The sequence below is a fragment of the Carcharodon carcharias genome, chromosome 9, assembly GCF_017639515.1.
Source record: "Carcharodon carcharias isolate sCarCar2 chromosome 9, sCarCar2.pri, whole genome shotgun sequence".
In the NCBI taxonomy this organism is placed as follows: Eukaryota; Metazoa; Chordata; class Chondrichthyes; order Lamniformes; family Lamnidae; genus Carcharodon; species Carcharodon carcharias.
This window is the reverse complement of record NC_054475.1, coordinates 1,680,057-1,752,145: the sequence shown is the minus strand read 5'-3', so window position 1 is coordinate 1,752,145 and position 72,089 is coordinate 1,680,057.

Genomic DNA, 72,089 nt, shown 5'->3' with positions numbered 1-72,089 from the left:
TAACTCCAGGACATCCCTTACTGCACTTTAACATGGACAGCACTAACTGCAGCACATCCCTTACTGCACTAATAAATGGCCAGTTCTAACTCCAGGACATCCCTTACTGCACTTTAACGCAGCCAGCACTAACTGCAGCACATCCCTTACTGCACTTTAACATGGTCTGCATTTACTCCAGCACATCCGTTACTGCACTTTCCACAGCCAGCACTAATTCCAGCACATCACTTACTGCAGTTTAACACAGCCAGCACTAACTCCAGCACATCCCTTACTGCACTTTAAAACAGCCAGCACTAACTCCAGCACATCCCTTACTGCACTTTAACACAGCCAGCACTAACTCCAGCACATCCCTTACTGCACTTTAACATGGCCAGCACTAACTCCAGCACATCCCTTACTGCACTTTAACACAGCCAGCGTTAACTCCAAAACATCCCTTACTGCACTTTAACACAGCCAGCACTAACTCCAGCACATCCCTTACTGCACTTTAACATGTTCAGCACTAACTCCAGCACATCCCTTACAGATCTGTCCACTGCAAGCACTAAATCCATCACATCGCTTACTGCACTTTAACATGGTCAGCAATAACTCTAGCCCATCCCTTACTGCACTTTAACACAGCCAAAGCTAACTCAAGCACATCACTTGCTGCAATTTAACACAGCCAGCAGTAACTCTAGCACATCGCTTACTGCGCTTTAACACAGCCAGCACTAACTCTAGCACATACATTACTGCACTTTATCATGGCCAACACTAACTCCAGCACATCCCTTACTGCACTTTAACACAGCCAGCATTAACTCTAGCACATACATTACTGCACTTTATCATGGCCAACACTAACTCCAGCACATCCCTTAATGCACTTTCCATGGCCAGCACTAACTCCAGCACATCCCTTACTGCACTTTAACACAGCCAGCACTAACTCTAGCACATCCCTTACTGCACTGTCCATTGCCAGCACTAACTCCAGCACATCCCTTACTGCACTTTAACATTGTCAGCACTAACTCCAGCACATCCCTTACTGCACTTTAACATTGTCAGCACTAACTCCAGCACATCCCTTACTGCACTTTAACATGGTCAGCACTAACTCCAGCACATCCCTTACTGCACTTTAACACAGCCAGCACTAACTCCAGCACATCCCTTACTGCACTTTAACACGATGTGCATTAACTCCAGCACATCCCTTACTGCACTTTAACATGTTCAGCACTAACTCCAGCACATCCCTTACAGCTCTGTCCACTGGAAGCAGTAAATCCAGCACATCGCTTACTGCACTTTAACATGGTCAGCAATAACTCTAGCGCATCCCTTACTGCACTTTAACACAGCCAGCGCAGACTCCAGCACATCCCTTGCTGCAATTTAACACAAACAGCCGTAACTTTAGCACATCACTTACTGCACTTTAACACAGCCAACACTAACTCCAGCACATCCATTACTGCACTTTAACACAGCCAACACTAACTCCAGCACATCCCTTACTGCAATTTAACATGGTCATCAATAAAACCAGCACATCCCTTACTGCACTTTAACACAGCCAGCACTAACTCCAGCACATCCCTTACTGAACTTTAACACGGCCAGCACTAACTCCAGGACATCCCTTACTGCACTTTAACACAGCCAGCACTAACTCCAGCACATCCCTTACTGCACTTTAACATGGCCAGCACTAACTCCAGCACATCCCTTACTGCACTTTAACACAGCCAGCACTAACTCCAGCACATCCCTTACTGCACTTTAACACAGCCAGCACTAACTCCAGCACATCCCTTACTGCACTTTAACACAGCCAGCACTAAATCCAGCGCATCCCTTACAGCTCTGTCCACTGCAAGCACTAAATCCAGCACATCGCTTACTGCACTTTAACATGGTCAGCAATAACTCTAGCGCATCCCTTACTGCACTTTAACACAGCCAAAGCTAACTCAAGCACATCACTTGCTGCAATTTAACACAGCCAGCAGTAACTCTAGCACATCCCTTACTGCGCTCTAACACAGCCAGCACTAACTCTAGCACATACATTACTGCACTTTATCATGGCCAACACTAACTCCAGCACATCGCTTAATGCAGTTTCCATGGCCAGCACTAACTCCAGCACATCCCTTACTGCACTTTAACACAGCCAGCACTAACTCCAGCACATCCGTTACTGCACTTTAACATGGCCAACAGTAACTCCAGCACATCCCTTACTGCACTTTAACACAGCCAGCACTAACTCCAGCACATCCCTTACTGCACTTTAACACAGCCAGCACTAACTCCAGCACATCCCTTACTGCACTTTAACACAGCCAGCACTAACTCCAGCACATCCGTTACTGCACTTTAACATGGCCAACAGTAACTCCAGCACATCCCTTACTGCACTTTAACACAGCCAGCACTAAATCCAGCACATCCCGTACTGCACTTTACAAAAGCCAGCACTAACTCCAGGACATCCCTTAATGCACTTTAACACAGCCAAAACTGACTCCAGCAAAACCCTTACTGCACTTTAACACAGCCAGCACTAACTCCAGCACATCCGTTAATGCACTTTAAAACAGCCAGCATTAACTCCAGCACATTCCTTAATGCACTTTAACACAGCCAGCACTAACTCTAGCACGTACCTGACTGCACTTTAACACAGCCAGCACTAAGTCCAGCACATCCCTTACTGCACTTTAACACAGCCAGCACGAACTCCAGCACATCCCTTACAACACTTTAACATGGACAGCACTAACTGCAGCACATCCCTTACTGCACTTATAAATGGCCAGTTCTAACTCCAGGACATCCCTTACTGCACTTTAACATGGCCAACACTAACTCCAGCACATCCCTTACTGCACTTTAACGCAGCCAGCACTAACTGCAGCACATCCCTTACTGCACTTTAACATGGTCTGCATTTACTCCAGCACATCCCTTACTGCACTTTCCACAGCCAGCACTAATTCCAGCACATCACTTACTGCAGTTTAACACAGCCAGCACTAACTCCAGCACATCCCTTACTGCACTTTAACATGGCCAACACTAACTCCAGCACATCCCTTACTGCACTTTAACACGGCCAGCACTAACTCCAGCACGTCCCTTAATGCAATTTAACACAGCCAGCACTAACTCCAGCACATCCCTTACTGCCCTTTAACACAGCCAAAGCTAACTCAAGCACATCCTTTGCTGCAAATTAACACAGTAAGCAGTAACTCTAGCACATCCCTTACTGCGCTTTAACACAGCCAGCACTAACTCTAGCACATACCTTACTGCACTTTATCATGGCCAACACTAACTCCAGCACATCCCTTAATTCACTTTCCATGGCCAGCACTAACTCCAGCACATCCCTTACTGCACTTTAACACAGCCAGCAATAACTCCAGCACATCCCTTACTGCATTTTAACATGGCCAACACTAACTCCAGCAAATCCCTTACTGCAATTAAACACAGACAGCACTAACTCCAGCACATCCATTAATGCACTTTAAAACAGCCAGCATTAACTCCAGCACATCCCTTACTGCACTTTAACACAGCCAACACTGACGCCAGCAAATCCCTTACTGCACTTAAAAACAGCCAGCACTAACTCCAGCACATCCGTTAATGCACTTTAAAACAGCCAGCATTAACTCCAGCACATTCCTTAATGCACTTTAACACAGCCAGCACTAACTCTAGCACGTACCTTACTGCACTTTAACACAGCCAGCACTAACTCCAGCACATCCCTTACTGCACTTTAACATGGCCAGCACTAAATCCAGCACATCCCGTACTGCACTTTACAAAAGCCAGCACTAACTCCAGGACATCCCTTACTGCACTTTAACATGGTCAGCAATAACTCCAGCACATCCCTTACTGCACTTTAATATGCTCAGCACTAACTCCAGCACATCCCTTACTGCTCTGTCCACTGCAAGCACTAAATCCAGCACATCGCTTACTGCACTTTAACATGGTCAGCAATAACTCTAGCGCATCCCTTACTGCACTTTAACACAGCCAAAGCTAACTCAAGCACATCACTTGCTGCAATTTAACACAGCCAGCAGTAATTCTAGCACATCCCTAACTGCGCTTTAACACAGCCAACACTAACTCTAGCACATACCTTACTGCACTTTATCATGGCCAACACTAACTCCAGCACATCCCTTAATGCACTTTCCATGGCCAGCAATAACTCCAGCACATCCCTTACTGCACTTTAACACAGCCAGCACTAACTCCAGCACATCCGTTACTGCACTTTAACATGGCCAACACTAACTCCAGCCAATCCCTTACTGCAATTAAACACAGCCAGCACTAACTCCAGCATATCCCTTACTGCACTTTAACATGGGCAGCACTAAATCCAGCACATCCCGTACTGCACTTTACAAAACCCAGCACTAACTCCAGGACATCCCTTAATGCACTTTAACACAGCCAACACTGACTCCAGCAAAACCCTTACTACACTTAAACACAGCCAGCACTAACTCCAGCACATCCGTTATTGCACTTTAAAACAGCCAGCATTTACTGCAGCACATTCCTTAATGCACTTTAACACAACCAGCAATAACTCTAGCACGTACCTTACTGCACTTTAACACAGCCAGCACTAAGACCAGCACATCCCTTACTGCACTTTAAAACAGCCAGCACTAACTCCAACACATTCCTTAATGCACTTTAACACAGCCAGCACTAATTCCAGCACATCACTTAGTGCAATTTAACACAGCCAGCACTAACTCCTGCAAATCCCTTACTGCACTTTAAAACAGCCAGCAGTAATTCCAGCACATCCCTTACTGCTCTTTAATACAGTCAGCACTAACTCCAGCACATCCCTTATTGGACTTTAACGCAGCCAGCACAAACTCCAGCACATCCCTTACTGCAATTTAACACAGCCAGCACTAACTCCAGCACATCCCTTACTGCACTTTAAAACAGCCAGCACTAATTCCAGCACATCCCTTACTGCTCTTTAATACAGTCAGCACTAACTCCAGCACATCCCTTATTGGACTTTAACGCAGCCAGCACAAACTCCAGCACATCCCTTACTGCAATTTAATATGACCAACAATAACTCCAGCAAATCCCTTACTGCACTTAAACAAGGCCAGCACTAACTCCAGCACATCCATTACTGCACTTTAACACAGCCAGCACTAACTCCAGCACATCCCTTACTGCACCTTAACATGGAGAGCACTAACTCCAGCACATCCCTTACTGCACTTATAAATGACCAGCTCTAACTCCAGGACATCCCTAACTGCACTTTAACATGGCCAACACTAACTCCAGCACATCCCTTACTGCACTTATAAATGACCAGCTCTAACTCCAGGACATCCCTAACTGCACTTTAACATGGCCAACACTAACTCCAGCACATCCCTTATTGGACTTTAACACAGCCAGCACTAACTCCAGCACATCCCTTACTGCACTTTAACACAGCCAGCACTAATTCCAGCACATCCCTTATTGGACTTTAACACAGCCAGCACTAACTCCAGCACATCCCTTAGTGCACTTTAACACAGCCAGCACTAACTCCAGCACATCCCTTAGTGCACTTTAACACAGCCAGCACTAACTCCAGCACATCCCTTATTGGACTTTAACACAGCCAGCACTAACTCCAGCACATCCCTTACTGCACTTTAACACAGCCAGCACTAACTCCAGCACATCCCTTACTGCACTTTAACACATTCAGAACCAACTCCAGCACATCCCTTACTGCACTTTAACAGGGTCAGCACTAACTCCAGCACATCCCTTACTGCACTTTAAAACAGCCAGCACTAACTCCAGCACATCCCTTACTGCACTTTAACACAGCCAACACTAACTCCAGCACATCCCTTACTGCACTTTAACATAGCCAGCACTAATTACAGCACATCCCTTACTGCAATTTAACAGAGCCAGCACTAGCTCCAGCACATCCCTTACTGCACTTTAACACAGCCAAAGCTTACTCAAGCACATGCTTTGCTGCAATTTAACACAGTCAGCAGTAACTCTAGCACATCCCTTACTGCGTTTTAACACAGCCAGCACTAACTCTAGCACATACCTAACTGCACTTTATCATGGCCACCACTAACTCCTGCACATCCCTTAATGCACTTTCCATGGCCAGCACTAACTTCAGCACATCCCTTACTGCACTTTAACACAGCCAGCACTAACTCCAGCACATCCCTTACTGCACTTTAACATGGCCAACACTAACTCCAGCACATCCCTTACTGCACTTTAACACGGCCAGCACTAACTCCAGCACGTCCCTTAGTGCAATTTAACACAGCCAGCACTAACTCCAGCACATCCCTTACTGCCCTTTAACACAGACAAAGCTAACTCAAGCACATCCTTTGCTGCAAATTAACACAGTAAGCAGTAACTCTAGCACATCCCTTACTGCGCTTTAACACAGCCAGCACTAACTCTAGCATATACCTTACTGCACTTTATCATGGCCAACACTAACTCCAGCACATCCCTTAATGCACTTTCCATGGCCAGCACTAACTCCAGCACATCCCTTACTGCACTTTAACACAGCCAGCAATAACTCCAGCACATCCGTTACTGCACTTTAACATGGCCAACACTAACTCCAGCAAATCCCTTACTGCACTTAAACAAGGCCAGCACTAACTCCAGCACATCCATTACTGCACTTTAACACAGCCAGCACTAACTCCAGCACATCCCTTACTGCACCTTAACATGGAGAGCACTAACTCCAGCACATCCCTTACTGCACTTATAAATGACCAGCTCTAACTCCAGGACATCCCTAACAGCAATTTAACATGGCCAACACTAACTCCAGCACATCCCTTACTGCACTTATAAATGACCAGCTCTAACTCCAGGACATCCCTTACTGCACTTTAACATGGCCAACACTAACTCCAGCACATCCCTTATTGGACTTTAACACAGCCAGCACTACCTCCAGCACATCCCTTACTGCACTTTAACACAGCCAGCACTAATTCCAGCACATCCCTTACTGGACTTTAACACAGCCAGCACTAACTCCAGCACATCCCTTACTGCACTTTAACGCAGCCAGCACTAATTCCAGCACATCCCTTAGTGCACTTTAACACAGCCAGCACTAATTCCAGCACATCCCTTATTGGACTTTAACACAGCCAGCACTAACTCCAGCACATCCCTTACTGCACTTTAACACAGCCAGCACTAACTCCAGCACATCCCTTAGTGCACTTTAACACAGCCAGCACTAACTCCAGCACATCCCTTATTGGACTTTAACACAGCCAGCACTAACTCCAGCACATCCCTTACTGCACTTTAACACAGCCAGCACTAACTCCAGCACATCCCTTACTGCACTTTAACGCAGCCAGCACTAACTCCAGCACATCCCTTACTGCACTTTAACACATTCAGAACCAACTCCAGCACATCCCTTACTGCACTTTAACAGGGTCAGCACTAACTCCAGCACATCCCTTACTGCACTTTAAAACAGCCAGCACTAACTCCAGCACATCCCTTACTGCACTTTAACACAGCCAACACTAACTCCAGCACATCCCTTACTGCACTTTAACATAGCCAGCACTAATTACAGCACATCCCTTACTGCAATTTAACACAGCCAGCACTAACTCCAGCACATCCCTTACTGCCCTTTAACACAGCCAAAGCTAACTCAAGCACATGCTTTGCTGCAATTTAACACAGTCAGCAGTAACTCTAGCACATCCCTTACTGCGTTTTAACACAGCCAGCACTAACTCTAGCACATACCTAACTGCATTTATCATGGCCAACACTAACTCCTGCACATCCCTTAATGCACTTTCCATGGCCAGCACTAACTCCAGCACATCCCTTACTGCACTATAACACAGCCAGCACTAACTCCAGCACATCCGTTACTGCAATTAAACACAGCCAGCACTAACTCCAGCACATCCCGTACTGCACTTTACAAAAGCCAGCACTAACTCCAGGACATCCCTAAATGCACTTTAACACAGCCAACACTGACTCCAGCAAATCCCTTACTGCACTTAAACACAGCCAGCACAAACTCCAGCACATTCCTTAATGCACTTTAACACAGCCAGCACTAACTCCAGCACATCCCTTACTGCACCTTAACATGGAGAGCACTAACTCCAGCACATCCCTTACTGCACTTATAAATGACCAGCTCTAACTCCAGCACATCCCTTACTGCACTTTAACATGGCCAACACTAACTCCAGCACATCCCTTACTGCACTTTAACACAGCCAGCACTAACTCCAGCACATCCCTTACTGCACTTTAACACAGCCAGCACTAACTCCAGCACATCCCTTACTGCACTTTAACATTGTCAGCAATAAAACCAGCACATCCCTTTCTGCACTTTAACACAGCCAGCACTAATTCCAGCACATCCCTTACCACAATTAAACACAGCCAGCACTAACTCCAGCACATCCGTTACTGCACTTTAACACAGCCAGCACTAACTCCAGCACATCCCTTACTGCTCTTTAGCACAGCCAACACTAACTCCAGCACATCCCTTACTGCACTTTAACACAACCAGCACTAACTCCAGCACATCCCTTACTGCTCTGTAGCGCAGCCAGCACTAACTCCAGCACATCCCTTACTGCATTTTAACATGGCCAACACAAACTCCAGCACATCCCTTACTGCACTTTAACACAGCCAGCACTAACTCCAGCACATCCCGTATTGGACTTTAACACAGCCAGCACTAACTCCAGCACAACCCTTACTGCACTTTATCACAGCCAGCACTAACTCCAGCACATCCCGTATTGGACTTTAACACAGCCAGCACTAACTCCAGCACATCCCTTAGTGCACTTTAACACAGCCAGCACTAACTCCAGCACATCCCTTAGTGCACTTTAACACAGCCAGCACTAACTCCAGCACATCCCTTATTGCACTTTAACACGGCCAGCACTAACTCCAGCACATCCCTAATTGCACTTTAACATGGTCAGCACTAACTCCAGCACGTCCCTTATTGCACATTAACATGGTCAGCACTAACTACAGCACATACCTTACTGCACTTTCGACAGTCAGCACTAACTCTAGCACATACCTTAGTGCACTTTAACATGGCCAACACTAACTCCAGCACATCCCTTAAAGTACTTTCCATGGCCAGCACTAACTCCAGCACATCCCTTACTGCACTATAAGACAGCCAGCACTATCTCTAGCACATCCCTTACAGCACTTTCCATGGCCAGCACTAATTCCAGCACATCCCTTACTGCCCTTTAACACAGCCAGCACTAACTCCAGCACATCCCTTACTGCACTTTAACGCAGCTAGCACTAACTCCAGCACATCCCGTATTGGACTTTAACACAGCCAGCACTAACTCCAGCCCATCCCTTAGTGCACTTTAACACAGCCAGCACTCACTCCAGCACATCCCTTACTGCACTTTAACATGGTCAGCACTATAACCAACACATCCCTTACTGCACTTTAACATGGTCAGCACTAAATCCAGTACATCCCTTACTGCACTTTATCACAGCCAACACTATCTCCAGCACATCCCTTACAACACTTTAACATGGTCAGCACAAACTCCAGCACATCCCTTACTGCACTTTAACACAGCCAGCACTAACTCCAGCACATCCCTTACTGCACTTTAACATGGTCAGCAATAAAACCAGCACATCCCTTACTGCACTTTAACATGGCCAGCACTAACTCCAGCAAATCCCTGACTGCACTTTAACACATCCTGCACTAACTCCAGCACATCCCTTACTGCACTTCAACACATCCAGCACTAACTCCAGCACATCCCTTACTGCACTTTAACACAGCCAGCACTAGCTCCAGCTCATCACTTACTGCACTTTAACACAGCCAACATTAACTCCAGCACATCCCTTAAAGCACTTTCCATGGCCAGCACGAGCTCCAGCACATCCCTTACTGCACTTTCGACAGTCAGCATTAACTACAGCACATCCCTTACTGCACTTTAACACAGCCAGCACTAACTCCAGCACATACCTTACTGCACTTTAACATGGCCAGCACTAACTCCAGCACATCCCTTACTGCACTTTCGACAGTCAGCACTAACTCTAGCACATACCTTAGTGCACTTTAACATGGCCAACACTAACTCCAGCACATCCCATAAAGCACATTCCATGGCCAGCACTAACTCCAGCACAACCATTACTGCACTTTAAGACAGCCAGCACTATCTCTAGCACATCCCTTACTGCACTTTCCATGGCCAGCACTAATTCCAGCACATCCCTTACTGCCCTTTAACACAGCCAGCACTAACTCCAGCACATCCCTTACTGCACTTTATGAAAGCCAGCACTATCTCTAGCACATCCCTTACTGCACTTTCCATGGCCAGCACTAACTCCAGCACATCCCTTACTGCAATTTAAAGCAGCCAGCACTAATTCCAGCACATCCCTTACTGCACTTAACATGGTCAGCACTAACTCCAGCACATCCCTTATTGAACTTTAACATGGTCAGCACTAAAACCAACACATCCCTTACTGCACTTTAACATGGTCAGCACTAAAACCAGCACATCCCTTACTGCACTTTAACATGGGCAGCACTAACTCCAGCACATCCCTTACTGCACTTTAACACAGCCAGCACTAAGTCCAGCGCATCCCTTACTGCACTTTAACATAATCAGCAATAAAACCAGCACATCCCTTACTGCACTTTAACATGGTCAGCACTAACTCCAGCACATCCCTTACTACACTTTAACACAGCCAGCACTAACTCCAGCACATCCCTTACTGCACTTTAACATGGTCAGCACTAACTCCAGCACATCCCTTACTGCACTTTAACACGATCAGCACTAACTCCAGCACATCCCTTACTGCACTTTAACACAGCTACCACTAACTCCAGCACATTGCTTACTGCACTTTAACACAGCCAACACTAATTCCAGCACATCCCTTACTGCACTTTAACATGGTCAGCACTAACTCCAGCACATCCCTTACTGCACTTTAACACGGTCAGCACTAAATCCAGCACATCCCTTACTGCACTTTAACCTGGTCAGCACTAACTCCAGCACATCCCTTACTGCACTTTAACACAGCCAACACTAACTCCAGCACATCCCTTACTGCACTTTAACACCGCCAGCACTAACGCCAGCACATCCCTTACTGCACTTTAACACAGCCAGCACTAACTCCAGCACATCCCTTAGTGCACTTTAACATTGTCAGCACTAACTCCAGCACATCCCTTACTGCACTTTAAAACAGCCAGCACTAACTCCAGCACATCCCTTACTGCACTTTAACACAGCCAGCACTAACTCCAGCACATCCCTTACTGCACTTTAACACAGCCAGCACTAACTCCAGCACATCCCTTACTGCACTTTAACACAGCCAGCACTAACTCCAGCACATCCCTTACTGCACTTTAACGCAGCCAGCACTAACTCCAGCACATCCCTTACTGCACTTTAACATGGTTAGCACTAAAACGAGCACATCCCTTACTGCACTTTAACATGGTCAGCACTAATTCCAGCACATCCCTTACTACACCTTGACACAGCCAACAATAACTCCAGCACATCCCTTACTGCACTTTAACATGGTCAGCACTAACTCCAGCACATCCCTTACTGCACTTTAACACGGCCAGCACTAACTCCAGCACATCCCTTACTGCACTTTAACATGGTCAGCACTGACTCCAGCACATCCCTTACTGCACTTTAACACGGCCAGCACTAACTCCAGCACATCCCTTACTGCACTTTAACATGGCCAGCACTAACTCCAGCACATCCCTTACTGCACTTTAACAAGGCCAACACTAACTCCAGCACATCCCTTAAAGCACTTTCCATGGCCAGCACTAACTCCAGCACATCCCTTACTGCACTTTCGACAGTCAGCACAACTCCAGCACATCCCTTATTGCACTTTAACATGGCCCACACTAACTCCAGCACATCCCTTAAAGCACTTTCCATGGCCAGCACTAACTCCAGCACATCCCTTACTGCACTTTAACACAGCCAGCACTAACTATAGCACATCCCTTACTGCACTTTCCATGGCCAGCACTAACTCCAGCACATCCCTTACTGCACTTTAACGCAGCCAGCACTAACTCCAGCACATCCCTTACTGCACTTTAACATGGTTAGCACTAAAACCAGCACATACCTTACTGCACTTTAACATGGTCATCACTAATTCCAGCACATCCCTTACTACACTTTGACACAGCCAGCACTAACTCCAGCACATCCCTTATTGCACTTTAACATGGTCAGCACTAAAACCAGCACATTCCTTACTGCACTTTAACATGGTCAGCAATAAAACCAGCACATCCCTTACTGCACTTTAACATGGTCAGCACTAACTCCAGCACATCTCTTACTGCACTTTAACACAGCCAGCACTAACTCCAGCACATCCCTTACTGCCTTTTAACATGGTCAGCACTAACTCCAGCACATCCCTTACTGCACTTTAACACGGCCAGCACTAACTCCAGCACATCCGTTACTGCACTTTAACATGGTCAACACTAACTCCAGCACATCCCTTACTGCACTTTAACATGGTCAGCACTAACTCCAGCACATCCCTTGCTGCACTTTAACATGGTCAACACTAACTCCAGCACATCCCTTACTGCACTTTAACATGGTCAGCACTAACTCCAGCACATCCCTTGCTGCACTTTAACATGGTCAGCACTAAAACCAACACATCTCTTACTGCACTTTAACACAGCCAACACTAATTCCAGCACATCCCTTACTGCACTTTAACATGGTCAGCACTAACTCCAGCACATCCCTTACTGCACTTTAACATGGTCAGCACTAAATCCAGCACATCCCTTACTGCACTTTAACCTGGTCAGCACTAACTCCAGCACATCCCTTACTGCACTTTAACACAGCCAACACTAACTCCAGCACATCCCTTACTGCACTTTAACACAGCCAGCACTAACGCCAGCACATCCCTTACTGCACTTTAACACAGCCAGCACTAACTCCAGCAGATCCCTTACTGCACTTTAACATTGTCAGCACTAACTCCAGCACATCCCTTTCTGCACTTTAACATGGTCAGCACTAACTCCAGCACATCCCTTTCTGAACTTTAAAACAGCCAGCACTAACTCCAGCACATCCCTTACTGCACTTTAACACAGCCAGCACTAACTCCAGCACATCCCTAACTGCACTTTAACACGGCCAGCACTAACTCCAGCACATCCCTTACTGCACTTTAAAACAGCCAGCACTAACTCCAGCACATCCCTTACTGCACTTTAACACAGCCAGCACCAGCTCCAGCTCATCACTTACTGCACTTTAACACATCCAGCACTAACTCCAGCACATCCCTTACTGCACTTTTACAAGGCCAACACTAACTCCAGCACATCCCTTAAAGCACTTTCCATGGCCAGCACTAACTCCAGCACATCCCTTACTGCAATTTCGACAGTCAGCACAACTCCAGCACATCCCTTACTGCACTTTAACATGGCCAACACTATCTCCAGCACATCCCTTACTGCACTTTAACATGGCCAGCACAAACTCCAGCACATTCCTTACTGCACTTTAACACAGCCAGCACTAACTCCAGCACATCCCTTACTGCACTTTAACGCAGCCAGCACTAACTCCAGCACATCCCTTACTGCACTTTAACATGGTTAGCACTAAAACCAGCACATCCCTTACTGCACTTTAACATGGTCAGCACTAATTCCAGCACATCCCTTACTACACTTTGACACAGCCAACACTAACTCCAGCACATCCCTTACTGCACTTTAACACAGCCAGCACTAACTCCAGCACATCCCTTACTGCACTTTAACACGGCCAGCACTAACTCCAGCACATCGCTTACTGCACTTTAACATGGTCAGCACTAACTCCAGCACATCCCTTACTGCACTTTAACATGGTCAGCACTAACTCCAGCACATCCCTTAATGCAACTTAACACAGTCAGCACTAACTCCAGCACATCCCTTACTGCACTTTAACACGGCCAGCACTAACTCCAGCACGTCCCTTACTGCACTGTAACATGGTCAGCACTCACTCGAGCACCTCCCTTACTGCACTTTAACATGGTCAGCACTAACTGCACCACATCCCTTACTGCACTGTCCATTGCCAGCACTAACTCCAGCACATTGCTTACTGCAGTTTAACATGGTCAGCACTAACTCCAGCACATCCCTTACTGCACTTTAACACAGCCAGCACTAACTCCAGCACATCCCTTACTGCACTTTAACGCAGCCAGCACTAACTCCAGCACATCCCTTACTGCACTTTAACACAGCCAGCACTAACTCCAGCACATCCCTTACTGCACTTTAACGCAGCCAGCACTAACTCCAGCACATCCCTTACTGCACTTTAACACAGCCAGCACTAACTCCAGCACATCCCTTACTGCACTTTAACACAGCCAGCACTAACTCCAGCACATCCCTTACTGCACTTTAGCACAGCCAGCACCAACTCCAGCACATCCCTTACTGCACTTTAACGCAGCCAGCACTAACTCCAGCACATCCCTTACTGCACTTTAACTTGGTCAGCACTTACTCCAGCACATCCCTTACTTCGTTTCAGCATGGCCAGCACTAACTCTAGCACATCCCTTACTAGACTTTAACACAGCCAACACTAACTCCAGCACATCCCTTACTGCACTTTAACATGGTCAGCACTAAAACCAGCACATCCCTTACTGCACTTTAACACGGCCCGCACTAAATCCAGCACATCCCTTACTGCACTTTAACACGGCCAACACTAACTCCAGCACGTCCCTTACTGCACTTTAACACAGCCAGCACTAACTCCAGCACATCCCTTACTGCACTTTAACACAGTCAGAACTAACTCCAGCACATCCCTTAATGCACTTTAACACAGTCAGCACTAACTCCAGCACATCCCTTACTGCACTTTAACATGGTCAGCACTAAATCCAGCACATCCCTTACTGCACTTTAACCTGGTCAGCACTAACTCCAGCACATCCCTTACTGCACTTTAACACAGCCAACACTAACTCCAGCACATCCCTTACTGCACTTTAACACAGCCAGCACTAACGCCAGCACATCCCTTACTGCACTTTAACACAGCCAGCACTAACTCCAGCAGATCCCTTACTGCACTTTAACATTGTCAGCACTAACTCCAGCACATCCCTTTCTGCACTTTAACATGGTCAGCACTAACTCCAGCACATCCCTTTCTGAACTTTAAAACAGCCAGCACTAACTCCAGCACATCCCTTACTGCACTTTAACACAGCCAGCACTAACTCCAGCACATCCCTAACTGCACTTTAACACGGCCAGCACTAACTCCAGCACATCCCTTACTGCACTTTAAAACAGCCAGCACTAACTCCAGCACATCCCTTACTGCACTTTAACACAGCCAGCACCAGCTCCAGCTCATCACTTACTGAACTTTAACACATCCAGCACTAACTCCAGCACATCCCTTACTGCACTTTTACAAGGCCAACACTAACTCCAGCACATCCCTTAAAGCACTTTCCATGGCCAGCACTAACTCCAGCACATCCCTTACTGCAATTTCGACAGTCAGCACAACTCCAGCACATCCCTTACTGCACTTTAACATGGCCAACACTATCTCCAGCACATCCCTTACTGCACTTTAACATGGCCAGCACAAACTCCAGCACATTCCTTACTGCACTTTAACACAGCCAGCACTAACTCCAGCACATCCCTTACTGCACTTTAACGCAGCCAGCACTAACTCCAGCACATCCCTTACTGCACTTTAACATGGTTAGCACTAAAACCAGCACATCCCTTACTGCACTTTAACATGGTCAGCACTAATTCCAGCACATCCCTTACTACACTTTGACACAGCCAACACTAACTCCAGCACATCCCTTACTGCACTTTAACACAGCCAGCACTAACTCCAGCACATCGCTTACTGCACTTTAACATGGTCAGCACTAACTCCAGCACATCCCTTACTGCACTTTAACATGGTCAGCACTAACTCCAGCACATCCCTTAATGCAATTTAACACAGTCAGCACTAACTCCAGCACATCCCTTACTGCACTTTAACACGGCCAGCACTAACTCCAGCACGTCCCTTACTGCACTGTAACATGGTCAGCACTCACTCGAGCACCTCCCTTACTGCACTTTAACATGGTCAGCACTAACTGCACCACATCCCTTACTGCACTGTCCATTGCCAGCACTAACTCCAGCACATTGCTTACTGCAGTTTAACATGGTCAGCACTAACTCCAGCACATCCCTTACTGCACTTTAACACAGCCAGCACTAACTCCAGCACATCCCTTACTGCACTTTAACGCAGCCAGCACTAACTCCAGCACATCCCTTACTGCACTTTAACACAGCCAGCACTAACTCCAGCACATCCCTTACTGCACTTTAACGCAGCCAGCACTAACTCCAGCACATCCCTTACTGCACTTTAACACAGCCAGCACTAACTCCAGCACATCCCTTACTGCACTTTAACACAGCCAGCACTAACTCCAGCACATCCCTTACTGCACTTTAACACAGCCAGCACCAACTCCAGCACATCCCTTACTGCACTTTAACGCAGCCAGCACTAACTCCAGCACATCCCTTACTGCACTTTAACGCAGCCAGCACTAACTCCAGCACATCCCTTACTGCACTTTAACATGGTTAGCACTAAAACCAGCACATCCCTTACTGCACTTTAACATGGTCAGCACTAATTCCAGCACATCCCTTACTACACTTTGACACAGCCAACACTAACTCCAGCACATCCCTTACTGCACTTTAACACAGCCAGCACTAACTCCAGCACATCCCTTACTGCACTTTAACACGGCCAGCACTAACTCCAGCACATCGCTTACTGCACTTTAACATGGTCAGCACTAACTCCAGCACATCCCTTACTGCACTTTAACATGGTCAGCACTAACTCCAGCACATCCCTTAATGCAATTTAACACAGTCAGCACTAACTCCAGCACATCCCTTACTGCACTTTAACACGGCCAGCACTAACTCCAGCACGTCCCTTACTGCACTGTAACATGGTCAGCACTCACTCGAGCACCTCCCTTACTGCACTTTAACATGGTCAGCACTAACTGCACCACATCCCTTACTGCACTGTCCATTGCCAGCACTAACTCCAGCACATTGCTTACTGCAGTTTAACATGGTCAGCACTAACTCCAGCACATCCCTTACTGCACTTTAACACAGCCAGCACTAACTCCAGCACATCCCTTACTGCACTTTAACGCAGCCAGCACTAACTCCAGCACATCCCTTACTGCACTTTAACACAGCCAGCACTAACTCCAGCACATCCCTTACTGCACTTTAACGCAGCCAGCACTAACTCCAGCACATCCCTTACTGCACTTTAACACAGCCAGCACTAACTCCAGCACATCCCTTACTGCACTTTAACACAGCCAGCACTAACTCCAGCACATCCCTTACTGCACTTTAACACAGCCAGCACCAACTCCAGCACATCCCTTACTGCACTTTAACGCAGCCAGCACTAACTCCAGCACATCCCTTACTGCACTTTAACTTGGTCAGCACTTACTCCAGCACATCCCTTACTTCGTTTCAGCATGGCCAGCACTAACTCTAGCACATCCCTTACTAGACTTTAACACAGCCAACACTAACTCCAGCACATCCCTTACTGCACTTTAACATGGTCAGCACTAAAACCAGCACATCCCTTACTGCACTTTAACACGGCCCGCACTAAATCCAGCACATCCCTTACTGCACTTTAACACGGCCAACACTAACTCCAGCACGTCCCTTACTGCACTTTAACACAGCCAGCACTAACTCCAGCACATCCCTTACTGCACTTTAACACAGTCAGAACTAACTCCAGCACATCCCTTAATGCACTTTAACACAGTCAGCACTAACTCCAGCACATCCCTTACTGCACTTTAACACAGCCAGCACTGACTCCAGCACATCCGTTACTGCACTTTCCATTGCCAGCATTAACTCCAGCACATCCCTTACTGCACTTTAACACGGCCAACACTAACTCCAGCACGTTCTTGAAATCCACATTCACTTTGGACAATAATCTTTTCTGATTAGTGTCTTCATTCATATCACACTCTATACGATCACTGTGCATGTCGTTGAGAGTTGTACCGAACTCACAGTGTTCTGTTAGCTGCTTCAGTTTTGCCGCGTAGCACCCGAGGCTCTATTTCATGAATTATACCTGAACCTCTGCATCGTGACTGAGGGTTTGGGTTGAAAGAGACTCTTCACGAGCTTCACCAATTCATCAAAGTTCTTCGAATCTGGGGCACTGGGATTCGCCGACCTTTGAATCAGGCTGTAGGTTTTATTCCCACAAGTGCTCAAGAGGGTCACTCGCCTCTTTCCCTGTAATCTCATTCACTTGAAACAAGAATGTGAGGCGTTCTACATATTGACACCAATCACCTGTAGCTGGTTCAAAAGGATCAATTCTCCCAAATTGTGGCATTTTGAGAGGGGATAACTTCTTCAATTCTAATGGAGCTTGCTACTTACAATCGCTGGGCAAGGTACAGTGCTGATTTCTTTTTAACTTATTTTCTACTGTTCAATCCTGTTTTATCCTCGTCACCAGTTTGTTGTAATGTTCTGTGTTGTACAATTAATGATAGGGCTGATCTGCAGACACTTCTTGAATGGAAACTCAAAGTTTATTTACAATATACTCAGCAACAGCTACACATGTGCTTTCAACTCCAACACTAACTCTGCACTTGACTCTGAGGTAGCACACGCTACTCTTCTATTGGTTATTACAGATCATGCAAGTTTCCTTAACAAGTATAATTCTTAAAGATACATTACACACCAAATAAAATCATAATTACTTCAACTTTACTGTCACAATCACAGCTATAAGCCTCTTGATGCAGATTACTCTTTCAGAGTGGAGCAAGGCAGAAACTTCAGTCTCTTAAACAGTTCTAAGTGTTCTTATCAAACAATTTACGAAATTACAATTTAGAATCCTGGAACCAAAAAAGCCTTCTCTACCATGCAGTATTACTAAGACGGTTTGCACAGATATTGAGAGAGAGAGAAAAACAAAACAATATTTCAAGTTGCTTACTTTCAGTTGAAGGTCATTGAAAGCACATAAAATTTTATAGGGTGTAGCTAATAAAAGAAACCAAGTTTACAGTAAAACAGCAACACTCTCACCCGCAAGGAAAATTGAATCAACATGGATAGAAGTAAGGGGATTATTCCACCTAGAGGAATAGAAACCTTGGGCCTTCTCTGCTAACCACACATTATTGTTTTTCACATGAGATAAACACCAGAGGCCCCATCTAACATGTTGTGATGGTACAGCTGATTGAATATTCACATAAGACCCTCAACAAAGAACATTCCAGGAACAGGGAGTCCAGTTATCTCAGTGAACAATTCCACGTCAACCAACAGGTTAGATGGCCAGGCTTATCATTAATATTTATCTGTTTGTGGGATGTTGTGTGCAAAATGGCTGCTAGATTTACTTATCTCACAGTAATGTTTCCAAAATAATTCATGGTATGTGAAATGTTTTAAGGGTTGCAACATGGAGTTGATATGGACAGACATCCTCAGATCGCAGATTCAAGTGTGTATCATGTTACTTTGTAACATAACAGTTTGTTATTAGTATAATGAATTCTATAATACTTGAATATTGCTGAAAAGAGAAACATATTGTCGAAGCTTATCGTCTTGCACTCATCAGGACAAACGCAGGAATGCCAAATTTCAAATGATCACAACAATTTATACTAAAGGAGAAAAGGGTGTTGATTGATTGGCAAGCCAACTTTGATTAGCTGAACTAGAGGCTCCGCAAGCTCGCGGGTAATTCAAAAAAGGCTCAAGGCTTGTATATATTTCTTTTGTTTGAAAAGAATAGGTCCCTGTGTACGAATATGTTACTTCTAACAAGTGTAAAATGAGCCATATTATTAACTCAACTGATTAGCTTAAAGTGATTGTTACTGCACAATAGCACACTCAAGATTGTCCAGTAAGTGCTGCCCAATTGCAGAATCACATTTAACAGTGGGCATTTTGTTTTGGGTTTTGCAAGCACAGGCTGGTTGAGGACTGTCTATATTCTGCATATTACAAAAACCATAGGAACATGCTGTTTGATTCAATCAACCTAGTACCACATCAGCACTGAAATTCATACACGATGTTGCTCAGTGGTGTGTTATGCAGAATGTCTTTTGTGAATGGTGGCAGCATCCTGTTAATGGAAAAAGCCACTCATGTCACCACTACATAGTAGCAGTGTGAAACGGCTTGCTTAACCTATTGTTGAAAATTTTGAGATACTTTGCCTTTCCACGTAATTTGAGGTAGGCCGGGCACTTTTCAGGTACGAATTTGTGCAGTACACAGCGAACAATGATCGGAACAGAATATCCATTGTCTGGCAGGATAGCTTTGATAGGGCTGTGATCCTAAATGTGTAATCTGTTACAATTTATGTGCAAGTCCTTTGCAGCATATGTGACTGGTCTTGGTTCATAGCTATTGATTTTTTGATCTTTTTGCACCACAATCTCTGATATTCCAACTTCATTTTCCTACAGTACTGGAATCCTTTGATATTGACCAATTCTAGTTAGGAAAAATACTTTGCTTCACTTTACAATAGAATTTTTGTCTACCTCCAGGTCCTCATTACACCTGAAGGACAAAATAATCTTGGAGGCTGTAGTTATCGCTTGTTGTGAAGAGGCTCTTCAGGCAAACTGCTGAAACCCAACAACAACAGCAAAGTTCCCATGTGAAATACACCCTTGATGCTACAATCTTCATCAGCATTAACTTTGGTCAGGATTTTGAGAAATCTCTCCGGGTATCTCTTCGCGACTAGATAATTTCACACCAGCTTTAAGCAGATCTTTCCCTCCCTACACCTCTCCATCTCTCTACCTCACTTTCCTCCAGCGAGATAATCCTTAAAACCTACCTCTTTGACTAAGCTTTTGGTCGTCTGACACAATGGGTTGGATTTTCACCACTGAGGCAGGTAGTGGGAGTCAGGAAAATCCCCGGCTCAGTCCGCCCACCTCTGGGGGGCTTTGTCCCAGCTAAAAGAAAAATGGAAAGGCCCTCCACCCTTCACACACTCCCCATGCCCTGTGCATGCCATCTCATGCCCCCTATGCCAAGCAAGACATTCTGCCCACCCCCATGGCCCCTTATGACCCCCATGCCAAGATATGACACTTCCATGCCCATTGACCCCGTATAGACTGTATGGAACCAATGAACCATAGAGTGTCAGTTGGATGTGTTTAAAAAAAAGCTTTAAAGAAAACAGTTATTCATTCATTACTTTCCATTATATGAAAATAATGTCATTTCACTACAGGGCAATACAGGTGTCAATCATTCAGCCCTTTAAAGTATCAATAACACAGTCCACAAGCCCTTGAAACCACTTAATATTATGTAAGCAAACATTGAAAAATTGACAGCAGAGGTCAGAGAGCCAGAGTTGTCAATCAAGCACTGTTTTCCCCAGGGTTTGGGTGATTCAACAAAAGTAATGGATTCTGGGCTCTCAGCCAAGCCTGTATGGAGTTGGCAGGTGTGGGCATCAAACCCGAACTAGCCTGTACCCTTCAAAGGCACTCCTGAAAATCAGACAACCCAGAATCAGGACGCGTCCACCATATTTAAAGGGCTCCTGAATCATTGTGACTCGGTGAAAATCCAGCTCTATATCTCCTCATGTGCTCAGGTGCTTCATTTTATAATGTGCCTATGAAGTGCTTTGGGATGTTTCATCATGTTAAAGGCACTATATAAATATAAGATGTTGCTTTAAAGTATGCACTTGGGAAGAACAGATTTTCAAACGTCTCCTCATGTTTCAACAGAAAACTTAGTCCAGTGTTTTCTTTTACTGTACAATCATGAATTTATCCTGTTTCCATATGTCTGTCTGATAAGTAATTTGGCAGAAAGGAAGTGTGATCCTTATAAGAAAATACTGACTAAAATTCAGCTCTTGTTCATTCGATAAGTATCTAACTTTCAAAGAACGATGAGAGAATCGTGCCTTTAGTTCAAACAAATTACCCTGAAAGATTGTTTCCTGCAGTTAATAAAATGCCTGCTTTGAAGTGTAGGGAAGGTAAATGAATGGTGATTCAGGGCTTTGCTGACAACGTTATCTAGACCGCTCTCCTCCCAAATGAAGCTAATTAAAGTATTTCTAAAGCTTGTTGAAAGCTTCCTGGAGGAGTTGGTGGAATTTTAAAGAGGATGCATGGGTTCCAAGAGTTGTCCACGTAAATCTGCTGAAGGCAGGTGGGTAAAGAGTAGGGGGCAAGTCAAGGTTGCTTTGTGGCATCACCCCAGCCCAAGAAGGGGGCAATTCTGCAAGAACAGAGGGTATTGGATATTGCTACCATGCCTCCAGTTGCAGGGCATCATCGATTGTGCTTAGCTGCCAAACAAGGCCCTGAGTGACCAGCCAGGAAGGTCTTCCACCCTCTTACTGTTTAGCTGGTCTCCAACGACAACAGGAAATTCCTCCATGTTTGTGGTTGCAATGACTTCTTCATTCTCCATCAGTCCAGGCTGTCTCAGACCCTCACTTCAACTCCCACCAAGTGCAGCTTGAATAAGAGCATACAAAGGATATCCCTTGAAGAGACAGCTACTCACTTCTCCAATGGAACCCCAGACAGAGGCGTTACAACCAATGTCACCTACTTAGTAAGATAATTACTGAGCAAGCCATTAGGCTTCTAAAGATATGATTCCAGTGACTGGACTGGTTGGGCGGTGCCTTTTAAAACCCTCCTGTAAGAGTCCTGGACATTGTGGTGGCCTGCTGCTTTGATCTAAAGAGGTAAGGACCTTGAGGACAATGAGGTACTGGAAGGTGCAGCTCATGGAGGGGGGGTGGGGGTGGGAGGGAGGGGGGAAGATCAGGAAGTGAGAGAGGAGGAAGAAGAGATGACAGAGGAAGATGACACTGAACAGACGTGCCCCAGTTGCATGACAAGGTGGCCTTCTCCTACCACCCGCTGGAAAGAGGACCCCCCTCCTGTTCCTAATGACCACCAGCATTAGATCAGGTTGACGTTGACGAAGTGAGGGGTAGCCCTGCCCTGAGTGCCAGCCCTCTGGCTCTCCTCTGACACCTCACTCCCTCCAATGCTGTGAAAGGCTTTGACACAATCATCAGATCTCTCCCTTAGGACAACCAGCGGCCTCACAGATGGCTGCTATGGGAAGTCAAAATCAGTCCCACACTTTATCTGACCCCCACCTCTGTTCCCAACCCACACTGGCTCTAATTAAATAGGAAACCCATCTTCTTACCAATTAAGGGCTTACCCACATGAAAATCGTAACTTACTCAGTTTCCCAGCAGAGGCAAGTTTCTGAGTCCAAAAGGAACCGTTCTCCAGTTTCCCACCTCCCTGTCAAAAATTGATCTCATCGAGGCAAGGCTGTGTGCTTTCCCATAGAGATCAAAGCAAACTGGAGAACCAGGACTCCATCTTTTACATTTGACAGGAAATTATTTTCCTATTTGCCACCTGGTGTGAGGAAAAGTGCGATGGATTGGAACTTGAAAAGGTGAGAAAGATGTCATCAAAAAAAGGGGGCAGCAAGTAAATTTAGAATGAAACGGAATACCAGTATTTCTTTTTCTATTAGGAGTTAAAAGATCAAAGAATACAAGAGATTACAAACTGAGGCTTAAGAACCACTGGCGCTAACCAGAGATAAGGGAGAACTGATCAACTTCGTAGATAAAATGAACTTTATGCCTTTGAACAGATGTTTCCCATTCTCTGGTAAGTTTCTGCTTCAGTTCCTCTCATAAAGGACCCAAGTCTTGGATGGTGCCATTATACACCAGAGCTAAATGGTGAGAATATAACAACTCATGTTTCTCTGTAAGCATGAGGATGCAAGCCAATTACTGTTTTTATTGAAAATTAGTATTAATGAAACTTTGAAATGAAAACAACAGTTGCAGTGGAGATGGATGATGCATTGTGAATGGTTTCAGGAATATATATCCCAGTGCTATTTTGAGCCCTATGGGCTTTGCCGTTTGAAGGTGCAGTCCTGTGGTGTTGATCTGTAACAGTGCCTGTTATGCTGCTCGATGGTCTAATTGAGTCGTAAAGTAAAAGGTTGAAATGATTGCCAACCAGCCAGTCTGTGTTATAGAAGATTCTTAGTACAGAAATGAGAGTTGTTCATGAGGGTTAACCCTCTATTACAAAGTAAGCTAACCTGTGATGTAAATGAAGCATTACACTGAATCTAAATAAGAACATATAGGGCAGAATTCTCCCCCCACTGGGGGGGAAGTTGAAGAGCCAGTGCGCCGAGGCGTCCCCAATCCGGGGTGCGCCTCCATTTTACATGGACAGGACAATTAAGGCCCGCCCAGCGTGACGTCTGCACAAAAGCGCTATGCGCTCCCTGTGTGGGCAGGGGTGGATTCCCTGAGCTGAGAGAATGCTCTTTCGTGCATGCTCATGAAAGAGCACACTGAGCTCCCTGAGGCAAAGTGCTGCCTTAGGGAGATTGGACCCACAGTAAAAAAGTTTAAAAATAGTGAAAAAAAAATTCCCTGACATGTCCCCTCATGTGACACTGTCACATGAGTTGTGACACATCCATAACTTTTAAAAACACTTCAATTAAATTTTTAAAAACCTACATGAAGCCTCATCCTGCCCGTGGATGAGGGTTTGATGCTTTTTCTAATTCCCGCCAGAGCTCCCAGCTTCCCAGCTGACCTTAAGGTTGGACGGGCAGGTCCATTAATTACTTAAATGACTCTGTCAGTGATCTCAATTGACCACTGACAGGTCGGCGGGCACACAGCTGATTCTGCTGAGCCCCCAACTTCCTGAAAATTTAAATGGGGCGCGGTGATGTCACGAGTTCCGCTCAATGTCACCGTGCATCATTTTACACATCGGCGAGCGGGTCCCACCGCCACCCCCCCCCCCCACCAGGAAAATCCTGGCCATAGTAAAATAACCCAATGTAGAATTAGTAAGATTGTGCAGATAACCTTTTATAAGATGTATGCACTCAACAAAAGTTATTTGGCCACATTTAATCATAATTAGAACAACCAAATGATTCACAAATTGGTCTTACACCACAATACAGGCTAGTAGATGGAACTTAGAAACATAGGACCAGGAGTACGCCGTTCAGCCATTCAAGATTCCTCCGACATTCAGTTAGGTCATGGCTGAATTGTATTTTAACTTCATCTACTGTCCTTGTTCTTTTGGTCTCTAAAGGATTAAAAAGTGAAGGATACCGTCACCACTGCGGACAGAAAATCAGGGTGATAAATTCAACAATCATCTATTCAAATAACTTTGCAACCACAAATTGATCATTGAAAGGATTGGAGATCCCAAATTTTACAAAATCTTTTGATTCCAAAATTTAATCCTTCAACTGAATAAAATCATTTCTGCCCATTTCCTGTTCCTTGAATTTTTCACCATTTGTATTGGCAAGACTTTTATAGGCAAGACCTTTCCATAACAGTTTCTCATCAGCCCATTTAGTTCTCTTTAACACATTTCAACAAGACTTTACTATTAGGCTCCCATGGTCTTATATATTGTCAAGGCAATTAGAGTTGGACAATAAATGCTGGCCATGCCAGGGGCACTCATTCCTAAGACCAAATAATAAAAAGAAATACAAGCATTGAACTTTTTGGATCCAGGTTTGAACTCTGTCATTGATTGATCCTCTCAGACAAGCTGCAAGAGAGCGGGGAGGTTCCAGTTGGGGGATAAATATAAATTCTTCCTTTCCTTCACTTCTTATGAGAGAAGCAGCATGAGTCAGTGCTGGTCTAAGAAACTGCAGCATTGTTCCAGGCCAATCCAGCTGATTTCCCATTTGGAGGAAGTAAATGGGGATGCACAGCTGTAAAAACAGAAGGAGATAAAAGTAGGCTAATTAAATGAAAATCTCAACAGGCCAATGCTTTCATACAGTCCTATAGGATTCCAAGCTTGTCATAATGAATTCTACCATATCTGTTAGAAATCCTTCAGGAATTTTAATGATCTATGGAATGCTTTCAAATGTATTCAAAAATACATCAGCTTAAACAAGAAAGGCATTTAAAAACAATATGTTGGGAACGTTTTGAAAAAGTTACCTTTTACAAGATAACCCTGTAAATTGACGTGATACGTTATAGATTAGAACAAATGTTAGCAGTTGATCATCCCAAGGTAGAAATGTCAAATAAATTGCCAGCTGTTAAATGCAATGAGTTGAAAAATTGTTCACAGAAAATCACTTAGAATTATATGGAATAATTAGATGACTTTTGTGCAAATTTTAGACATGGTTGGAATATATATAACATTTTTATAAATTATGTGTGTCAATGAGAGAGGAAAATAGATTTTAAGACTAGATACCACCGTGGGATTTGAAAGTATTCAGTAAAGTATATAGGTGCTATTGCTATCTGTTAGCATATTCAATAATAACAACCATTTTAGAATTAATAGGAAACTTAAACTTGTAGCCTGTCAAGAATATCTTTGAAATGTGACAGAAGATGGTCTGTTGCATACAGGCCCCGAACTAGCCCCCACTGCCAACCACCCAGCTACCTTCCCAACTACCGCTCCCACCAACCAAATACCCTCCTGACCCCCAACTACCCCCTACCCCCAACCAGCTCCATCTCCTGACCACTTAACACCTCCCGATTACACTCCCGACTCCCTGACCAGCCCCAACCCCTGACTACTCTCCCAACCCCCACTATCCTCCCACAACCACCCAGCTACCTCCCCAGCTACCGCTCCCAGCCACTGAATGCCCTCCTGACCCCTGACTACCCCCTACCCCCAAACAGCTCCACCCCATGACCACTTGACGCTTCCCGACTATACTCCCGACTACTCCCACCCCCCACTACCCTCCCAACCCCCCGATTAGCCCCTCCACCCCTCCACCCCAGCCCCTGACTATCCACTCCCAATCACCCAACCCCTTCTGATCATCTTAACCCCCCTCCCGACCACCTGAACCCCTCGCCCCCACCCCTAATTACCCCTCTGACCATCTGAACCCCCACCCTCCTGACCTCCAACTGCACCCCCCAACCTGCCAAAACCCCCATCACCACCCAACCTAATCCCTGACCACTCCAACACCTCACCCATTTACCTTACACACCAACCTTCTTCCTGGGCTCTCAAAATGGCTGGGACCTTTAAACGTACTGCTTTATGGCAGCTAGTGCTGTAAAAAGGGATGTGATTGTGCTTACCCCAATGCTGCTGCCTTACTTTAAAGGACTCCAGAGCTGCTGTGCTGCACAGCGGACTGGCAATCCTGTGGTGACTGACGATCCACAGTCTGGGCCATAATTATTGCAAATTGATTGAGTCTTCTGAGTATACGGTGGAGCTCTTGGGGCGCAGAGGTAGCATCCCTGCCTCTGAATCAGAAGCTCTGGGCCAAGACCCTCCCCAGGACTTGATAGCCAAGGACATGGCCTAACAAGTTGAGCATCAACCTGTAAATCCTTCCAACATCTGTCAAAGGCAGATGGTAAGAGCAGGAGAGATTCCTGGTCAGCCATGCGATGGAAAGAAATTGGAGCATCTAACCATCACTATCCACAGTTCCAGACTACATCATGAATGTAAAGTGTATGTTGCCACAGCGACTTAGATTCCTTTGTTGAGGTGGGTGGAGGGGAGGGTTTTGTGGTTGGCTCCGTTGGCTGAATGGCCAGTCTGGACCAGATTGGTGCACGGTTTCAATCCCCATTCTGGCAGGTTTTGGGACCTGCCCCCTTGCCCTACCTGTGGTGGAGATTTTGGTGCTGTGGGTTGGACCTGCCTCTGGGTAGAGAACTTGACCAAGAATTTTTTCTGCACCTAAGGTATTCATTGCACGCCATGTAGTTATAAGTGTCAAAAGAAATTAACCATGCATGGTGTTCAAATGAACATTTGTTTTGTGAGCTTTCATGAGTAAGTTGCAACCTCTCCTGAGTGAAAGATGACTGCTTCAATTAGACATGAACGTCTGTAAATGCCTAACTTTAGCACACCTTGTCACAGCATAAATCAAATTGCTGGAAAATTTTAAAGCTTTTCACATAGAGTTTATGAAAATACACCCGCTGGCAAGAATTAGAACTATCAAGAAATGAAAGTCCTGAATGAAGAATTGAAGAAGCCATTAAGCATCATTTTCTGACACCTGACTGACGTGCTTTCCTGGCAGGAAATTCTAACTTCATTAGTGCATGGCTTCATGGAATTGCCTCAACAAATCTATTTATCTGTTCATGTTTGAATGAAATCTTTCACCTTGACCCCAGGGTACACCTGTAGTTGTGCAATTCTTAATTTTCTCCTTTCTGGTACCAACAATGCGATTAGCCTGTCCTGTGAACTGTCACTACTGGCATTGTGAGTGATGTGTTCTGTCAGTACGTTAGAATCTTGTCACCTGAGTAGTAACATATTATATTAGGTGACACAGAAACAGCATGAAGCTGAATACAACTATTACAAATATAAGTCGATCAGCTGCTGAGAGCATTAAAAGATGCAGAGAATTGTCCTACAGTGATATTGAACAAGCCAGATATTCCCCGTATCTCCAACATGTTCTTAGTAGCAATGAAGAACTCTACATTGAAGTGGTATAGACAAAGGATAGAATTGCAGGTCGGATGAAGTTCCATTGTGAGGTTTTATTGCTGGTTTTCTTTATTGATTTTGTGGGTGTTACAGAATGGTGAAGTACAACATAAGCAGCCCTCAAACTCATGGTGTCGTTGTGATGGGGACGTGCGTGCAAGTTACCCTGACTTCTTCCACCATGACATTATAACCAACTGACAACCCCATTATTGTAAAGAGTGGAGGTTTGGTTCTATCTTGGAGTAGGCCATGTTTACCCAGCTTTATTTGCATCCTAATGAATTCAGGATCCTTTCAATAGTACCCCATTGAAAGCAAACTCTGGATTCTTTACTATTATGTAATTTGGGTAGAAGCTACCGAGTGTTTTCTTAAATGTAATTAAGTCTTAACACAAGATATTGTTGTTGGGCCTAGGAAAATGTTAATGCACTGGGAACATTAAGTTACCATGTATGTTTTGGACACTCAGAAAGGTCAAGTTTCACTCCAGGAATGGAGTGGGTGGAATGCTGGTGTGCTCTTCCCAGCAGCAAATCCATTTGATCTTGAGGGCTGGTCTTTGTTGCATGCTGCTGGCGAGCTGAACTCCCTGAATGCATAATATCTGGCAACCTAAAAACCAGCCCTAGTCGATCCACAAGGAACCCATCCTAGAGGGATGTAGAGAGCCTGGGCAGCAGCTACAACAACAACAACTTACATTTATATAGCACCTTTAAAATAGTAAAACATACCAAGACATGTATTTTGTTTATATGAGGAGGGAGAGACTAAGGGAGGAAAGGAGAGTGGGAGACTAGGAGGAGACAACACATGTTGAAATGCAATAGGGATTAAAATCACTGAAGGTGAAAACTTGTTCAGTGCAGAAGCTGAGGAAGGAAAGCAGTGAGGATATTTCAGTAAGGTACTTGATTTGGTACTTCAGTTCAAGCAGTAGAGAATGAGGACTTTTTTAATCCAAAGTGAGAGGGGTGAAACAAGGTGAGTTGCTCCAAGGAGGTAAAGGTGCAAAAGGATTTGGAGGACAGATGCAGGTGAATAGATTTGGTGATGTGTCACACTGCCATTGGAGCTGTTTGGGCTGGGCCAAGTGTGTAGTAATTATGGTTTTATTTAGTATGTAATGTACCTTTAAGAATGATACTTGTTAGGCAAGATCACTTGATCTTTAGTAACCAATAGGAGAGCAGGGCGGTCTACCTCAGCAGTTAGTGAAGAGTTAGAGTTGGAGTTGAAAGCACATGTGTGGTTGCTGCTGAGTGTATTGAAAATAAACTTAAGTGTGTCCGCGGATCAACTCTTTCATTAATACTACAACTTGGCCACCCTACAACAAACTGGTGACAAGGATAAAATAGGATTGAACAGAAGAAATCAAGGTTAAAAAGAAAGGAAGATATACTCACCAATTATGCTGTTGTTTTAAGTTAAGGAAAAACAGGCCCTGATCCAAATGGCTGAGAAATCTCCTGGAGCACTCCTGACATTAAAATAATACCATAGTTGTAAGACCCCTGAGTAAGAATCCACAAGATGGGTGAACAAAACGGGAAAAGGAAGAGAATCTGTACTTATATTGTAAGATAGGTAGCAGCCCTGCAGGCTCATTAGGTTACAGAAGCTGGCACACAGCAAGTTAAAAGGAAGGTGGGGGGGGGGGCGCAGTCAGAGCAGAAAGCAATGCTGCAGTTTTATGTTAAAAAGGAGATAAAGCTCCACGGAAATGCCTAGAAAAGGGAGAAGAAATCACTGCTGTTTTTTTTGCGAACAGGAACCAAGTTTTACAAAGTTAAAAGGGAAGATTCACAACTGTGTGGATGCCACCAAAACTCGAACAGTGCAGAAAACAGCACAGGAAAGCCGACAGCTGCAGAGACAGCCCAGGTTTAAAAAAAGGCGACTGCTCTTAAAGCGGCAATACATTTAAAGTGGTAAATACAAGAAAAATGGCAATGGGCAGAAAATTAGAAGAAACCTCGGAGAGAAGGGGCAACTCTGTGGAAGGGGCAACTCTGTGGAAGGCAAAAGAGACCCCAGAGGGAGGGCAACAAGAAATTAAACAGTTGAAACAACAGTTGATTGCCCTTCAAGATCCAATGCAAAAGGAATGCTCAACCATTCAGCAACATGAAGAAATGAACGTCTCAAGCAGAAGAATGGACGCAGAACAGGAGAAACATGAAAAGGGATCAGGGGAAGCCCTGGTGATCGGAGAGGGATCACAGGAAGCCCTGGTGATCAGAGAGGGATCGGGGGAAACCCTGGTGATCAGAGAGGGATAACAGGAAGCCCTGGTGATCGGAGAGGGATCACAGGAAGCCCTGGTGATCGGAGAGGGATCACAGGAAGACCTGGTGATCGGAGAGGGATAACAAGAAGCCCTGGTGATTGGAGAGGGATCACAGGAAGCCCTGGTGATCGGAGAGGGATCACAGGAAGCCCTGGTGATCGGAGAGGGATCACAGGAAGCCCTGGTGATCGGAGAGGGATCACAGGAAGCCCTGGTGATCGGAGAGGGATCGGGGGAGCCCTGGGAGTTGTGTATAGCTGGGTACAGCCAGGAGACAGGAGTTTGTATAAACTCTAAGGCAGGGCCAGCTCAGTGAAATTAGGTGTCCAGCAAAGAGCTGAAGAATCAGCTAAATGAAGCCCAAGAGACTTTGGAAGCAAAAGTCACAGAATTTTCCAAGAAACGGACAGATAATGAAATTTTGGGAGGCTCAGCCACTGAACTCAGACAAGTTGGGCTGGCACCTGAGAGAAGTCTGGCCAACAGTGAGGTCAAAAAGAAGGCCAAGATTAAAGCCTGTGCAAGAAAGAAAAGTGCATGTTCCAAGCGAGGGAGGTAATCCATCTGGGTCACCGGGTAGATTCACAGCGCCTCCACCCGGTTGAGGAGAAAGTGAAAGCCATAAGATAGGCACCTGTGCCAAAGAAACCTCAGAGCTCAGATCATCCCGAGGAATGATCAACTATTATGGTTCTTACCCAATTTGTCTGCAGTGCTGGCCCCCTGCAGTCTCTACTCAAAAAGAACCAATGTTAGTCTTGGGAGGTGCCCCAGAAAGAAGCTTTCATAAAGGTGGAACAATTGTTGCCCTTGTCCAATATATTAATGCATTATGACCTGACAAAAGAATTGGTGCTGACATGTGATGCATCTCCCTACGGAGTGGGAGCTGTGCTCTCTCATCAGATGGAACAATGGCACGGAACTGTCAATATGTTATGTATGAAGAACATTCACCACAGAGGGGAAGGGATACTTGCAGATGGAAAAAGAAGGCCTGTCTACCATCTTCAGTGTCAAGAAATTTCACCAAGATGCACATGGCCCCCATTTTACAATCATTTCAGACCACACATGATTGCTAGGATTGTTTAGTGAGGACAAGGCTATATTGCCCATAGCGTCAGCAAAAATACTGTGATGGGCTTTAATTCTGACTGCATATAAATACACTTTTGTATATAGGCCTGGCAATCAAATCACAAACACCGATGCCCTGAGTCGTTTGCCTTTACAAGAAAATGATGAGCACGTCCCAGTTCCACAGGAACCTGTTTTACTGTTAAATTCCTTAGATTCCTCACCGGTAGGTGCTCAACAGGTCAGAGACTGGTCAAGTTGGGACCCAGTCCTATCTCAGGTATGAGAACAAGTGCTACATGGTTGGTCACAGGACCCCATATTTGACAAAATGAAACCATATTTCAAAAGAAGACATGAAATAACCAGCCAGGATAGCGTCTCCTTGTGGGGAGCACGAGTGATAGTTCCTCCAAATAGAAGGGAGCCACTCATAATTGAACTACACAGTGCCCATCCAGGAATTTCTTAAATGAAGACCATAGCACGCAGCTATCTAGGGCGGCCTGGAATGGGTGGTGAAATAGAGAGTTTAGTAAAGCAGTGTGTGCAATATCAGCAACTGCAAAAGTTACCAGTGACAGCTCCATTACACCCATGGGAGTGGCCAGGCAGACCCTGGGTGTGGTTACACATTGACTACGTTAGACCTTTCCTGGGAACAATGTTTCTGCTCATTGTCGATGCCCATTCAAAATGATTGGACATATATGAGGTGAAGTCACCAATGTCGGCCACTACGATGGAGAAACTATGTCAGAGTTTTACCATTCCTGGACTACCAGAAGTAGTCATTTATGGGTGTTGAGTTTCAATGGTTTATCAGCCTCTATGGTATCACTCATGTGAAAACTGCACCATAACCACCCTCCCTCGAATGGACTATCCAAAAGGGCAGTTCAAAATATCAAGACAGGCATGAAAAAACTAACTGCCAATTCCTTGGCAACCAAGCTAGCACACTTTCTTTTCCATTACAGGACCACCCCTCATGCAACAACAGGTGTCAAGGGTAAATAGGGTGGTCAACAGGACTTTAAACTAGAAAGTGGGGGGGAGGGAAGGGTAAAACTCCAGGAAGTATGACTAATGGGAAACAAAGCAGCAGGTTAGCGTGTGGGGGGGGTGGATTCAACTTCATGGAAAATTATGAAAAAACTGAACAGAAAGGAGAGCCTAGGAGAGGTTATTAAAGTCTCCAGAACACAAAATAGGACAGAGTGTTTGGAAAGGGCTAGGAATCTAACTTCAAGCACATCAAATAAAGGGATGACAATGAGAAGGGGGATGGGAAATACAGGACTGAAGGTGTTGTATTTGAATGCACGCAGTATACGAGATAAGGTAAATGAGCTTGTGGCGCAGATCAAAATTGGCAGGTATGATGTGATGGGCATCACGGAGACATGGCTGCAAGGGGATCAGGACTGGGAGCTAAATATCCAAGGATATACATCCTATCGAAAAGATAGGCAGGTTGGCAGAGGGGGTGGGGTTGCTTTGTTAGTAAGAAATGAAATTAAATCGATAGCAAGAAATGACAGAGGGTCAGCTGATGTAGAATCTGTGTGGGTAGAGTTGAGGAACCGCAAAGGTAAAAAGAACCATAATGGGAGTTATGTACAGGCCTCCAAACAGTAGTCAGGATGTGGGGCACAACATACACCAGGAGATAGAGAAGGCGTGTAAGGAAGGCAAGGTTATAGTGATCATGGGGGATTTCAATATGCAGGTAGACTGGGAAAATCAGGTTGGTAGTGGATCCCAAGAAAAGGAATTTGTGGAATGTCTACGAGATGGCTTTTTTGGAGCAGCTTGTAGTGAAGCCCACTAGGGAACAGGCAATTCTAGATTTAGTGACGTGTAATGAGGCAGATTTGATAAGGGAGGTTAAGATGAAGGAACCCTTAGGAGGAAGTGACCATAATATGATAGAATTTACCCTGTGATTTTAGAGGAAAAAGCTGGAATCAGATGTAATGATATTACAGTTGAATAAAGGCAACTACAGAGGCATGAGGGAGGAGCTGACCAGAATTGACTGGGAGATGAGCCTAGCAGGAAAGCCAGTGGAACAGCAATGGCAGGAGTTTCTGGGAGGAATTTGGGAGACACAGCAACAATTCATCCCTAGGAAGAAGAAGCATACTAAAGGGAGGACGAGGCAACCATGGCTGACAAGAGAAGTCAGGGACAGCATAAAAGCTAAAGAGAAAGCATACAATGTGGTGAAGAGCAGTGGGAAACCAGGGGATTGGGAAGCCTACAAAGACCAACAGAGGACAACTAAAAAAGAAATAAGGAGGGAGAAGATTAAATATAAGGGTAAACTAGTCAGTAATATAAAAGAAGATTGCAAGAGTTTTTTTTAGATATATAAAGGGTAAGAGAGAGCCAAAAGTGGACATTGGGCCGCTGGAAAATGATACTGGAGAAGGAGTAGTGGGGAACAAAGAAACGGCGGAGGAACTGAATAGGTACTTTGCGTCAGTCTTCACGGTGGAAGACACGAGTGACATCCCCAAAGTTCAAGAGAGTCAGGGGACAGAGGTGAGTATGGTGGCCATTACCAAGGAGAAGGTGCTAGGAAAACTGAAAGGTCTGAAGGTGGATAAATCACCTGGACCAGATGGATTACACCCCAGAGTTCTGAAGGAGATAGCTGAAGAGATAGTGGAGGTGTTAGTGGTGATCTTTCAGGAATCACTGGAGTCAGGGAGGGTCCCAGAGGACTGGAAAATTGCTAATGTAACCCCCCTGTTTAAGAAGGGAGTGAGGCAAAAGACGGGAAATTACAGGCCGATTAGCCTGACCTCGGTCGTTGGTAAGATTTTAGAATCCATTATTAAGGATGAGATTTCAGAATACTTGGAAGTGCATGGTTTCATCAAGGGGAGGTCATGCCTGACAAATCTGTTAGAATTCTTTGAGGAGGTAACGAGTAGGTTAGCCAAAGGAGAGCCAATGGATGTTATCTACTTGGACTTCCAGAAGGCCTTTGACAAGGTGCCGCACAGGAGGCTGCTCAGTAAGATAAGAGCCCATGGTGTTAGAGGCAAGGTACTAGCATGGATAGACGATTGGCCGTCTGGCAGGAGGCAGAGAGTGGGGATAAGGGGGTCCTTCTCAGGATGGTGGCCGGTGACTAGTGGAGTTCTGCAGGGGTTAGTGTTGGGACCACAACTTTTCACTTTATACATTAATGATCTAGATGAAGGAACTGAGGGCATCCTGGCTAAGTTTGCAGATGATACAAAGATAGGTGGAGGGACAGGTAGTATTGAGGAGGCGGGGAGGCTGCAGAAGGATTTGGACAGGTTAGGAGAATGGGCAAAGAAGTGGCAGATGGAATACAACGTGGGGAAGTGTAAGGTCATGCACTTTGGTAGGAAGAATAGAGGCATAGACTATTTTCTAAATGGAGAGAGAATTCAGAAATCTGGAGTGCAAAGGGACTTGGGAGTCCTAGTCCAGGATTCTCTTAAGGTTAACTTGCAGGTTGAGTCGGTAGTTAGGAAGGCAAATGCAATGTTGGCATTTATTTCGAGAGGACTAGAATATAAAAGCAGGGATGTGCTGCTGAGGCTTTATAAGGCTCTGGTCAGACCACATTTTGAATATTGTGAGTAATTTTGGGCCCCGTATCTCAGGAAGGATGTGCTGGCCCTGGTGAGGGTCCAGAGGAGGTTCACGGGAATGATCCCAGGAATGAAAGGCTTAACATATGAGGAACGTTTGAGGACTCTGGGTCTATACTCAATGGAGTTTAGAAGGATGAGGGGGGATCTGATTGAAACTTACAGAATACTGAAAGGCCTGGATAGAGTGGACGTGGGGAAGATGTTTCCATTAGTAGGAGAGACTAGGACCTGAGGGCACAGCCTCAGAGTAAAGGGAAGACCTTTTAGAACAGAGATGAGGAGAAACTTCTTTAGCCAGAGAGTGGTTCTATGATTCATTCCAGAGAATGAATCTATGGAATTCATTGCCACAGAAGGCTGTGGAGGCCAGGTCATTGAGTGTATTTAAGACTGAGATAGATCGGTTCTTGATTGGTAAGGGGATCAAAGATTACGGGGAGAAGGCAGGAGAATGGGGTTGAAAAACTTATCAGCCATGATTGAATGGCGGAGCAGACTCGATGGGCTGAATGGCCTAATTTCTGTTCCTTTGTCTTATGCTCTTATGGTCTTATGGTGTCACACCTGTGGAGTTATTGTTGAAACACCGTCTCAAGGCAAGATTGAGCTTAATAATGTTGAATTTAGAGGGGAAGGTGGAAAAGAGTCAGGGAAACCAGAAATCTAGACATGACTGGCATGGTTGCGAGAGGAAATTTACCATGAGAGAGCTGGTATATGTGAAAAATTTGGGGGAAGGACCAAAGTGGTTACTGGGTGAAATAAGTGCAGTGACTGGACCTCTATCTTACCACGTGGAGATGGAATGTCAGCTCACTCTTAAACATGAAGACCATTTAAGGAAGAGAGAGACAATTCACCAAGGTTTTGGTCCACCAGTGACCATGACCGGGTCCTCCTGTTGAGGATACTCAATCCAGGACAGACAAGTCTGGTGACCCTGTAAGAGTTGAGGATACAGAAGTGCAAGTGCCCACTGAAGCACCTGATGTTCAGGCAACAGTGGAAAATGATGTTTCTGACAAAGAATCTGAGGTTGTGGAGCTGTGACGTTCCACACGTAGCAGGAAACCACCTGAAAGACTGAACTTGTAAATTCCTTACCCAGTGTAAATAGTATGTTGTCCCAAAAAATATGTACTTGTGAATATAATATGCATAGCTGAGTTAAAGGGGGAGGAATGTAGTCATTATGGTTTTATTTAGTGTGTAATGGACCTTTAAGAATAATACGTGTTAGGCAAGATCACGTGATCTCTAGTAACCAATAGGAGAATAGTGCAGGCTACCTCAGCAGTCAGTGCAGAGATAGAGTTGGAGATGAAAGAACACTTGTAGTTGCTACTGAGTATATCATAAATAATCTTAATGGTTCCACCCAAGGAGTTGTCTGCTGATCAACCCTATCATTAATAGCCCAACTTGGCCACCCTACAACAAAATGTTTAAAGGTACAGTCGGGGGGGGAAGCTTCATTTAGGAGGAAGGCATCATCAGTCTTCAGCCAAGTTGCTGTTAAGGATAAGATGTTGATGCATTCCCCCAGAATAAGCTCATGGATGATAGGGGCCTTTTTCATAAATGAATTTACTTTCAGGAGGGACATGTGGAGAGGGTGCTGATAACTGAATCTCCGGGTCAGCATGCGGAGATGGGCCCCACTCACTGATGTGTAAAACCATGTTGTCGGGCGTGTGTCCTGATGTCACTGTGCATCATTCTGATCCTCAGTTCAGCGGGTGTGCAGCTGACTCCACTGTGCACCCACCGAGCCGTCAAAGGCCTATTAAGGCCATTTAAAAACTAATTAAAGTAATTACCTGAGCTGCCAGAGCAACCTTAAGGCTGGGGGGCAGGTGAAGAGCCCAGGCAGCCTTCGCATTTATCATGAAACCTCATCCACGGCCGGGACGAGGTTTCATGAAGGGTTTATAAATTAAATAATTTTTAAAATTGAAGTTCATTGACATGTCCCAGCTTATGTGAAACTGTCACATGTGGGGACATGTCTTAAAATTTTTTTTTTCTTTATTTAAGTTTTAAAAAATCAGACTAATCTCCCTGAGGCAGCTCTGTGCTCCAACTCAGCCTCCTCCCCCACCACCTGCACAGGGAGCACTCAGCACTTCCGGACACGCCTCACACTGGGCTGGCCTTAATTGGCCCACCCATGCATTTTGCGGCGATCGGCTGTGCCCTCGCCCACGCCGCTCCTGCCCAACAACCCCCCTTCGATGGGGAGGAAACTCCCCTCTGCAGTGGGCCCATTTCCTCTGAGACGACTCTTTGAAAACGCTTCTTATTTGTCCCATTCTCTTGCTTGTATCATTTCAAAAATCAAATGTTTGCTCTTGCCTTTTCTAAATGGGTATACGATTTGCTCCCACCATTTTTCGAGTAGGAACACTATGTCCTAACCATCTGTAAAGAAATGTTTCTTCTAACCTATTCCATTGCCTTTTTATCAAACTCTGTCCCTCTGGTACTGACTCACCAGATCATGTGGGTTGTCAGGCAGTAGGAGGCTGAGGAACGTTTGGGAGGGTGTTTGGGGAGGGAAGAAGCCTGGACTGGAAAGCTGAGTCTAGGAGCAGCAGGGTAGCCCCACAAAGAACCTGGGAAAAAAATAAATCCACTACCTTTTTGGGCCTCTCCTTGTTCCATCTGCACTTGCCATCAGATTGACCGAGCAGGGAATCTCTAATCGGTCTCCAGTTAAAATAGATGTTAGGCCGAGATGGCATCATTGGATCCTGATCAGTTTATTTACAGAAGGACCCCTGTTAGATTGAATGTTCCTCTTGCCTGCTCAGCAGAGCAGAATCGGATGGGAACCTGCATGAGCACCCAGGGTCGACGTGGGTAAATCCCGAAGGCCATAGTAACTGCTCGTGAACAGACCGAGAACCAGGGGGCACAGTTTTAAAGTGTTTGGAAAAGAACCAAATGCGGGGTGGGGAAAAAACTTTTTCGCACAGCAAGTAGTTAGGGTTTGAAATGCGCTCCCTGGAATTGTGGTAGAGGCAGGTTCAGTTGAAGTGCTGTAGAGGGCATTGGATGATTATTTAAATAGAAACAATGTACAGGGTTATGGGAAAAAGGCAGGAGATTGGCACTAAGTTAAAATGCTCAAAGAGCCAGTGCTGACATGATGGGCCGAATGGCCTCCTTCTACACTGCAACAATTCTGTGGGAAAGGTTAAAATTGGCCCTTATGCCTCTTGCACAAATGAAATTGTCCCTGTCGGAAGGGGTTGTGCAGTTAAGGATTCATTCTTCCTGGCACTAGTGTCAGTATTCGAATAAGAAAAACTTTAACCAAAAGCATCTCATCAAAGTAAATTCTCTGATTCTCTTGGTGCTGCTTCTGTGAGTAATTATGTATTTATTGCAGAGCTAGAAAGGCCTAGGGAGCCAAGGAGACCCACAGCAATGTGGAAATTCTCTATATGCTTGTAATGTTATTTTAAATAATGTGTTTGTGCTATAGCCCTCTCTGCCCTAAATTTACCCTAATTCCTTCCTTTTGGCTCAACCTTTACGCTACTAAAGTATAAAGTAATTTTTTAATTAAGACCCTATATGTCTTTCTGACTTCCTTACTCCTTTCACTCTTTGATAGGATTGCTTGAACAGTTGAACAACTTTATTTGCCATGTTGTAAAATCGAACTCGAATCAGAACTTGGGCTGTATTTCTCTCACATTTACTTTGCCCTTCTACTTTACAGTTTCACATTCCAAATCTAATAAAACAGCAATTAACGTTTACCACATGTGGTTATACCAATATTTTAAGTTAGTGAAATGTTTCTCAATGCTGTCTGATTTTCACACAGGATCAAAAACACCAAGTGAGGCTATGGATGGTTGCAAATACGAAGAAATGAGCAAACTGTGTTAAACTCAAAAATTGGAGTGTTTCACTAATAAACTATTTAGTACCATTGAACTATAGACAAGTTATGGCACAGAAATAGGCCATTCAGCCCATAATGTTTGCATTAACTGAAAAAAAAAACTAGTTGCCCATTCTAATCCCACCTTCCAGCACCTGGTCTGTAGCCTTGCAGGTTACAGCACTTCAGGTGCAAATCCCGGTGCTTTTTAAATGAGTTGAGGGTTCCTACCTCCACCATGAAACCAGGCAGCGAATTCCAAACACCACCCATCACCCACCACTCACTGGATGAAGAAGCTTTTCCTCATGTCCCCTCTAATCCTTCCATGAATCACCTTAATTCTGTGCCCCCTAGTAATTGACCTCTCCGCTAGGGGAAACAAGTCTTTCCTGTCGACTCTGCCTAGGCCCCTCATAATCTTGTAGACCTCAATCAAGTCACTCCTCAGGCTTCTCTGTTTTAAGAAAAACAACCCTAGCCAACTAACCTGTCCTCCTTGCTGAAATTTTCAAGGCCTGGCAACATTCTTGTAAATCTCCTCTGTATTCTCTCCAGAGCAATTATGTCCTTTCTGTAATGTGGTGACCAGACTGTGCACAAAACTCCAGCTGTGGCCTAACCAGTGTTATATACAGTTTCAGCATTACATCTCTGCTTTTGTATTCTATGTCTTGTTCAATAAAAGGAAGCATTCCATATCCTTTCTTTACCACCTTATTCACCTGTCCTACCACCTTCAGGAACCTGTGGACAGGCACTCCAAGATCTCTCACATCCTCAACACCTCTCAATATCTTCCCATTTATTGAGTATTCCCTTGCTTTGATTGCCCTCCCCAAGGGCATTACCTCACACTTCTCTGGATTGAATTCCATTTGCCACTTTTCCACCCACTCAACCAAACTATTGATATCATTCTGGAGACAGCAGCTATCCGCTTCACTGTAATCCACATGACCAATTTTTGTGTAATTTGCAAATTTTCCCATCATGCCTCCCACATTTAAGTCCAGATCATTAATGTATGCCACAAACAGCAAGGGCCCCAACACTGAGCCTGGTGGAGAACTATAGGAAACGGTTTTCCTTTTGCAAAAACATCCATTGACTGTTGCCCTTTGTTTCCTGTTGTCGAGCCAACTATGGATCCAACTTGCCACATTCCCCTATATCCCGTGGGGTTTTACTTTTCTGGCCAGTCTGCCATGTGCGACCTTGTCGAATGCCTTACTAAAATCCATGTAAACAACATCCACGGCACTACCCTCATCAATCCTCCTTGTTGCTTCCTCAAAAATTCAATTAAATTAGTAAGACATGACCTTCCCCTAACAAAACCATTCTGACTATCCCTGATTAATCTGTTCCTTTCTAAGTGGCAGTTTATCCTGTCTCTCAGTATTGATTCTAATAACTTGCCCACCACTGAAGTCAGACAGATTATAATTGCGTAGCCTATCCCTTGCACCCTTCTTAAATAATTGTACAATGTCCGCAGACCCCCAATCCTCTGGTACCTTCAATCCTGTATCCGGTGAGGATTGAAAAATGATCCTCAGAGCATCTACTATTTCCTCTCTGGCTTCATTTAACAGTCTGGATTCAATCCACCTGGAGATTTATCCACCCTCAAGGATGCCAGTCCCTCTAGTACTTCCTCTCTCAATATGCTTATTGTATCTAATATTTCACATTCCTCCTCTTTAACTAGAATGTCTGCATCATCCCTCTCCTTTGTGAAGACAGAGACGAAGTACTCATTAAGAACCCTGCCCACATCTTCTGCATTCACACATAAGTTACCCCAGACATCTCCGATTGGCCTTACCTTTCCTTAGTTAACCTCTTGCTCTTAATATACTGATAAAACATCTTTGGGTTTATAGAAAGCTGAAAAGAATGAGGTCTATCTGATTACTAATCTGGCAAGGTGGTGCACTATTCTTAAAATTATTTCCAAAACTTCAACCAAAACCAAGAGCAAACAAAACCATAAGAAAATTATATGTTGCCAAGTGATATTTTCCATTATAAGTATGTAATTGTACTGCAGGAAGCTGAGTTACACAGGCCATTTATTTCTAATTATCTTTGATGCCAAATAAAATGTATATTTCTTCCATTTTGAAATAAAGGGACATTCTAATCTGAGAAACTGATAAATCTTTGTACTTTCTCTTGTTTCTGTGCTTGGAGACTCTCTGACTGCCTCACTGCTAATAAACACTTGAATAACGTGTGTAATAAGACAGAAAACATATGGGGCTGCATCTTCCAAGGAATGGCAATCACTGTCATATTGCCACTCCGCTCCGATTTACTTACCTTGGACTCCTGAACTGGGCCCGGTCAGGAGGGCGGTGCATAGAGCCCTCCCTTCATAGTGCAGGAATGTCAGGGGAAAGCAAGGAACGCACCCTTTTTTATAACACTAGCTGCTATATTCCGATATGTTTAAATGTCTCAAAGATGCAGTAGAAGCTATGGAGAGAAGGTAAGTGTGGAAGGTAAATGGGTGAGGGGGGAGAGTGAGTCAGTTGGTGGTGGGGGGGAGATGGATTCAGGGTCATAGTTGGGCGTGGTGGGGGGGGGTGGATTCAGGGTCATAGTTGGGCGTGGTGGGGGGGGGGGTGGCGTGTGGCGGGATCATGGGGGGATAATCGGGTCAGGCGGGGTAGTTATCCATGAGTTAAAACTGGTCTTAATCCTTCTAACTTTTCATGGGTAACTATTCTGCTAAGTTAGGCGGAACCATCTGAGGTCTCCGACTTTTACTCACAGGGTGGAATTTTCCCTGCCCACTGGCGTTGGGCACGATTGGTGACGTGAGCAGACAATATAGTACAATTGGTTTTAGGACAGCGGGAAACCAGTTTGCAATCGTCCGCTCAGCTGGCCGACGCCGGGTTCCTTTTTACCCCATTGGGCGTCAGGAACCTCATTGTCATATCATTATCAGGCCAGCCCACCGGCATCATCTGCCCCCCACCCCCAGGCCAGCCCACCAGCATCATCTGCCCCCCACCCCCAGGCCAGCCCACCGGCACCGTCTCCCTCCCCCCACCCAGGCCAGCCCATCGGCATCGTCTTAACCCCCCCCCCAAAGGCCAACCCACCGGCATCATCTCCCCACCCCCAGGCCAGCCCACCGGCATCATCTCCCCACCCCCAGGCCAGCCCACCGGCATCGATTCCACCCCCCCGCCCCAGACCAGCCCACCGGTATCATCTCCCTCCCCCGGCTAGATCACCAATCCAGGTTGGCGGGGAAGCACACGGACATGTTTATAAAAGGCACGCACTGGGCAGGCTGCAGTTTGAAGGGAACTCGGAGGTGAGCGCACAGTAAAGCTGTGCAGCACTTGCCAGGGTCGCCTGTTGGACTTCAAGCTTCAAGGGCATTGAGGGATTGGAGTTAAGGGCAGCCCTGTCATTGAGGCGACTGGTGGTTGTGGGGGGTGGGCGTGGACAAGAACAGCCCTGCCGTTGAATGTAGCACATTTGGGGTGGGGGGTAGGGTGGGGCAAGGGAAGCCTGTATAAATTGACCATTCCTTTGTAACTGAGACAGTTCAGGCGCAGCCATATTGATGTGACTGAGGCTTCTAACCTATCTGCCTAATCAAGCAACGCAGAGGCATCAAAGTGCCACCAATTACTCCAGAGCTTCTCCCACACCCCGTGCACTTCACGCCCCACCATGGCGTAGACTGCAAATTCATGAGCATTTTAGTGGATGGCAGAACAGTTGGACGACTGCACACGTTGTACATTCTCCTTGCTAAAGCTGGCCATGGAGCAGTCACTGTTAGAGGTGCTCACAGTCCCTCTGCAATGTCATCCTCCCAGTTTGGACCAGTCTACCCTATGGTTCAAGCTAACAGTGCAGCCTTGCAGTGCACTAATCCCTGGCCATCCAAGTGGTGGTCAGCACTCTCTGGGAAGCGTTAAGGGGCTGTCACACTTAACCAGGACAGGTTCTTAGTACACCCCATGCTAACCACATGTCTTTCTCTTTCATCCTGCAGGAGTACCTCAGGATCACGGAGCCTGGTGAACTAGCTGTATGCCTGATGGCCTACAGAGCATGAAGACGATGGAGAAGAGAGTGACTGAGGGTCTTGGCTGTGCAGAGACAAGAACAGCAACCTCAGGAAGAAGGGTGGCTGAGGTTTCCGCACATGACATCCAAGAGCCAGTGAGCCATCGCTGGCCAGCGCATAGCCACACCCCGGGTCTATAGACGCCGCCTTTCATTCCTGCAGATGACTGAGAACCAGTGTCGCCAAAGACTGCGTATGTCTAGGGAACTGGTTGCTCACATCTGCCATGAAAGTGACCACAGTGCTCAATTTCTATGCCATAGGCTCCTTTCAGGGTTCCATGGGCGACCTCTGTGGGATCACACAAGTCTCCACCCACAAATGCATCCATGAGGTCACGAATGCCATCTTTGTGAGGGCACACAGCATTTCGCACAGGACCAGGACAGCCAGGATGCAAGAGTGATTGGATTCGCCAAGATCTTGGGTTTGCCACAGACCAACTGCACTCGTGTGGCACTCAGATGTCCATCGCACCACACGGTCAACTATGTCAACCACAAAGGTTTCCACTCACTGAATGTGCAGCTGGTGTGTGACCACCACAAACACATCCTCCAGGTCTGTGCATGGTTTCCAGGGAGTGCGCACGACTCTTACCTTCTCAGTAGGTCACAGATCCCTGGAGTCTTCCAGGGTCCACAGAGGCTCCAGGGATGTCTCCTCGGGGACAAGGGCTACCCACAGAGGACGAGGCTGATGACACCTGTGCAGCAGCCTCAGACTACAGCAGAGCGACGCTATAATGAAGCTCAATCTGCAACTCGCAGTTTGGTGGAGCAGACCATCAGGATGGTGAAGATGAGGTTCCGGTGCCTGGACCGGTCTGGTGGAGCCCAGCAATACAGTCCACAGAGGGTGTCACACATCGTCATTGTCTGCTGCCCCTTTACAACCTGGCGCTACAATGGGGAGAGGAACTGGCTGAGGGGGAGATGGAGGAGCTGGAGGTCTCCTCCAATGAGGATGACGTTGATGGGGATGAGGGTGACGAGGTCCTCAGAGGCGACAATGATGGGGATGAGGCCCTCGCACTGGCCAGACGAGGCAGGCATGCTCAAGAGGCCCTCATAGCTGCTGGATTAGTGGATGACGACGATGACATGCAGTGAAGAGACACCATAGATCCTTACATTCCATCTGTGAACATTTGATTCTAGTCTGGTTTATGGCAGTGCTAATACCCTCTGTGAGAATGCTCTTGTCATGGAGATGCAGTGGAGGCCCCAATAGTCACTTGATTGCAGGAGGGTGATGATGATCTGCAGTGAGGACACTTCATAAATCTTCACTCAGCCTCTGAGAATGTCTGACTCCTGTCTGGCTGAGGCCAGATAGTTTGCACTCTGTGATCTGGGTCATATCATAGAGACGCAGACATGAAACTAAAGAAGCATCTGATCCTTTGTCCACCTTCAGCACCTGAGCTCTTCAGGAGCTGGAGCATAACATCAGTGGTCACAGACGCTGAAGAGATGGGGGCCCTCCTTAAAGGTGCTGAGAGCTCATCAAGAAAATAAGAGAACTCTGTGACACATGCCCACTACATTCTGGCAGCAATGACCAGCGCTGCCGAGGAGCAGGCATCAGTAATGTGTCCAGGGAGTGTGAGGCTGGACCATCACTTTGGTCTGAAAGCTGCACAGACACAGGGAAGAGGCCCTGGACTGAGACACCTGCCTCTATCTTGTGCAGAAAGGTTTCACGTCTGAGTGACAAGGACAAAGCTCAACAGAACAAGGAGCCACAGGCAGGGAGACATTCTTGGGAGTTTATTGACAATAGTGAACAGTATGTACAAATGATTAACACCCGTGCCCAGGATGTGCAACTAGTTCTCCTTAACTTCCCTAATCCTGCTGCTACATCTTGGTGCTGCCCGGATACCCACAGTGGAGGTGGAGGCAGCCTGCTGACTGTGACCCCCTGTCTGTGATGACCTTGGCAGGCGTCCTCTGGAGGGCCGAGACCTGGAGGGCCCCAGCCTGCTTTTGGGGTCCTGCTGTGTGGCAATGACACCCCCTCCTTGGCCTGTGGAGCTGGAGCTGCTGAGGTCACAGGAAGAGGGGATTCGGATGGGACAGACACTCTTGGAGTCACCTGGATGGATGGGCCTGGAGTGTGCACCTGCTAACCCTCTTCCCTGTGGTCTGGGGGCCCCAGGCTGACTCCTTGAGAAGAAGGAGTAGCAGGAGTAAGATCGAGCTGCCTGGCACCCCTCTCGCATACACACTATGGCATCAGCGATGGAGTTGAGCCTGCACAGCAATGCACAGTGGAGTCCTGGACCAAGGTCTCCGTGGCACCCCTATCCTACCAGTGTTTACCTCGGTGTGTTGGCATGCCAGTGCTCTCACCTTAGAGTGAAGGTGGACAGGCCCGTCCACTGTGCCTTGCAATCTGAGGAGTGTCGTGGACATCCTTTCCTGATGGTCCTGAGCTGCCTTTGCAGCTCCAGCAACTGTGAATTGACCGAGGCTCCTCATCTGACTCAGACTCGGCAAAGTTCCAGCAGTACTCCAAGTGCCAGAAACCTGGGAAGTCCCTGCCTCCACCTCTGTGAATCGAATGGCGTAATGTGCTCACCAGATTGTGATCCCAAGGCTATTGTAAAGCTGGGTCCCACCAAGATGTGTGTCTCTGCGCTGGTGGAGGGTGTGGATGAGCACCGTGATGGGACTTCAGGGAGGGTGCCTCCAGATTCCTCTTCACAGTTTTTTCAGGGCTTGATTGGAAGCCCTGGGTCATGGACTCTGTCGGCTGTTTGGCAGATGTGCCTTAGTGCCTGACAATGGCCTGTGAAACAGGACACATCACTCACAGATTGGTTGTCTGATGGATGATGCACTGCTGGACCCTCAATTGGTAGAGCAGCGCTGACCTCACCGTTAGCACAGGACCAGTCCTGGTCATCGCTGGCCAGCTGGATGGCTCTGTTCTCAAAATCCGTGAGGACCCTGATTTCGGGCGTTCCCACACCGGTCTGTGACCACTCCCTCTTGTTGTGTGCCAGCTTGTCCTGCATGGATAGAGATGGAGAGAGTGTAAGCAGGATGCCCGCCAGGCCAGATGCTAAGTATGCCTGGCGTGTGTGTGGGTGGTGAGTGGTTCCATGGATGGGATGAGGACAATGACAGTGAGTGTGAGAGAGTGAATGGTGATGTCCCTTGAATCAGCAGCGAGTGAGGGCCCTGTGGATGTGTGATGGGATTTTGAGTGTGTGAGTTGAGAGTGATGAGAAGAGTGACTTACCATAGCGGAACAGAGGAGATCATCCTCTTGCCGCACTGGGTATCTGTCCTCTTTTGAAGGGTGTTGAAGTTGACCACCACTGCCACTGCCTCCCAAGCTGGGTTACTGCTATTGCTGCCCATCCGGCAGCCAGAGCGGGTGTTGAGGACATTCCGGCGGGCCTCACGGCATCCAAAAGGTGCTCGAGGGACACATCGCTGAACCTGGGGGGCTGCAATCTTCTTCAGTTTCAGGGCCGTGTATTCCTTGCAGCAGTGGAGGTCTGGAAACACTGAGATGTGTGCTTGTGGCTGGACTTTAAATATGGTGCCTGGCGTGATGCCATGGTGAAATGATGCCAGTCAGGTGAATGAGAGCCCACCTGCCAGGGGAACAGCGTGTTTTCCAGGAGTGCATAAATAACGTAGCATTTTACCCACCCGCTACCGCACTTAGTGCAAATCTGGGACAATTCCGCCCATAGTTTCAAAGGGTTCCAGATGCTGGGTAATTACCATTGGAAGTCCAAACTTCCCAAGCAACACCCATGTGGTCAGTGCATGTGGACTTCCGAGGGGTCCCTCAGCACATCTTGGGGGACCTCCCAAGTATCATTGTCTGGAGATTGGAAGTCCCTGGCCTTGATGGGCTTAAATTTGAAACTTTAGCTTTCAAAAGGGGAGGTGCCTTAAATTCTGGGTGTATAACCCTGAGCTGAAGGAGCGCACCTTCTGGTCCAATGTTCTGGAAGATGTCCAATTAAGAACCCATTTCCAGGATCACCAATCGATTAGGGAGGAGGCAGGAGGGTGAATCATCGCGGGCAGTGTAAAGAGCAGCCAGCAGCCTTCATTGTATCTATAATGAGAGTGTTGCAGAAGCCAATGACACATGAAGATGCAGCGAAATGAATGTGAGAGGAAACTGAGGGTGACAGGAGGCATATGCCCCCCTAGGTAATATCCTTGACAGCTGCCTCCAAAAGATACCACTGCAACAGCAAGCCTCTACCTTCAGGTGACCAAAGACTTGCTGTTTTTGCCATTTTAAGTTTGCATTACCAGGAGCTGTCACATCAGACACACCTCCAGCTGTGCAATCACTTCCTGGGAGCTGATGAGTTACAGATACTGTGTGGATCCCCTTCCTCTCTGGAAAAATTCGATTCTCCTGGGGAGATCCAGATAATTGCCTCACTCGTGACCTCATGTGTTTTCCTGGCACTGCTGTGTAGATTCACAATATCACATTCAGTACCACTCCGCACCTCCCAACTCTCCCCCCAACCCGAAGAAGTAGCCAGAGGTGGGAATATGTCGAAAAACTGGCCCAATGCATTTTTCTCGGTCATTTCCTGCAACCCCACCTCCCACCCTCCCAGCACCTCCAGTTCTGCTTCCAAGGTCCTGGCAAAACTCTGCCTCATTAAACTAGGCAACACATGTTGCCATGCCTGAGGTTTATTTCTCTTTTCCTCCATCTGTATTTATTTTCTTCACTGCCTGATGACATTATATTTTGTCCCTGCTTTACCGTTTCATTTTTATTTTGTTATGTCGGGAACCAACCGCAAAACCTTTACCAGTTGTGGCCATTGTGGTAAACTGGGCTGCAAGCAGGGGCCAAGGGATCAGTCAAAGATCAGTGATTCAGCCAACCGAGTTGGCTTTACCTTCTACCCCAAGGTGGAGTGTCACCTGGCAAAGCATCTCAGTAGCCTGGATGAGAACTGAGGTGAGAATTGGGGAGACCACTAATTCTATGTAAATAGGGCTGATGACTCCAATTTTGTGTGATTCCCTTTTAAACCCTCATGGTAATGGGCTCAATGCCAAAAGTTGCCTGAATTGTGAGATAGCCAGTCACTTACATAATCGATGTAATAATTTCTGACCAGGGTATTAGATTGTGTGCCTCATTGGTCTGGAATGTGTCCCTTGAGGTGGAGGAGGAATAGATTGGGACCAGTTTTCAGAAAACTGACATTTAAGTAAAGAAAGAACTTGCATTTATTCAGGTAGTATAACTTCTACATCTCCTGTTAATCCAAAAGGCTAAACATATTATTCAATGTATGCAGGTTAAAGCTACTAATGCCATTGATTTCCAAATAAATAATTTATAAGAGCCAATGAATTAATACCCTGCAGTAGCATGAAGGTAGATGAAAAATCTACCAGGGATTAATTTGACTTTCTCAAAACCTTTGGGCCAATCCAAAAAAAAAAATCATCTGCCGGCTTTTCATATAAATTGTCCCATCTCTGACAATTATGAAAGTGAAATAAATAAACTTTCTCCTGCCTTTGATAAGTAGAATTCCATCTCAAGATATTAGATTTGTAAATCCTTTCAGAGGGAATATGTGAGTCACAAAATCTGGAGAGGATAATTATCAGTCACTGTTGAAAACAGACTTTTGTAGATTCTGTTCTTGTTCTTTGATGATAAGGCTATCCAATCAATCATGATGAAAGGAACCAATGAACAGATTCTCATAATGTTAAATTATAATGTCATGATGACCATAACCTGGGCTAAATGAGTAGTTAAATAAATGCTATTGGAATTCCATGCACTCTGCTCCACTTGACAATCTAATTCTCATCTGCACCAAAAGGTTCTGGGGATGTAAGTTGGACAAGTGCCTCCAGGCAGCCCCTTTGGAAAATAATGTAGGGGGGCTATTTTTGAGGAACACCCCAAATAGGCTCAATCATCAATGAAGCCCCAGTCATCTTAAGGCTTGGACCTCTTTGATATGTTATTGATGAGCAATCATGCTCCACACTTAGAACCTTTATTTAGGTCATATGCCAACCAGGGGCCAGATTTTGACAAAGGAAGCAGGATTCAGACAGAATACTATTTCTGGGTCGTAATCCTGCCCCAAACAGGAAGCAGGCAAAGCTTCTGATTTTGGTGAGGAGTGGGGGGGTGGGGTGGGGTGGGGGTGGGGGTGGGGGTGGGGTTGGGGTTGCTGGTTATATAGTGGAGGACTTGGGTATGGCAATCAATTAGTGACTGAGAGAGTGGGAATAGTGGCAGGATGTCAGTGAAGGGGGTCACATTCTGGTCTGACTTGGCAGTCATTTCTGTGGCTGATTTAAAGAAAAAATCTTAATCTTCAAATTGTGCAGGGTAAATGGAGAGCTGGAACCTGAGAGAGGGTAGGAAAACATTAGTGTTATTAAAATTTTATTGTCGATTTTCTTCAAAGCCTCCAATTTTTTCAATCAAATACAATTTTCCATGTTGTGGCCCTGTTTCTGGCAGAGTGAAACCATTCAGCTTTACACAGTGGCCCAAAGTTCACCCAATCCTGTGAACATTTTGAGACCTTTAGATATCAAACTCTTAAGGAGCTGCTTCATTACCTAAATGTGCCTAATGAATGATGTGGCTGACTTCACTGTCCCACCTTCCTTCCGCCATCATAAAAATTGGTAGGGTGAGAACAGAGAGGGGACATCGCCATTACTCTTTTTGTCGATTGCCCCCATTCCAACTCAATCCCTGGAACAAAGATCTGGCCCTTGGTTTCCCCAAGCACAGCCTTCTTGGTGCTGGCTAGGTTCAGGGGAAACCACTTTTGCACTGGGAGCAACAAACAGGCATTAAGCCCCTCATTTGCATCTGGAAAAGGCCTAACACCTATTTCAGGTGCAGGCCTATTTTTGCACCGATGCCAAAATGGCAGGTGTCTCATTCCTGGTTCGTAATGAGCGCTGCTTTCGATCTACTTTATTGAAGGCTTAGGTGCCTGTTCAGCATATGAAAATTGAGTCGAATATCACTGAAATCCAACGCACATTCTTAATTTAGATCCAAGCCCTTTTCTTCCTGCACCATTTCATATGCCAGTACAAAACAGTGTATTCTAAACATTTTTCCTTCATTGAGAAATCCATTCAGTCCTCTTTTGTAAAAGATGTTGGAATTCTAACCTCTGTTCTTCATGTTGATCCTTCCGTCTGCCACTTTAACTTGGCCAGTTCTAAAAAGTGACTTCTCTTGACCTATCTTGCCACTTCAATGATGAGTTCTACCATAAACGCTCATCAATTTTTCTCTTTTGGATGCTGATTGACCATCCATTTCCAACCTTTCCTAGTTTTACTTCAGATTTCCAGTATTCCTGATTTTTCATGATAGCTCCAATTTGAAAAGCTGTGTTTCCATGAAGGATTACCCCTGAGTTTAAAAGATTGTCGGCTATGGTAATGAGAACCAATTGTGTGTGACAAGCCAATTTGTAAATGGCTCTGAGCCAGATTCTCTCCATTCACTGGCCCCTTCTGGTATGTAACATCCTCATACCAACTTTTGGTAATTGTCCCTTGGGTAAAGCAGTTGATAACATCAGGTGGCAGGACAAACTCTCCAACGCTGAGGTTCTTGCAAAGTGTTGCGTAACTGGGATTAAGAGCGTGTTCATCAGCACTCAGCTTCTCTGGGTTAGTCAAGTAGTTCACATGGAGGATTCCTGCTTACCAAAGGCAGTACTCTGCAGCCAGCTGAGTGTGGGAGCACACACCATATGACATCCCCAACTTAGATATAAAGACAATCTGAAAGCCAACCTCAGAGCTTAAAGCTAGATCCCAATACATGGGAAAAACAAGCTTGGACAAACCCAAATGGAGAAGTCTCTGTCATTGAGCGGTTTTGACGTTTGAGGAGGAGTGTCAGTGCCTTCAGGACAACTGAGTGTGATGCTAAAGCCAATGCCTCCATCCATCCCTCCAACACTGACTTCATATGCAGTATTTATAATCAGTTATGCAAATCGAGATTTGGCCTAACGTTGCACATGATATGGCATCAACCAAAACAGTAAATTGGTCTTTTCTTTGTTGAATAACGCTCATCCATCAAAACAATGGGAGAATCCATCAAAATAACCCTATCAAGGTGCATCGGTATCACTGTCTATCATCATCCATCCCCTTGATCGTATTCTGCTCCTTATGACTGTCAAACATATCAATATGTGATGTATAGCATGTCTCATCACCTTCTACTAATTGTTCAGATTCTGCAAATTTATAACCAATCCTGATTAACCTAGGTGAATGGACCCTAATAATTTGATTACCATGTTGATAGAATTACTGTCTTCCCATCATTTCACCCAAACCTTTCCACTCTTCCTGTCCCTCTCTTTTATAGTCTACAAAATCCCCAGGATTAAAGCTCATCTCTGATGGTCTTATGCGATGGCATAAGGCTCGCCAAATTTTCTGAGATTTCTACCTTAATGAATGTCCTTCTCCCTGCATATAAGGCATTCAAGAAAAGGTGGAATTAACTGTAACCCCTCCCAAGGCTGGGGTCTGATCACACAGCACAGACAGTATTTTTGGATTTTTCCCATAGACCAAATAGTCTATGATATAGTCTAAAGCCTCCAAACATTTGAAGCGAATTCTTCACATGGACTACCCACACCAGGGCAGATGTTAGCTTACAATTTGATTGGTCAACTAACACCTTACGAAGCAATTCATCAATCACCGTGTGATTTCTTTCACAAAGCCCGTTACTGAAGGGATTTTCAGCTGCAGTGTTCATCACTACAATGTTCATATTTTTGCACATCTCTAAATTCATCCTTGGCAAATTCCCCCTGTTGTTGAATAGGAATTGAGCTGGGACCCCAGTCCGGTCCCTATCTATTTTTCCGTGATTTCTATCCACAACCGCGTTTCTTGTCTTTGCTGTGTGTTCATGTGGAAAACCCGAATGTTGTATGAAATATGAAATGAAAATGTTTCTATCTTTGTCCCACACTTTTAAGTCAATAGCTACTACTTCAGTAAAGCCTTGTGTTAATTACAATAGGAGACTTACAATAGGCTGTGATGGTGTCTTCCGATACCTTTTGCACATATCACATTTTTCACCAATTTCTTCAATACATTTTGTGTGTTCAAAAACTACCCCTGCATCCTTTATGAAGATTTCTAATCTGGGACAAGAACGATGAGCAAAATGTCGATGTAGCTTTAAGATCATTTGTTTTTTCGACTCAAATTCCTATCACCTGATGCCATTAAGACTTCTTTAACATCTCGATCAGAGATGCTAGGTCTTGTTAAAGGAGTGCAACAATGTTTGGGTAAGTTGTGGATCTACTGACTTTCCAAAGACTATTTCCTTATTGGGTTCCATGTCTAATTTCATTTATGCGTTTTTCATGGGTGTCTTGCTTGGCAGCATTGGATACCATTGGCGGGGTTTTCCATGCCCACCCACCACCACGATCTTCTGGTCCCGCCACAAGTCAATGGACTCCTGGCTGGGGCACCACCTCCCCCTTGGTGGGTCCCACTCGTGACAGGGCCGGAAAATCCCGGCCTATACCTGTATTAATAAAGTGGTTTACTCCAGCTATTCTGCATGGAATCAGTGCTGTTTTCAGTGACCTTAACATATCATCTCTGAATATAAAACAATTCTAACTTACACATCCTAAGTCGACCTAACTTTGATCCTTGTTACTGAGTGAATCCAAATAACATTTCAACCAATCCATTCTGCACACTCTGGATGCGCAACCACTGTCCAACATGGCACAGTTAGATCAATCCACAGCTGGTACACTCATTACTGGACTGAAGCCTCTTGTGACCAGTGCAATTCTTCAACCCTTCGGAACCTTCCGGGTCGTGCATCACCTCGAAAACCTGGGTTCTATTTTTGTACAATTTACCCCATAATGATAATTCAGATCACATCTGAAAAACCTGTTAATAATTCCCAGGGAATTCCTGGGGTTCATTCTTCTGTTATTATTACCCCATTCCTGTTTGTCTGATCTCCCAAAAACGTCTTCATCCTCTTTTCTGTTGGCTATGCCTCTTTTGTTGTATTGACGCCCGTGCCCTGTGGGGAAGATTTCTGTACCCCTCCCTGGGTAACATGTCCCTGATGTGCGGCCATATCCTCTGGGTTACATGTCCCCCACATGTGATTGTTCAATTCGCCCCTTTTAGTTCTTAAACACAGCCAACAGCAGAATTTGGTTGCAAACCTGTCCTCAATGCTCTTTACTGAGTGAAAATACAATAGACAAAATTTACTGACAGTGTTCAGGTATGCTCGCTATCACCTGCCCGGTTGGTCTTCCATCAGTGAAGTGGGTTTCGTGGAACCAGCAACCAGCCAGACTCCTCTTCCTGCATCTGTCTGCACATCAGCTGTCTTCTTTCTTCATCGTTTCTTCTCTCGTTCTCTCTCTCTCTCCTCTCTTTCTCCTTCTCTGGCATAAAACTAGCGGGTTTTTATACCCTTCTTTGTTGCTGATTTCCGTTCTTCATGTAGGCAGGATTTCGAGTGGCCACAATGATCTAATCAGTTGGTGGGTGACCTCGTCCATTGTGGCCACAATTTACTGTAATCTAATTAGTTTGGTAACATATGCCCTAGCCTTTGTTGATTATTTATTGTAATAGGACAGGATGAAATAATACAAATATCAGTATTTGTTCCGAGGTCAAAGTTCCTTCTGAAATTTGCCGAGGTCAGCTAAATTGTCCCCAGGTCAATGACCTCTTACATTCCTCCCTTTAATATCTTTTCTCTCGTAGAGAGTGAGATATTATCTCCGGTTTCTTCATCTGTTCATCTGCTGATTGTTTGAGCGATTAGTGAGCATATCTTTACACTTACAATTTAACAAAATTAACTTTTTCCCCTTCCCTTTACAAAGCTTTTACTTGTTTATGCAGTTTAACTTTGGCAATCATACGTTTAAAGTGACATTGTAATATTAATACATACATAACTATAATCAACTGATTGACAACCAATATATGCAAAATTATCCTGATCCATGGTGGAACTTCAATGTTTAAGCCAAAATGCTACCAGGGAGGTAGATAAATATCATCAATTCCCTTTACCGGGTCCTGAGACTTCCGTTACATCTCATAATAATGTCATTGTGATGTTTTAAAACTATCCATCAATTCAGTATAATGCTCAGGTAATAAAGGTATGTTGTAACCAAATCACGGTACATAACTCTGTAATTTTGATTCCGAGATTGGACTACTTAGAGTAATATTAACAGTTCCATGGTAATGTAATGAGTGATGGCCGTAGCCCAATTTGCACACTACATTGGGGATGCATACAGCAGGTTGGCCTATTAATAGCAAATGGTTTTCTCATTGTACTTAAACTCCTTCTCCTGAGTAGTTAAACAACAGGTCTGTGGCCTCACATGGTTATCAGGGATCACTTCCAATGAGCAGTTAATAGGTACTGTACCATTAAACCCACATGACCTTGTGGTGTTTGGAGCAAAGTGGAATGGACACATTATCATGCCTTCTCCTGCCTGATGACACCTGATGCTGGTGGTCACAATTTTCCCCTTTATTTCCACTGCATAATTTTCTATGTGTAGGTATGGCATAAAATACCCATTGTTTTTAATCATCCCTATTTGTTCCAATTGGTACAAGTCCAGGGGTACCTGCTCTTTGGGTACCATAAATGTCCTCAACACGATTCCCAAAATCTTAGTTCATGTCTTCCCACACTTACTGAGAAGAGGGTAAGCTTCGGTGATGGTTCACAATTGGCATCGGCTCAGCCCCTGATCATAGGAACTCGAGGCTCTCAAATAATCATCATATACCCACTCGGAAACTTCCCCATCCTTTAGCTGCTGCAAGTTTTCCTTTGCTTGCTCAAGTAAACTTTATCCATATATCACACGTACATCATTCTGTGCTGCCTCAGCAGAGACATTTTTATCTTCTCTTTTTTCCGGATTAATTATTGTGACATCTTTTCCAATTTTCTAACTACTTCCTACATTTGGATGGCTATTAACTGATTCTCCTTTAAACAATCTGTTTCAGTTATAACACGTTGCTTTAATATTTCCTAGGGACTAATTTTAAGGTCATTAAGTTGTACTTGTCACTGGGCATTATCAAGGCTGTTAACTATTGAAGTGCCTGTATATAAAACATTGGCTGCATTAGTCATTACATCTCATTTACTCCTGACATGTTCCATGGGGCTCCCATTATCCTTACTTTCTCCATAACATTTCTCAGGGAATTGTATAAAAAGGATTGAAACCGGACAGACCACCCGGCATTGACCTAGGCACCGGAAACGACAACGGCAAACTCAGGCCTGTGTTGACCCCACAAATTCCTCCTTGCTAACATCTGGAGGCTTGTGCCAAAATTGGGAAAGCTGTCTCACAGACTAGTCAAGTAACAACCTGACATAGTCATCCTCACGGAATCATATCTTACCGATAATGTCCTTGGGTATGTCCTGTCCCACCATCAGGACAGATCCAGCAGAGATGGCAGCACCTTGGAGTCCTTAACATCGACTCCGGACCCCATGAAATGTTATGGCATCAGGTCAAATATGGGCAAGGAAACCTCCTGCTGATTACTACATACCGCCCCACCTCAGCCGATGAATCAGTGCCCCTCCATGTTGAACACCACTTGGAGGGCACACTGAGGGTGAGAAGAGTGCAGAATGTACTCTGGGTGGGGCACTTCAATGTCCATCTCCAAGAGTGGCTCGGTAGCACCACCACAGACTGAGCTGACCGAGTTCCAAAAAAAAGTAGCTGCTAGGCAGGGACTGTGGCAGGTGGTGAGGGAACCAACAGGAGGGAAAACCAGACCTGACCTCAGCCTCACAACCCGCCTGCCGCAGGTGCATCTGTCCATGACAGTATCAGTAGGGGTGACCACCGCACAGTCCTTGTGGAGATGAAGTCCCATCTTCACATTGAGGATACCCTCCATCCTGTTGTGTGGCACTACCATCGTGCTAAATGGGATAGCTTTTGAACAGATCTAGCAACCCAACCATGAGGGGCTGTGGGCCATTAGCAGCAGCAGAATTCTACTCAAACACAATCCGTTACCTCATAACCCCAGCATATCACCCACTCTAGCATTACTACCAAGCCAAGGGATCAACCATGGTTCAACCAGGAACAGCACCAGACATACCTAAAAATGAGGTCTCAACCTGGTGAAGCTATAACACAGGACTACTTGTGTGCCAAACAGCATGAGAAGCAAGTAATAGACAGAGCTAAGCGATTCTACAACCAACGGATCTGGTCTAAGCTCTGTAGTCCTCCCATACCCAGTCGTGAATGGTGATGGACAATTAAACAACTCACTGGAGGAGGAGGCTCCACAAATATCCCCATCCTCAAAGATGGAGGAGCCCAGCACATCTGTGTAAATGATAAGGCTGAAGCATTCTCAACAACCTTCAGCCAGAAGTGCCGAGTGGATGATCCATCTCGGCCTCCTCTGAATGTCCCCAGCATCACAGATGCCAGTCTTCAGCCAATTTGATCCACTTCATGTGATATCAAGAAACATCTGAAGGCACTGAATGACAATATTCCAGCAATAATGCTAAAGACTTGTGCTTCAAAACTTGCTGTGCCCCTAGCCAAGCTGTTCCAGTACAGCTACAGCACAGGCATCTATACCCGGCTATGTGGAAAATTGCCCAGGTGTGTCCTGTACACACAAAGCAGGACAAATCCAACCCGACCAATTACCGCCCCATCAGTCTACTCTTCATCATCTGTAAAGTATTGGAAGGGGTCATCAACAGTGCTATCAAGCAGCACTTGCTTAGCAATAACCTGCTCACTGATGCCCAGTCTGGGTTCTACCAGGGCCACTCAGCTCCTGACCTCATTATAGCTTTGGTTCAAACATGGACAAAAGAGCTGAACTCCTGAGTTGAGGTGAGAGTGACTGCCCTTGACATCAAGGCAGCATTTGACCGAGTGTGGCTTCAAGGAGCCCTAGCAAAACTGGGGTCAATGGGAATCAGGGGGAAAACTCTCCACTGGTTGGAGTCATTCCTAGCACAAAGGAAGATGGTTGTGGTTGTTGGAGGTCAGTCATCTCAGCTCCAGGACATCACTGCAGGAGTTCCTCAGGGTAGTGTCCTCGGCCCAACCATCTTCAGCTGCTTCATCAATGAACTTCCTTCCATCATAAGGTCAGAAGTGGGGATGTTTGCTGATTATTGCACAATGTTCAGCAACATTCACATCTGCTCAGATACTGAAGCAGTCTATGTCCAAATGCAGCAAAACCTGGACAATATCCAGGCTTGGGCAGACAAGTAACAAGTTACATTCACCCCACACAAGTGCCAAGTAATGACCATCTCCAACAAGAGAGAATCTAACCATTGCCCCTTGACAATCAATGGCATTACCATTGCTGAACCCCCGGTATCAACATCCTGGGGGATTACCATTAACCAGAAACTTAATGGGACTAGCCATATAAATACTGTGGCTACAAGAGCAGTTCAGATGCTAGGAATCATGCAACAAGTAACACATTTCCTGACTCCCCAAAGCCTGTCCACCATCTACAAGGCACAAGTTGGGAGTGTGATGGAATACTCCCTGCTTTCCTGGATGAGTTCAGCTCCCAGAACACTGAAGAAGCTGGACACCGTCCAGGACAAAGCAGCCTGCTTGATTGGTACCACATCCACAAACATTCATTCCTTCCACCACCGAGGCAGCAGTGTGTACCATCTACAAGATGCACTACAGGAATTCACCAAAGCTCCGTCGACAACACCTTCCAAACCCATGGCCACTACCATCCAGAAGGACAAGGGCAGCAGATAGATGGGAATTCCACCAATTCCGGCCTTTTGCTCATCCCTGATTTTAACGCTTCACCATTGGTGGCTGTGCTTTCAGCTGCCTAGGCCCTAAGCTCTGAAATTCTCTCAGTAAATCGCTTTCTCTCTCTACCTATTTTTTTGCTTTAATGTGCTCCTCGTAACCTATCACTTCAACCAAGCTTTTGGTCACCTGGCTTGATATCTCCTGATATCTCCTGATATCTGGCCTGATATCTCCTTATGTCTCCTGATATCTGGCCTGATATCTCCTGATATCTCCTTATATCTCCTGATATCTGGCCTGATATCTCCTGATATCTCCTGATATCTCCTGATATCTGGCCTGATATCTCCTTATATCTCCTGATATCTGGCCTGATATCTCCTGATATCTCCTGATATCTCCTGATATCTCCTTATATCTCCTGATATCTGGCCTGATATCTCCTTATATCTCCTGATATCTGGCCTGATATCTCCTGATATCTCCTGATATCTCCTGATATCTGGCCTGATATCTCCTTATATCTCCTGATATCTGGCCTGATATCTCCTGATATCTCCTGATATCTCCTTATATCTCCTGATATCTGGCCTGATATCTGGCCTGATATCTCCTGATATCTCCTTATATCTCCTGATATCTCCTGATATCTGGCCTGATATCTCCTGATATCTCCTGATATCTGGCCTGATATCTCCTTATATCTCCTGATATCTGGCCTGATATCTCCTTATATCTCCTGATATCTGGCCTGATATCTCCTTATATCTCCTGATATCTGGCCTGATATCTCCTGATATCTCCTGATATCTCCTTATATCTCCTGATATCTCCTGATATCTGGCCTGATATCTCCTGATATCTCCTGATATCTCCTGCTATCTGGCCTGATATCTCCTTATATCTCCTGGTATCTGGCCTGATATCTCCTTATATCTCCTGATATCTGGCCTGATATCTCCTGATATCTCCTGATATCTGGCCTGATATCTCCTTATATCTCCTGATATCTGGCCTGATATCTGGCCTGATATCTCCTGATATCTGGCCTGATATCTCCTTATATCTCCTGATATCTGGCCTGATATCTGGTCTGATATCTCCTGATATCTCCTGATATCTGGCCTGATATCTCCTTATATCTCCTGATATCTGGCCTGATATCTCCTGATATCTGGCCTGATATCTCCTTATATCTCCTGATATCTGGCCTGATATCTCCTTATGTGGCTCAGTGTCATCTGGTCATTTGGTCATTTGGTCATCTGGCCTGATATCTCCTTATATCTTCTGATATCTGGCCTGATATCTGGCCTGATATCTCCTTATATCTCCTGATATCTGGCCTGATATCTGGCCTGTTATCTCCTTATATCTCCTTATATCTCCTGATATCTGGCCTGATATCTCCTTATATCTCCTGATATCTGGCCTGATATCTCCTTATATCTCCTGATATCTGGCCTGATATCTGGCCTGATATCTCCTGATATCTCCTTATATCTCCTGATATCTGGCCTGATATCTCCTTATATCTCCTGATATCTGGCCTGATATCTCCTGATATCTCCTGATATCTCCTTATGTGGCTCAGTGTCAAATTTTATTTGCTAATGCTATTAAGGTGCCTTGGGACAGTCTGATTATGTAAGGGTGTTATATAAATGTTTTGGGTTAAAATTTCAACGTGTCTCACTCTTAGAAACAAGCACAGCTCCATTTGGCTAGATGCCCCCCCCAATCTGTCTCACTTATTTCTGTCATAAATCTCATTTGTATTATTTTTGCCATGTTAACAGCCCATTTTTATGGCACTCCTTGTTTGGGCAATTACAACGTTCTGTGGAAATCACTCGTTATTTTCATCTGCATGGCTGCTTATAATTAAATTGCATGTTTCAGTGGAATATTTTACAGAAACACTTTGGAATCTATTCCAGGAGTGGGATTTTCTGTAAGGCATGTTGAGTGGCATTGGATTCTTGTCAGCATTCATCCAAGGATCAAGTAGACACCCCCCAATTTTTTTTAAAGGAAGCAGCATTGACTGGTCAAATGATTTTTTTTTTACAAAAAAAATACTCAAATGTTTCAAAGGAAAACAGAACAGAAAGGTTCCACCTCAGCACACCCTGGGGCTGGACATTTTAAGTACCAGCTTAGGCCATAAAATTTACTCTTGGCCTTGATACAGCATTTATCACTTCCATATGATTAGAGGCACTGTTACTTCATGAGCCACCTCCACACAAATAGAGGTTGTGAGAATAAAGACCCTGCAAGGCTTTGTTTTTTTTTCCTTACCTTCACTGGACTAAGAGGAACCTTGGTCCCTAAGCCACTCCTGAATGGACTAAATCTTCAAACTTGATCTAATCCATAAACCTGACATTCTGGAGATCAAATTTCAGAGCCGCCAGGTATGGAACATCATTTGTATTTATCTAATGAGAGGTGAAGCTACCTTATTTATGTTAGCGAATTAACGACTAGCCTACACCAGTCTATAAAAGACTGCAGTTGTACTTAATGTTCAACCAAAAACATATTTCTGCCGTGCAGTTTGGTGTTTTGCTATCATGCAATTTTAATATAAATAGGTGGTTGTAGTCATGTTTATCTCACATTCAAAACTGTTTCTCCAATCCAGGAGAAACTGTTTTCACAGGAAGGAGACTCAGTAATCAGAGGGCTTTTAAATTTCAGATAACTCAGGAAAAAAAAGCCGAGAAGGAGAGATGGGTAGATTGTTGTTTTTAATTCAGCAAGTTGTTGTGATCTGGAATGTATTTTCTGAGAGGGGATGAAAGCAGCTTCAATAGTAACTTTCAAAGGGGAATTGGATATATAGTTGAAAAGGAAAAAAAACCACAGGGTTATGGGAAAGAGCAGGGGTGTGGGACTGATTGGATGGATAGCTCTTTCAAAGACTTGAGACAGGTATAGTCGGCCAAACAGCCTCATTCTGTGCTGTATGATTCCATGAGCAAAGGGTTAGGCAATTAAACGATGAATGGACCATTAATTGACTTTTGAGGGTAGTTAGGATGTCTTGTTTCATGTCTGTTAAACAAATGTGTATATGGTTTGGGGTTCTTTGTTTGCAATGTCTCATTTGGTCTTTGGATAACTAGATGTTCACACACTCAAAAAATTTGAGGTATTTTTGGTCTTTTTTTATACTCTCTAGTTCAGGGCAACATGGTAAAGGAGCAGCATCCATTACAATTAATAATGGAAGGTGAGGAACAAGGTGGCTTATAGTCAATAAGGTCACAAGAAATACTGGAGCCTCACTTGGGGCAAATACTTCCTTCATGAATTAAATGTATTAAATTCATAAGTCTTCTCCTTCTGTAAACACATTTATGAGTTTACTAGACAGTATACAGGAGAAATCTTAGTAGCTGAATACAAGGAGCATATTTATATTATTTGGCCCAAATATTTTTCATTACTCTACTTTTTTTTGACTTATGAATTTCCTTGTGTATACAAATATATATATATCATTTTTTTTTAAATCTCAAAGTCAAATCAGTCAAAAAAGGGTCCAACCCGCTAACACGTCCCTCATTGAGAACACTGCAATCAGATGCCTGTTGGAGCTATAAGGTCTGTTCAAAGGACCTTTTCGCAATGAATCTGGTATTTATCCCATTCACTGAAGGCAGCTGGAGATAATGTTTTCACCTCTGTTTGCCTGTAAACAATATATCTTAAAAATTAATGGACGTACTTCAACAAAACTGGTATACAGATAGGGTATGTTCCAAGGAAGAACTGATTAGTTTTTGTGAATTTTTTTTAAAGTATCCATCTGTTAACATTGGGAGATAGAGCAAATTGACTTTTTTTTAGAATATCGTGGCTCATTTTCGAATAGTGTGGATTGTCTCAGCTGCAGTAGTGGAATTTTTCACAGCTGTCAAAAATGTGAGCAGAGTTTTTGGAGCAGATTGGTGGGTGTGAATTGGCTTGAAGCCTCCTCAGGGAGATGGAAAATCTTAACAAAAATATTCTCCTTTTCCACTTTGTAGTTACAGGTCATCAACTGGATAGGGAAAAGCCTCAATGAAGAGTTGCATGATTGTAATGATGTTGAGTTAACACAGCATGGCAAAGGTCTACTGAGTGCCCTCTTCACATGTCAGTTATGAATTCAGCTTCAAAATTCATGCAACATGATGATGCATGTACAGCAAGTGATTAGGAAGGCAAATGGGATGCTGTCATTTATTAAGGGGGATAGAATATTAAGGGGAATACAATTAGTGAAGGTTTGCTACAATTGTACAGGGCGGAGCACCGTGTACAGTTTTGGTCTCCATAATTAAGAAAGGATATAACTGCATTAGAAGCGGTGCAGAGAAGGTTCACTTGTCTGATTCTTGGGATGAAGGGGTTGTCTTATGAGGAAAGGTTGGACAGGTTGGGCCTGCATCCATTGGAGTTTAGAAGAGCGAGACAAATAAGATCCTGAGGGGAGTTGACAGGGTGGATGCTGAAAAAATGTTTCCCCTTATATGAAAGATTAGAACTAGAGGACACAGTTTAAAAATAAGGGGTGTCCCATTTATGAAGGAAATGAGGAGAGTTTTTTTCTCTCAGAGGGTCTTTAGTGTGTTGAACTCTCTTTCTCAGAGAACAATGGAGGCAGGGTTATTGAGTATTTTTACTGAGTGTTGAGTTACATTGAGTTAGATAGATTCTTGACACTGACAAGGGAGTCAAAGGGTATAGGGTGTGGACAGGAATGTTGAGGCCTGGAGCAGATCAGCTATGATCTTATCAAATAGTGGAGCAGGCTCGAGCGGCTGAATGGCCTACGCCTGCTCCTAATTTGTGTGTTCATATATGTACGTTCGTATGATACACAGGGATTTGCAGCAGATTGATAAGACAGAGCGTCTGCTGCTTAGGGACTCCAGATTTTGCTTCTAGAGTAGAACATTTTTGGTTAGATTGAGGTTCCTAAGCAATTCTGCTGATCCACATATAATTTTGAGTCTTAACCGTTACCCAAGACAGAAATAGCAGTCAAACAGAGTCCATATTCCTATCCATTGGGCATGTTCTGATGATACATGAATCAGAGCAAGTTGGTTTTGAAAAAATAGTAGAAGTCTCTTCTATGTATAAAAGTAAAAAGAGGCACATATCAAAAAAGCAGACTGCAGCCACGAGACAATGAGTGGAAGTCTGCCCACAGGGGATAATGAGTCATGCTGGGTCAATCAGGTGGGCCGCATAACAGCCCACCTGACGGTAGCACTGATGGGGGTCCGGGTGTTGATCGCACACACCTTCTCAGCTGCAGTTGGTCCCTTATCTAGGAGGCAAGGGATCAGCCAGGTATAAAGTAATGGTCTGATTGTACTTTTCTGTATGAAGAATGGAAAACAAGGAAACTTCATCCAGCAGAGATACAACTAAGTTTCACACCTGAGAAGGAGAAGCATTGATCGTAAGACTCTCCTTCAAGGGGTTTGGTGATAGTAAGGACCTGAATTCGCAGAGCGGTGTCCCACTTGTCTGCTGTAACTTTGTCGGAATGATGTAGACACAGACAAGTGATCGAAACTCATCCCCTAAGAATGTTTCTTAAAGGGGTACAGATTCCAAGAGCTCCCGTCTAAAAGCATATTTCATACCAAACCCAAGAATTGGAGAGTACGTACTCGTTGTCATCTTGAGATATTTTGTTCATATATGGATCACGTGTGGAATGTTGGATGAGAAAGATTCCACGTTTAGCGCAACTTTCCAATTTAAAAATGCAAAAACTTGTAGAACTGGAATAAAGATATTTCAGTAACAAATATACACTGACCGCACTGGTACATGGGTCAGCCTCTAAGATTTAAAAATCAAACATGTTTGAATGGGCCAGCATTAAGCTATGGAAGGAGGTTCGAATATTACAGTATGAGAGCATAATCCAAATAATAGGCCTGTTCTGAGTCCTTACTGTGGGCAGAAATAGGCACACTGTGAACACTTTGTGGTGAATACATACCACTGCTGTCTAGACTGCAAACTTGAGTGCTATTTGATGTTTTGACTAAGAAAGTAATTATTTTTAGTGAAGTGGGTTTTCAGTTTACTGAGTGGAACAATTCATAATGATGAGGTGGGTGGACAAAGCAAACGTTTGCCACGAAACTGAAGACTCTTCCAACCTGTTTAACAAAGACTGCTATGCTGCTAGTTTTAACACTGCTACTACAGGCTACTACATAACATGATGATGTGTTGTTTCTGTGACTTATTTAAGGAACAGGAATTGACTTAAAAACAGAAAATGCCCAAAATACTGAGGTGGTCTGGCAGCATCTTTGGAGAGAAACAGAGGGATGAATTTTCCCTTTGGCGTGTGGGGATGAGTCCTGCAAGTCCACGCGGTGACATTGGGCAAGCGTTCTGACATCACCGCGCGCCATCGCGATATTTCACTGGGCCGGTGTGCGATGGTGTCTGATGCGCGCCCGCCATTAATTAATGGGCCACTTAAGGCCCTTGAGGCACCAATTGACACCGATTTTTCAGTTCCCATGCGATCTTCGGCTTGGCGCATAGGTGCAACGGGCAGGCGGGTAGGAGACAGTTGTATAAACCTCATCTATGGGCGGGATGAGAGGGCTCAGTGGGGTCACCAGTGTGTGCAGTCAGGTGTTTATTTCTGAGAGTTTTTGAAACTTGCCTGTGTGATCTGCAGTATTTCAAAACACATCCCAGCTGCTTTGTCTGCACTCTTAACCTTCAGGTCAGCTCTCTGCAGGGAGGAATCTTTTCCGGGCCTGCAGGTTTCTGGAAGCCTTCCCTTAACCTGGCTATGGAGCTAAACTCTCTACTGGAGGCAGCTTCTCTGAGGAGGAAGGCAGGGCTAGAAGGGGGAGCAGGGCCAGGAGTGCACATTTAGCCTCCAGGGGAGCCACCTTTGGGAGGCCAGGCGCAGGCACAAGGGGCGCAGGGTCAAGAGGTTGTCCAAGGTGGAAGGGGCTACAGAAGATGCCACTATCCTGCTGCCAGGGTTTACAAGCGGTGAAGCAGCTACCTCAGTATGACTGAGGTGCAGTGCCGAAGGAGGCTCAGTCTGTCAAGGGAGACAGTCAACTATATCTGTCAGATGATTGGCCCTGAGATTTCCCCTGTGTGGGTGGACACCACGTGCCAGCGGCTCTGAAGCTCACAGCTGTCCTCCACTTCTATGCCTCTAGCTCCTTCCAGGGCTCGGTGGGTGATCTTTGCGGTGTCTCCCAATCAGCTGTCCACACTTGTGTCAAGCAGGTTACAGATGCTCTGTTCAGATGGGCATTGACCTTCATCCACTTCCATTGGGACCAGGTAAGTCAGACACAGTGAGCCAGAGGCTTTGTGGCCATTGCTGGCTTCCCCCGTGTCCAGGGTGCTATAGACTGTACACATGTGGCCATCAAGGCACCAGCAGGTGAGCCCGGTGCCTTCGTCAACAGGAAGGGCTTCCACTCCATGAACGTGCAGATAGTGTGTGACCACAGGATGCTGATTCTACAAGTCTGTGCAAGGTACCCAGGCAGCTCCCACAACACCTACATCCTCAGACACTCCCAGGTGCCGGGGCTCTTCAGTGCTCCAGCCCGGCTGGATGGATGGCTGCTGGGTGACAAGGGCTATCCCCTCAGAAGGTGGCTCATGACCCCTCTCCACCATCCAAGAACAGAAGCTGAGCAGCGGTATAATAGGAGCCACAGCTCCACAAGGGCTGTGGTGGAGAGAGCCATTGATCTTCTCAAGATGCACTTCCGATGCCTGGACCGCTCAGGGGTCGCACTCCAGTACCCCCCAGATCGTGTGTTGATGATAGTGGTTGCATGCTGCGCTCTCCACAATCTGGCACTGGAAAGGGGGAACACTGTGGACGATGAAGATGTAGATGCAGCGTCTGCGGCTGCACATGATGAGTCCAGCAGTGAGTCCGAGGATGAGCACGCACAGGGAAATGCTGAGGGGGTAGATGCTGAGCTGGGCATACTCCTGGAGGCAGGGACACCCGGGAGGCTTTAATCCAATGAACCTTCAGCTAGCACAGCATAGATGGACTTTCAGGACTAGCCTGGGCTGTAGGCTCCATACTCGACACCTAAGTGCAAAATCTGCCAAGTTAGGAACAGTCACTAAGGGCCTTGTTAATAAAGCTGAATGTCCCACAAAGCACTCATTACAGTTTTGGAAACCATACACATGCAAAAGAAAGAGGCAGCCTCAGCCATGGTGACACATCTGAATTTATTCTAACAAGCAAACCAGCTTTTCCAAAAAAAAAAAGAGAATAGTGTTGCCAAACAAAGCAAATCATAAGGACCCTATCTTGGGCCAACACAAAAGCACCAGTGAGAAACCTGTGATGTGCCTAAGGTGATTTATGCTTACGTTTGCGGGTGCTACGTTTTGGTGCTGCCCCATCGCTGGGAGTGGTATCTGAACCAGCCCTGCTGACCCTGCTGTCCTGTTGGCCTCGATGACCTTGGCAGACGTCCTCTGGCCCGTGGAGCCTGTGCTGACCCCGCCTGGGAGGGAGTGGCCAGTTCCGGAACTGGCACCTCCCCAGTTGTCACAGCCTCACCGGATGATACAGTCACTGGCAGAGGGACGAAGGAGCTGCCGGCCTCATCCGGAGCGCCCTGAGAGGTGCCCACAGAAACGCCAGGCAGCTGCTGCGCCGACGTGAGGTCACTTCAGAACTCCCTGGTCACCGTGGATGGATGGGCACTGAGCTGGGAAAGCTGATGCCCAGACCATCTCCCACACTGGCAATAACCAGCTGAGGTCAATGCTGATGTAAGGGCTTGCTGGTCACAGCACATCCCCAGGAACCCTGGTGGGTCTCCTGGAGGAGCTTCTACACGAGAATCGCCAGTCTCTCATGGAGGATGCATGGCGCTCGGACATGTGCCTCTTGCTTCAGTGACCATCCGTATAGACTCCTCTACCACGGCTCCAAGCCAAGCATAACCTCATGTATCTCCCCCAGACGCTCCCACACACCCGGCCGCATTTCCTGCAGCTGCTGCATCGCGGACGACTCCAGAGACACATCATCAGGCACCGACTGAGCACGTGCCTGGTCTCCTGCAGTCCTCCGGCTACTAGTATCTGCGCTGGTGCCTGCCTGGCAAAGATGGTGTGTTACACTGGTGAGACTTCAGGGCCCTGAGGTGTGAGAGGGGGGCGTCTGCTGGTCCTCCTTCCTGCCCTGCTCTGATGTTAGAGTCATAGATGTCTAACGCACAGAAAAAGGCCCTTCGGCCCATCAAGTCTGCGCCGGTCAAACAAGTACCTAACTATTCTAATCCCATTTTCCAGCACTAGGCCCATAGCCTTGTTGCCATGGCATCGCAAGTGTACATCCAAATACTTCTTAAATGTTATGAGGGTTTCTGCCTCTACCATCCTTTCAGGCAGTGAGTTCCAGATTCCCACCACCCTCTGGGTGAAAAAATTCTTCTTCACATCCCCTCTAAACCTCCTGCCCCTTACCTTACATCTATGCCCCCGGGTTATTGATCCCTCCACCAAGGGGAAAAGTTCCTTCCTGTCTACCCTATCTATGCCCCTTAATTTTATACACCTCAAATAACCCCAGTCTATCCAATCTCTCCTCATAACTAAAATTCTCCAGCCCAGGCAACATCCTGGTAAATCTCCTCTGCACTCTCTCTAGTGCAATCACATCCTTCCTATAATGCAGATTCCAGAACTGCACGCAATACTCTAGCTGTGGCCTAACTAGTGTTTTATACAGTTCCAGCATAACCTCCCTGCTCTTATATTCTATGCTTCAGCTAATAAAGGCAAGTATCCCTTTTGCCTTCTTAACCACCTTAACTACTTGTCCCGCTACCTTAAGGGACCGGTGGACATGCACACCAAGATCCCTCTGATCCTCGGTACTTCCCATGATGCTGAAAGGAGGAACCAGGACAGTGGATCAGTTAACGTGGAGACAATGTCAATCTGCATTCCTGTCCCCCGGATCATTATGCACTCATCCTTCCATAACCAATGGTCAATCCATGTTGCAAAATTAAATCATTAACATTCAGCAGTGCTCTGGCTGTTGGGAGAACAATGCTGACCTCACTGTTGGGTATAAATACCTGACCGTGGCACCCCAGCCTCACCGACACCAGTGGACCTGGGCGCTTGGAGCCTCTCCAGAACCAGGGCCTCATGCTCAAGGTGCCTAAGGATGGTGATCTGTGCCTGGCCGCCGCCAATCCTCGCACGCTCTAAGCATTATGAACATTCTTCTCCTGAAACTGAGAGACGAGCATTGATCAGTGAAAATTGCACCTGGATTCTCTTCGCGCACAGTCCACCCCAATCAGAGTGGGACATATCAGGGCTCCAGTTCCTCCTCACCCCACTGCTGCCAAACACTCCCACAAAGATGCTACCCCAACCCCCACCTCCCACCCCCGGCCTCATGCTGCCTACATCACATTAGGCACCACACAGTACATCCTTCCATAGCCAGGAGGCGCAAGCACGTGGACAGCAGATGGTTCGTTGCCCGCGCCACCTTGAATCTCCCTTCCCAGCATCTCATCACCCTGACCTGGACATGTCCTGGAGTTCCAGCTCTGCGCCTCCAGGTTGCCCCCAAACCAGTCATGTGGGACTCAGTATAACACATGCTGCGGGGGCAAAACACATCTCGTCACCACCCTCTCAGGCTGACCTCAGCATGGACAGTATCTGCTGGCCCACCCAGCTAAGGACAAATCCCGTCAATGATTCAATGCAGTCACTACACTCAGACTTGGGGAGAGGCAGCAGGTTGGGAGGGGGGAGGGGGGTTGAGGGGGTGGGGGAGTCGACCTGCTGGCTGAAATGCCCAATGCCAACATGGTACTCACACTGCCAGGGCACAACAAGTCATTGAAGCACTTGCAACACTGGATCCAGGTGCTGCACCACATCATGGGAGCTCATCACCTCCTCCACCTCCTCCCAGGCACGTTTTGTCATGTGGGGGAGCCTCTTCCTCCCATCCTGGGGATCCGGCACCTCCCGCTGTACTGTGACCTCCTTGAGGAGGGCAGCAAGGCAATCATTCAAGAAGCGAGGGGAACACTGGCCTCCCACCCTACCCTCCGGCCTGGTCTGTCCCACTGCCCTACCCTCCGGCATGGTCTGTCCCACTGCCCTACCCTCCGGCCTGGTCTGTCCCACTGCCCTACCCTCCGGCCTGGTCTGTCCCACTGCCCTACCCTCCGGCATGGTCTGTCCCACTGCCCTACCCTCCGGCCTGGTCTGTCCCACTGCCCTACCCTCCGGCCTGGCTTGTCCCACTACCCTACCCTCCGGCCTGGCCTGTCCCCCTGCCCTACCCTCCAGCCTGGCCTGTCTCTCTGTCCTACCCTCCGGCCTGGCCTGTCCCACTGCCCTACCCTCCGGCCTGGCTTGTCCCACTACCCTACCCTCCGGCCTGGTCTGTCCCACTACCCTACCCTCCGGCCTGGTCTGTCCCACTACCCTACCCTCCGGCCTGGTCTGTCCCACTGCCCTACCCTCCGGCATGGTCTGTCCCACTGCCCTACCCTCCGGCCTGGTCTGTCCCACTGCCCTACCCTCCGGCCTGGCTTGTCCCACTACCCTACCCTCCGGCCTGGCCTGTCCCCCTGCCCTACCCTCCAGCCTGGCCTGTCTCTCTGTCCTACCCTCCGGCCTGGCTTGTCCCACTACCCTACCCTCCGGCCTGGTCTGTCCCACTACCCTACCCTCCGGCCTGGTCTGTCCCACTACCCTACCCTCCGGCCTGGTCTGTCCCACTGCCCTACCCTCCGGCATGGTCTGTCCCACTGCCCTACCCTCCGGCCTGGTCTGTCCCACTGCCCTACCCTCCGGCCTGGCTTGTCCCACTACCCTACCCTCCAGCCTGGCCTGTCTCTCTGCCCTACCCTCCAGCCTGGCCTGTCTCTCTGTCCTACCCTCCGGCCTGGTCTGTCCCACTGCCCTACCCTCCGGCCTGGCTTGTCCCACTACCCTACCCTCCAGCCTGGCCTGTCTCTCTGCCTACCCTCCATCCTGGCCTGTCTCTCTGCCCTACCCTCCGGCCTGGCCTGCTCACCAGAAGCCCTCCGGTGAGCCCTTCCTCCTGACATTGTGAACAGCCTTGCGAAGGCTGCGAGCGCTTCTGATAAACAGGCCGCCGGGTCCAATGGCGACCCGGAGATCTGTGCACTCCCGCTGCCGCCTGCCCACTCCTGCCATCCTTAGGGGTCGGGTATTACGCTGGGTTGGCCCGGCTGCGTAAAATGGCGGCGGGGACCTGATTGCGGGTATCTCCAGCTCCGCCCCCACCCCGCCAAATGGAGAATTCAGCCCAGAGTTAAGGTTTCAAATTGATGAATTTTCACTAAATCGTCAGAAATCATGGAGGTCCCAAATTAGGGACCCAGCCACTCTGCGGAATAAATGCTGGCCTATCCAATGCCTATCAGCCCACTCCATTTCCTTTCTTAGATTCTTTCTGTTAAATGTTCCATATTCCATTTCTCATCCTATTTTTGAACACAAAGGGAATCAAGGGATAGGTGCGAAAATAGAGTTAGAACATCTCCAAAGTTAGAAGGAAATAAAGATAGAAGATTATTGAATGATGGAGTAGACTCAAGAGGTCTTATGGCCTACTCCTGCTCGTATGAAATTGTTCTGCACGATAGCTCAGCCCTGCCTATACAATTTTAGAAAAAATGTGCAGTTGCCACAATTTCAAGAAAGGTCCTCTAAATAGAGCAAATCTTGCAACAGCTAAAGAAAGATAAAGCTGAGTCCATTCTTTGGGCTGGAGAGGACCTTGTACATCAATGAATTCCTTAGTCACTCTTTTGACTTCCACTTGTTATTGGGGTAATTGTAATTGTACTCCTCTGTGACATGTTAGTATTTTACAGTGTGTAAAGACATCAATTGGTTAACATTCTGTTTAAAACAATATACTTTTCCAGTTAAGGGATTAATTCTAAATGCACTTGCCCCTCCAATTGCTATGCTTTCCATATGGCGTTAGATTGCCAGCCCACCTTGCAGTCTCTAAGAGTAATTCTAAAAAAAAAGGCCATGGTTCTCCTTTCAAAAAAAAGCCATTTTCTAAATATGCTGAATTTTTTAAATATAAATTCTTGGAT